A 72,089-nucleotide genomic window follows, 5' to 3' on the forward strand; every position below is an offset into this window, starting at 1 on the left:
CCTAATGACGAGGGTTAACGAGGTGGAAAAACAAGTGAGTAACATAGATGACAAGTTGATGGCAAAGAGGGAAACTGAGGAAAAAAGAGACAAACTATTAAAAGACCATGAAGATAGATTAAGGGAAATAAATGACAGCCTCAGGAATAAAAATCTACATTTAATTGGGGTTCCCTAGGGCGCCAAAAGGGCCAGAGGGCCAGAATGTGTATTTGAACAAATCATAGCTGAAAACTTTCCTAATCTGGTAAGGGAAACAGGCATTCAAATCCAGGAAATAAAGAGCTCCCTCCCTAAAATCAATAAAAACAGTTCAACACCTCGACATTTAATAGTTAAGCTTGCAATTTCCAAAGATAAAGAGAAGATCCTTAAAGCTGCAAGAGACAAGAAATCCCTAACTTTTATGGGGAGAAGCATTAGAGTAACAGCAGACCTCTCCACAGAGACCTGGCAGGCCAGAAAGGGCTGGCAGGTTATATTCAGGGTCCTAAATGAGAAAAACATGCAACCAAGAATGCTTTATCCAGCAAGGCTCTCATTCAGAATGAAAGGAGAGATAAAGAGCTTCCAAGATAGAAACTGAAAGAATATGTGACCACCAAACCAGTTCTCCAAGAAATATTAAGGGGGACTCTGTAAAAGAAAGAGGAAGTCCAATGGAACAATCCACAAAAAGAGGGACTGAATGGGTATCATGATGACATTAAATTCATATCTTTCAATAGTAACTCTGAATGTGACTGGGCTTAATGACCACATCGGAAGGCGCAGGGTGTCAGACTAGATAAAAAAGCAGGACCCATCTATTTGCTGTCTACAAGAGACTCATTTTAGACAGAAGGACACCTACAGCCTGAAAATAAAAGGTTGGAGAACCATTTACCATTCGAATGGTCCTCAAAAGAAAGCAGGGGTAGCCATCCTTATATCAGATAAACTAAAGTTTATCCCGAAGACTGTAGTGAGAGATGAAGAGGGACACTATATCATACTTAAAGGATCTATCCAACAAGAGGGCTTAACAATCATGAATATTTATGCCCCGAATGTGGGAGCTGCAAAGTATATCAATTAACAACCAAAGTTAAGACATACTTAGATAATAATACACTTATACTTGGGGACTTCAATGTAGTGCTTTCTACAATCGACAGGCAATCTAAGCACAACACCTCCAAAGAAACAAGAGCTTTAAATGATACACTGGACCAGATGGATTTCACAGATATTTACAGAACTTTACATCCAACGCAACTGAATACACATTCTTCTCAAGTGCACATGGAACTCTCTCCAGAATAGACCACATACTGGGTCACAAATCAGGTCTGAACTGATACCAAAAGATTGGGATTGTCCCCTGCGTATTTTCAGACCATAATGCTTTGAAACTAGAACTAAGTCACAAAAAGTTTGGAAGGACCTCAAACACGTGGAGGTTAAGGACCATCCTGCTAAAAGACGAAAGGGTCAACCAGGAAATTAGAATAGAATTCAAAAGATTCATGGAAACTAAGCAGAATGAAGATACAACCATTCAATATCTTTGGGATACAGCAAAAGCAGTCCTGAGGGGGAAATACATCGCAATACAAGCATCCATCCAAAAACTGGAAAGAACTCAAATACAAAAGATAACCTTACACCTAAAGGAGCTGGAGAAAAAACAGCAAATAGATCCTACACTCAGCAGAAGAAGAGAGTTAATAAAGATTCGAGCAGAACTCAATGAAATCGAGACCAGAAGAACTGTGGAACAGATAAACCAAACCAGGGGTTGGTTCTTTGAAAGAATTAATAAGATAGATAAGCCCTTAGCCAACCTTATTAAATAGAAGAGAGAGAAGACTCAAATTAATAAAATCATGAATGAGATAGGAGAGATCACTACCAACACCAAGGAAATACAAACGATTTTAAAAACATATTATGAACAGCTATATGCCAATAAATTAGGCAATCTAGAAGAAATGGACGCATTTCTGGAAAGCCACAAACTACCAAAACTGGAAGAGGAAGAAATAGAAAACCTGAACAGGCCCATAACCAGGGATGAAATTGAAGCAGTCATCAAAAACCTCCCAAGACACAAGAGTCCAGGGCCAGATGGCTTCCCAGGGGCATTCTATCAAACGTTTAAAGAAGAAACCATACCTATTCTACTAAAGCTGTTTGGAAAGATAGAAAGAGATGGAGTACTTCCAAACTCGTTCTATGAGGCCAGCATCACCTTAATTCCAAAACCAGACAAAGACCCCACCAAAAAGGAGAATTACAGACCAATATCCCTGATGAACATGGATGCAAAAATTCTCAACAAGATACTAGCCAATAGGATACAACAATACATTAAGAAGATTATTCACCATGACCAAATAGGATTTATCCTCGGGATGCAAGGCTGGTTCAACACTCGTAAAACAATCAATGTGATTTATCATATCAGCAAGAGAAAAACCAAGAACCATATGATCCTCTCAATTGATGCAGAGAAAGCATTTGACAAAATACAGCATCCATTCCTGATCAAAACTCTTCAGAGTGTAGGGATAGAGGGACATTCCTCAGCACCTTAAAAGCCATCTACGAAAAGCCCACAGCAAATATCATTCTCAATGGGGAATCACTGGGAGCCTTTCCCCTAAGATCAGGAACCAGACAGGGATGTCCACTCTCACCACTGCTATTCAACATAGTACTGGAAGTCCTAGCCTCAGCAATCAGGCAACAAAAAGAAATAAAAGGCATTCAAATTGGCAAAGAAAAATCAAACTCTCCCTCTTCGCAGATGACGTGATACTGTACATAGAAAACCCAAAAGCCTCCACCCCAAGATTGCTAAAACTCATACAGCAATTTGGCAGTGTGGCAGGATACAAAATCAATGCCCAGAAGTCAGTGGCATTTCTATTTACTAACAAAGAGACTGAATAAGGAGAAAATAAGGAGCCAATTCCATTTACAATTGCACCCAAAGCATAAGGTACCTAGGAATAAACCTAACGAAAGAGGTAAAGGATCTATACCCTAAAAACTACAGAACACTTCTGAAAGAAATTGAGGAAGACACAAAGAGATGGAAAAATATTCCATGCTCATGGATTGGCAGAATTAATATTGTGAAAATGTCAAAATTACCCAGGGCAATTTATACGTTCAATGCAATCCCTATCAAAATACCATGAAAGTTCTTCAGAGAGTTGGAAAAATCATCTTAACATTTGTGTGGAATCAGAAAAGACCCGAATAGCCAGGGGAATTTTAAAAAAGAAAACCATAGCTGGGGGCATCACAATGCCAGATTTCAGGTTGTACTACAAAGCTGTGGTCATCAAGACTCTGTGGTACTGGCACAAAAACAGACACAGAGATCAATGGAACAGAATAGAGAACCCAGAAGTGGACCCTGAACTTTATGGTCAACTAATATTCTATAAAGGAGGTAAAACTATCCATTGGAAGAAAGACAGTCTCTTCAATAAATGGTGCTGGGAAAATTGGACATCGACATGTAGAAGAATGAAACTAGACCACTCTCTTGCACCATACACAAAGATAAACTCAAAATGGATGAAAGATCTTAATGTGAGACAAGATTCCATCAAAATCCTGGAGGAGAACACAGGCAACACCCTTTATGAACTCGGCCACAGTAACTTCTTGCAAGATACATCCATGAAGGCAAAAGAAACAAAAGCAAAAATGAACTATTGGGACTTCATCAAGATAAAAAGCCTCTGCACAGCAAAAGAAACAGTCAACAAAACTCAAAGACAACCTACAGAATGGGAGAAGATATTTGCAAATGACGTATCAGATAAAGGGCTAGTTTCCAAGATCTATAAAGAACTTATTAAACTCAACACCAAAGAAACAAACAATCCAATCATGAAATGGGCAAAAGACATGAAGAGAAATCTCACAGAGGAAGACGTAGACATGGCCAACATGCATATGAGAAAATGCTCTGCATCACTTGCCATCAGGGAAATACAAATCAAAACCACAATGAGATACCACCTCACACCAGTGAGAATGGGGTTAATTAACAAGGCAGGAAACCACAAATGTTGGAGAGGATGCGGAGAAAGGGAAACCCTCTTACACTGTTGGTGGGAATGTGAACTGGTGCAGCCGCTCTGGAAAACTGTGTGGAGGTTCCTCAAAGAGTTAAAATAGATCTTCCCTAAGACCCAGCAATTGCACTACTGGGTATTTACTACAAAGATACAGATGCGGTGAAACGCTGGGACACCTGCACCCCGATGTTTCTAGCAGCAATGTCCACAATAGCCAAACTGTGGAAGGAGCCTCGGTGTCCATCGAAAGATGAATGGATAAAGAAGATGTGGTCTATGTATACAATGGAATATTACTCAGCCATTAGAAACAATAAATACCCACCATTTGCTTCGACGTGGATGGAACTGGAGGGTATTATGCTGAGTGAAATAAGTCAATAGAAGGACAAACATTATATGGTCTCATTCATTTGAGGAATATAAAAAATAGTGAAAGGGAATAAAGGGGAAAGGAGAGGAAAATGAGTGGGAAATATCAGAAAGGGTGACAGAACATGAGAGACTCCTAACTCTGGGAAAAAAACAAGGGGTGGTGCAAAGGGAGGTGGGCGGGGGGTGGAGGTGATTGGGTGATGGGCACTGAGGGGGGCACTTGATGGAATTAGCACTGGGTTTTATGCTATATGTTGGAAAATTGAATTCCAATAAAAAAGAAAAGCTAGGTTAGTGGTAATAATATCAGAAAATATAATGTATCAGAATAAATTATGAAGATATATAAAACCTGGATCAACCAAATATTCAATATATTTTGCTGCTAAGATTCTCCCATCCTAAAATACACCAAACCTAGGATTTATCAGCACATCAGAGCAAGCCATCACAGAACAAATAATTTCTGTCCTATAAAAACTCCTTTGGCTAATAGAAAAAAAAAAAAACCTACCCAATGCAATTTACTATAGAACTTGTTATAGAAGTAACCCAACCCCATGAAGTAACCTGTGAACCAGACGAGGACAATGTCACCTTTAAAATAATTTCCAAATAAATATGAAAGTCTGTATGTCTATAAAGAGTATAATGAGGCAAAAGAAATCCAACCGAATGAAACATTTGCTATTATCCTAAAAATGTACTCTATTAAAGGATTTCTTGAATTGATATTCTAACCATTCTCAATATTGGATTGGACTCAGCCGGGAACCAGGACAGACCTGGAAGTGGATAGATGGAACCATATACAATGATTGGTAAGTCCTGAGTATATCATTTATACACCCAAAGATGGGGCTCCCAGCCCTTTCCCATCAGGGAGAGATCTGAGTTACAACCCATACACACCATTCTCCTGCTAGTTTCCTTTGTGGTGGAGAATCAAATGAGCCCAGAGAAAAAGTGGTAATGTTGTATAAACTATTTTTGTGGTATTGTGGTATTTTAAGTGGTATTGTTGTACAAAGTATTTAATACTTACAGTATTCCAAAGAATGCTTCATAATTGTTGTACCATTTGACCTACACAACAGTTGTGGGAAGGAGATATATTTATCTCCACTTTACTTAATGTTCAAAGATGTGAATACCTACAATATTTTACAACACATATTTACAATGTATTTGACAATAAATCCTGCACTTCTCATCATATAGTTTATAGATTTTTTTGAGTTTATAAAGCCATATTTTAGGTTCAAGGTATATGAATTCACTTTGCTTTATATTCAAACACTTATAGTGTTGGGCTGGAGTAAAAGCTCAGACAGAGGTAATGTTTTCTCTAATTCTTCCAATCAGTACTCACCCATTCTGTTGCTTTTTTTTTTTTCTTTCTGTGTTTCATTTCAGGATTAAAATTATTGGAATTGGAGAATGTGCCTACCTACACAAAATTGGGATTAGCAGTGCCAGCACTCACTTGGTTAGAAAATGGATTTGCAGCAAACCTGACACATGTATACCCAGAAGTTAAGACATCATAGATCTAAGATACTTTACATAAAATGTAGTTTTCATTCCTCTTGAAAAAAATATATTGGGATCCCTGGGTGGCGCAGCGTTTGGCGCCTGCCTTTGGCCCAGGGCGCGATCCTGGAGACCCGGGATGGAATCCCACGTCGGGCTCCCGGTGCATGGAGCCTGCTTCTCCCTCTGCTGATGTCTCTGCCTCTCTCTCTCTCTGTGTGTGACTATCATAGATAAATAAAAATTTTAAAAAAGAAAGAAAAAAATATATTAATATAAAAGTACATGAAATTCATGTTTAGAAATTTTCATTGGTGTTTTTTTTTACTCCAAATCTTTAAATCCATTTTTATACATCTATTAGATTCTTAGTATTCAAGAAATATATGACCCAACATATGTCCCCAAATCCTTTATAAAATAAAATTTCTGATATGCAATACATTAAAATATGAATGAAAAATTTAAATGACATTTTAAGATATTTACTCATATGAATTCAGACTAATATCATTTAAAATTACTTGTTTATCTAAGAACTCTAATATTTTTCCTTATCTTCTTACTTTTATTATCAATACTAGTTGTTGATTTTCTTTCAGTTTGTAATATTTATGAGATTCACTTGTGAATGTAGTGTAATTTAAACACAGCATTGTGCTGAGATGTGTTGATTTACTACCTAAACATATCTCTTTCATATACCACCTTGCAGCACCTTGAAATTTCATGTTCAGACCATCATGCGAGTGGCATCAAGATTTTGAGTGAACAGTATGAACTAGCGGCTTTCTAGTAGTGAATGCCGGGAACCTGTTGGATAATGGACAATATGAATGGTACCAATTTGGGAAGCAGATGGGTGAGGGAGCAATCTGAACTTTGCTGTTCAAGCTTCTAGTTCAGAAAATGATTAATTAGGTTCTGTATCAGAATGGGTAACGTTTCAGAGAATATTATTTCCATGTTTGCTCAAGGTCAACAAGATCTCTGTTAACCGTAATCCTTTTCTTAAAAGTAAAATCTGTGACCTGCATCCTATGGATGTGTAATGTATACTCATTGATAGAAATAAGAACATTTATAATAGACAAGTAAGAACATAGGAAAATCACTTAGGAAAGTCTCATTCTTGCATCTTTCACAAGCCAGGCCACATTTCCCATCTTTTCACCCCCCTCTTTGCACTCTCATTTTCATTTCCTTTTCCTCCCTGAACTTCCCCTCCCCCATTCTTCAGAAAATCAGAGATTGGTTAGGTGAAACTTCCACAAAGAGTTATCAAACAGTGTTAAGAAGTGCACAAATAAATGTAGGCGATGTATGAAGAGGTTCAGTGGCAGCAGAAGGAAGAAAGTGTCCAACATCTGAGAAAGAGATTCACAGTGAAATCATTACATGGGAAAATATTGTTAAACTGACAAGTCAAGTAAGGGTTTTCCAGGAAAAAAAATTATCAGGAAGAACATTGCCAGCAGAGTGGAAAGCACACACGAGGGTACCAAATATTGCACCATTGGGAAATTATCCTAGTCTGGAAGCCCTGGGATGAGAGGTGTGAGATAGGAGAGAGTAGGAACTGAGGTTGGGATTGAGAAAGAGGAAAAGAAACAGGAGGAGGAGGAGGAACAAAGAGGGCCCAAACCAGGTTTAGGAGGATTTGGATGCCATGTCAAGGGAGAGTTAGCATTGACGCTTTCAGTTATTGCTCTAAAGTTACTGAATTCTTGTAAATAAGATAGTGACATCTTCAAATATACAATTCAGAATAATTCTCAGGGCAGTATAAAAATCTGTCTGATGGACTAAGAAATTATTTAGAAGCCTTTTCAATTGACTAGAAGAAGAAACGATAAGGACAGTGCCAGAAACAGTGGCAGGGAGAACAGAGAGGAGTGAATGTATTCAAGAACTCTTTCAGAGAGAAAATCTTAGAAAATACAGGATGAAGGGGATGAAGGAGAAATAGACATCAGGAATAAATCCCAGGGAATAAAGGGGAAAGGAGAGAAAATGAGTAGGAAATATCAGAAAGGGAGACAGAACAAGAGAGACTCCTGACTCTGGGAAACAAACTAGGAGTGGTGGAAGGGGAAGTGGGAGGAGGGTGGGGTTGACTGGGTGACGGGCACTGAGGGGGGCACTTGATGGGAGGAACACTGGGTGTTATTCTATATGTTGAATATTGACACCAATAAAAAATAAATATTTTTTTTTAAAAAGGAATAAATCCCAGGTCAGGCAGATGAATCATGGTGTTCTTAATAACTAAAGGAAAACAAAAGACACTTTCAAATTACTGAGTTTTAGAGGTGCATAGGAAATTCAGATGGAGATGTTTAGTTGAATGTCGAATGTAGAGTTCTGGAACTCATGAGCAGATCTGGGCTGGATACATGACATGGACACAAATAGAGGTGCAGAGGTCTGAGGGATGAGCTGAGATGACAAAAGGAGCATAGTCCTTGTTAGCAAAGAGCAGGTGATTATTTGCTTAATGAAAAAAATAATTTTCTTTTATAAACTCTTATTTCTTGATTTTTGTTTTATTTTTCAGGTATGCTCTAAATTTAGGTTGTTAAGGTTGGTCACAGAGCTGAATCTGTGGCAGAAGAGCACTGGTAGAGCAATAGTAGAAGTTTAGACAAATAAGTTAGCTTTTATAGAAGTGTTTTTTTATGTATACTAATAGAAGTGTTAAATGAGAGAAGTGCATTATTTTTCAGAAGACAGATGCTGAATGGCTCTGAAGAATTGAATCTACAAAACTTCTAATACTGAATAGTGTCCAAAAACAAGTAGGAAAAAGCACTGCTTCTTTGCCCTTTCAAGTTATAGTTTTAAAAATTGTATGATCATTTTATCAGCCCTCTCTAATAATGTCAAGAATCCCTTTGTATGATTCATAGCTTTTATGGCATCTAATGCTATTATATACTTAATAACATAGACTTTAAAGTTGTCTGCCTCAAGTGTACTAATTAATATTAAAATAAACTTGTTACTTTGGAAACAAATTGAGACTTTTGGCATATTTTAAGTCAAAATATTCTTACATTGCAAAACAATAATGAATAATTGTGCCTGGAAATGCATATCCCTGAAATTTTGGAGAGACAACTTCTAAAAGTTAAAACATTTTTATATTTGATTAAAATTTGTGTTATATTTTTAAGTGTAATATATATATATATGTAATACTTATTAACATATATACTTAAGAACATATGTATATGTTATACATATGTGTATATATATATGCACATACCCCCTAGGTATATATTTTTAGTATGTATATATTTATAGTATATATGTGTGTATATATAATATACTGAGTATAAACAAAATATGAGAGTAATATGTTGATTTATACAATGATTAGTGGAAAAGTCAGGGTTTTCAAAGCAATTGAGGATAAATGAGGGGAAAGAAGATGTTTAGGAATATAACCTTATCATTGTGTAAGAGTGAATATATGATATTTCATTTGACTTGAAAAATGCTTACTTGGAAATGGGAATACTAACTCAATTGCTATACAGTATCCATGGGTATGTTTCCAGTGTAGTGATTTGATACATATGAACAGTTTACTGTTAACAGTTATTGAACAATTCTTTTTTATTTTCCCTTGAGAATTCTATTTTGGGGTTGGTCCAATGGCACACCCAACATGTATGTGTCAGACCTACCACCTTTGAGTTGCCATAACATCTAATATGCATTTTAACTGTTAAAATAATCCAATTTTTTGTCTTTGATTTAGGAAATAATCAAACTGGTTTCAGGGAATTTAAAAAAGTTCAGTGGGAAAATATGATAATGGCAGAAAGGAAGCCCTCAAGAGTAAAACAGAAAAGTAGTATGGAGAGTTCCTTAGCTAAGGGTGTTCCAACAGGTCCACCCTGCTTGAAATCGCTATTCAGCAAAGCAGCATGAAGGGGGCATGTCCCAAGGTGCACCTTCCCATATTAACACAGCATCACAGAGAAACTTGCTGAAGGGGGCAAATGAGCAGTACAACTGGTTCTTTTCTCTTTTTCACACTTCTAGCCTACCTAATGTTGGATCTTATTTGGTTTTTATTACTAATGCATCAGATGAGGTGAAAAATGGTTACATGGTACAAACATTTTCAAAGAAGGGAAAAAAGGGTCAAGGAACAATGGGAGCAGGAAATGACATAATTAGATTTCAGGAGCAAAAGATTCTCAGCCATTCTTCCTTTCTCAGGGAGAGTAGGCAGATTTCGTGGTTGACTTTAATGGGAGTATAAATGGGAAAGTTTCTAGTGGTCTCATCAAAGCCTTTAGTGAAGCGACAGTGAATCAAGTTATCCCCAACTGCATATAAACAAACCTCTCTACATTCCAAAAGAAGTCTAAAGTTTAAGGATAAAAATTTTTGAAGTGCCATAAATTATATATTTATTCCTAAAGGATTTTCTACTGAGAATCTTCTAATTTACATTATTTAATATGCTCACCTCCCAACAATTAGAATCACTGTATAATTAAAAATAGTAATTTGGAGAACTGGGTAATCTAAAAATAACTTTAGTTGTTATGATTCAGACAATCTAATCCCTTAAAAATTTACATATATGTATAGTGGAAATAATAAGACAAGCTTTGATTTCGAGTAGGATTCTTAGACATGGCTTATTGAATTCACGGTAATTTTTAGAATTCTTGTATCAAAATTTCACTAGTAAAATATTTCCTTATGTGCAATTTTAGAACTTAGTGGGAAATATTTCTTTTTTAAAATATTTTATTTATTTATTCATGAGAAACACAGAGAGAGAGAGAGAGGCAAAGACACAGGCAGAGGGAGAAGCAGGCCCCATGCAGGGAGCCTGATGTGGGACTCGATCCCAGGTCTCCAGGATCACACCCTGGGCTAAAGGCGGTGCTAAACCACAGAGCCACCCGGGCTGCCCCTATTATTTCAAGAATAACCCTTGAACAAGAATTCTGTCTTTTTAAAATCCAGCCAGACTAATTGTTTTATGTTTTAATATTTAATTACTTGTTTAAACATTTAAAACAAAATCTGAGTTTCAAAGAGCATTGATAATTTAGCTTTGAATTTTAAAAAGATACAGACCTCTTAATATTCTATCATTCTTCCTCGCTTCTCCTTAACTGCAACTTGTAACATTTTTCCCACATTACATCAAATGTACACATTAATAAAATAGTACATGTTTCCATTCATTATACTAAATAAAAATGGATTTATGTTCTTTGTGTTCAATTTTTTAAGTGAGTTTAAGTTCTTATATTTCATTCTCTGTAAACTATAATTACTTCTGTTCACACATATCAATTTGCAATAATTTTTTTAAAATTCATGTATTACCTTTAAGTTTTTCTCTTAGTGGATCTAAGACCTTAAAGTAAGTTTCCAGGGATCCCTGGGTGGCACAGCGGTTTGGAGCCTGCCTTTGGCCCAGGGCACGATCCTGGGGACCCTGGATCAAGTCCCACGTTGGGCTCCCAGTGCATGGAGCCTGCTTCTCCCTATGTCTCTGCCTCTCTCTCTCTCTCTCTCTCTCTCTGTGACTATCATAAAAAAAAAAAAAAAAGTAAGTTTCCCGTTGATGAATTCATATGTAATAATCTCTCTGCTCTAAGTCTCAATGTAGGTTCTAGGTTAAACACAAAAACAAACAACAAACCTGAACTTTAATGAAAAAAACAAAAGAGTGGTTTATTTCTCTCTATACAGATAAGTATTATCTAAACTAAGGGAAACTCTGTACAACTAGGAAAAATTATGCTGGGGAAACAATAAAACATGTTACAAATAATCTCAACAACATAACAAGTACTTATTTACTAACCATCAAGCATCAGGCACCTTGTCTCACCCACTCAGTGAAGATCATTGTCTTCCAGAGTTTACAGTACATTAATAAATACAAATAATTAAACAATGGCCAAAAAAAATAGGGTATTAAATGTTAAGATTGGTTAAGTACAGGAAATTGTGAGAATATACACCAAGTGCATATAATTTAGTCTGGAGAGGGGAATGGTTAAAGAATTATTTTCCACCAAATTTTGCACTTATTTAACTGGCCATCTGAAAAATAAGCAAGAGTTAAACAGGCGAGTAAGAAAGGGAAGAATGTCAAGTGGAGGCAAACATCTGATTAGATTCAAGGCAAGAGAAAGCATGACACATTTGAGAAACTGAAAAAGTTTAAGGTGTCTGCATTATTACAAGCATAGTGGTGGGGGAGAAATGAAGAGGAGCCAAGACACAAAGGATTGGTAGGAGAGGGTCAAAGATTGAATCAATGGAAAGCCCCTAAAGGGAATTAAGTAGTGAGCAATGTAGCCTGTTAGGAGGTTTAGACAATCACTCGTCATGATATGGAGAATGGACTTTGGCAGACAAAGCTAGAAGCACACAAAAACAACTGTTGCAGGAATCCAGGGCCATATGGTGGGTATGAAACTATGTAGATGGATTCAGAAATAATTATGTGATAAAAAAATAATTCATTCTCTTACTGAAGGCGAAAAGAAAGAAGTCAGGGTTGACTCCAGGGAGTCTGACTTGGACTAATGGTCACGTTGCTGCCATTCACTAGGCTAATGAGTTTAATTTTTAACATGTGAAGACTGAGAGGTTTTAAGATGTCCAATAGAGATATCAAGTGGGCAAACAGCTGTAATAAGGTCTGAGTTTGAAATATGGGTTTGGGAGTTATTAATATATTGATTACAATCAAACTTAGAGCATGGATGGGTTGAGCCAAGAATTGTGTATGATAGAGGATCTCCCCAAACTCTGAAGAATGTCAGTTTTGAAGAGATCAGAAGAAGAGATGCTTGAGAAAAAACTGAGGAGCAATAGCAGAAAACCTACATACAGGTTTAAGAGAGCATTGTGTCATAGATGCTGAGGTTACAGAATATTTCTGGAAGATAGGTCAATAATGAGCAACACTGCTGAGAGTTAAAATGAAAGCTAAAAAATCCTCATTGTGCTTTGCCAGAAGAAAGGCATTTGTGACATAATGAGAATACTTTAGTGAAATAGGAAAAGCAGAAACCAGATTTTAGAAGAACCTGGAGTAGGAGGTGGAAAGAGGAAAAAGCAAGAAGAAATAATTTCTAGGAAGTTTGACTTAAAAGAGGTGGGAGAAACTGGGCAGAAACTAGAAACCACATGTGGTTCAGGGAAACTTTTCTTGTGCTTTTGCATGTTTCATTGCTGAAAGAAAAGGAGGTAGAAAAAGAGAAAGGTTGGAGGAAGGAATCCCCTTGAAAAAATTAAAAGAGACACAATCCCAACTGTAGACTCAGAGATTTGATTTAGACAGACAGAGGGATACCTCTTTTTCAGAAATAGGAGAAGAGGAAAAGGAAATAAGTAAGATGCAGGTAAGTGTGTACACTTAGTATTAGAAAGTTCATGAATATATCTGATCGATTCTCTTTAAAAAATAATAGCTCCTTTGCTAATGTGAATAAGAGATGTAGGGAGAGAATTTTCCCTACATTAAAAATTTTTTTATTTATTTAGAGAGGGTGATAGAGAGGGAGGAGGGGCAGAGAGGAAGGAAGAAAAAATCCCAAGCAGACTCCTCACCCCCTATCCCGGGGGACGGCTCTATCCCATGACCCCAAGATCATGATCATGAGCCAAAACCAAGAGTCTGATCTTAAGGCACTAAGTCACCCAGTGCCCAGGGAGAGAATTATTGAGCAGACTAAGGGATAGTTTCTGTCTAAAATAGCCACCATATTGAATGGGATATAACTGTGGAAATACAGCACTAGTGACGAGCTAGGGGATGAGTTGATGAGGCTGATTACCCAGATTGATAGTGACACAAATCTACACCATTATTATCATCACCATAATATTTGTTGCCAAAATAATGTGATTCAGCAAAAACACATAAATTACAAAGTCCTTGTGAATTGTTTTTATGGGAAGGATAAACTGGGATCAGTTTAGAGGTCATCTTCAGCAATCGTGTTGACAAATCCAGGAACTCTGATTGCAACATTTCTCAGAAAACACATCCTTCTTTGTTATCACAGCACAGGAATTATCTTCAACCTGGCCCAGGACTTGAAATCTGTATGGGGAAAAAGCAACATTCAGTTCTCATTCGGCTAAAAATACAACCGTGTATATTTTGTGTTTTCTCCCTTCTTAGAAGGGATGTACTCTCCAAGCTGGAGATCTAAGCCACTGTAATTTTCAGACAAGAAATGCCTGTTAAAAAAATGACTTCTTTAATGAAGGTAGTTGCTCCAAATAGTTTCTTAACCAAAGATGGTCATTCGTAAATGGAAAAGCTGCATGGAATTAAAATAAAAATGTGATTAAGAAGTAGTAGTTTCCTGATTCCATGTGACCATACAAAAAAAAAAAAAAAAAGAGAGAGAGAGAGAGATCTTAGGGGACTATTATCTATAATGGTCTGAATGTTTGTGTTCCCCCCAAAATTCATAGGTTAAAATCCTCACCCATAAAAGTGATATGTTTGGAAGTGGGGCCTTTGGGAGGTACTTAAGTTATGAAGTGGAACTCTCATTAATTCCTTATAAAAAAGACTCCAGAGAGATTGCTAGCCCCTTCCACCATATTTACATGGTGGAAGGGATCTGTCTACAAGCCAAGAGGAGGGCCCTCACCAAAAGATGACCATGCTGACGTCTTTACCTTGGAGTCCCATTTTCCAGGACAGTGAGAGACAAATTTCTGTTGCTTGTATGCTACCCAGTCTGTGGTATTTTGTCATAGTAGCCCAAACGACTAAGAGGACAGACCTACCCTTTTAGGAGAAAATTTCATTTTATTACTCCAAAGGTTCCTGATTCAACTTTTTGAGTATCTGCAACAATGGAATAATGATACCAGCTTTATAACAGATAATATCATATTTATGATTCTAAGATTTAGAAATATCAACACATCTTAAAATATGAATGTTTTTCAAAAAACATTAGACCAATTCTCTGTAAAAGGTTAAACTACTAACCATTTCATTTTCCAGACCCAAATTCCAAGTGTCATACCTTTCAAAAATCTTCCTTCACTGTCTGCCTATAATAAGCCTCCTTACTTCTACGAGAGATCCTAAGAAAGAATGGTACATCTAGACTCTACATGTAAAATGTGGCAACAGTAACCCTAGTCAGAATGGGGGAAGGAGTGAAAGAATGAGCAATAGAGGAAGAAGATTTCTCCACTTTTAAACGTTTTAAACTCACATAGAGACCTCAGCAAGGGAATTTTTACTCATTTGTTTATGTATGGGGATACCCAAATCCTTTATCCATTACACAAAAGAAGGAAAAATCCCCTAAGTTCTATTTTTCCGTGATATTTTAAGCCAACTTTCTTTTCTTAAACTAAGCTATAAGGCATCTAAAAAATCAGAAAAAGAAAACCCTCAATTTTAAAAACAAGATTGGCAAATTAATAATTTTAAGCAAATTTGCAAGTGGGTTGACAGAGTATCACTTTAAAAACATAATGCTACATTTCTATTAGAAATAATCAAAGGTAATTTTTTTTAAATATTTTATTTAATTATTCATGAGAAATACAGAGAGAGAGAGAGGCAGAGACAGAGGTGGAGGGAGAAGCAGGCTCCCTGCAGGGAGCCCAATATGGGACTTGATCCCAGAACCCTGGGATCACAACCTGAGCCAAAGGCAGATGCTCAACCACTGAGCAACCCAGGAGTCCCTCAAAAGTAAATCTTAAAAGTTAATTTATTGTGCGATGTACAGAGAGTATGGCATGGGTGGGTATATGGAGTGTAAATTTTAACAAGAAATATTGTAAATAGTCTCTGTGTAAGAATATTCATTTTAGGGTGACTTTTTCTGTTTCAGAGCATTTTTTTCCCTACCCTCAGTCTGGTGGGCCTGTTTTATCCCTCCAGAGCATCTATCTCTCCAGAGCCTTCCTAAATCCCCTTAACTTCACATCTCTTTGAGAGACACAACAAAATTTCATATTTTCAAGAAGTATAATTAACTTTTGATGCTGAGGGTAGAAAGTTTCACCCTGGGCTCCCAGGAGCTTCTGCTTGCATTTTGGGGATTAGTGCCTAACCCCAAAAGATTTTAGAACTCTCTACCCATGGCATTTAAGTAGAAATGAATGAAGTGCATAAAAGTAGATACACATATTGTTGATTAAGGTGATAGTATTCAAAAAGAGTCAAATGCTATTTGTTGTATTATGTATGACATATGCCTTAATATTTCCCAATAATTGAAGTCTTCCTACTAATCAAAATAAGGATTGTTTGGTAAACTTTCAAGAAATACTTCAAAGGAAATGAAATTTAGAGAATTTTACATTAGCTACACTTTCCCATTTCTATCTCTAGCATTATAGATAAACTCAGAGCTCAAATAAGAAAACAAATTAGCATTGGAGACTTGATTTCTCTAAGGCAAATTTCCTAATCATTCACACATTAACAAGATCAAAGTCTTCAGTCTATGGAACCATTTGGTTATCTGGAGTTTCAGACAACCCCCAGGAGGGATTGGCTGCTGAAAGACTCAAATGCTAAATACTCACAACTGTAAATTTAATAGGGTGCCATCCAGCCAGGTCTATGTCTTTTGTGGGTGTGTGATGTTCAATCCAATCCAAAAGTAAATTCCATCCTGTATATTACTCTATATGATATCCTATGAAAGAGGATCCAGAGGAAACGGAGTTAAACCTATTGAAATAGCCTCCTCTGATTTTGTCCAGACTTATCTCCCTATCCAAGAAAACCTTAAGAAGCTTGAAGAAGTTTCCTATAAATTTAGGGAAGGAAACTGTATAGGAAAGTTTTCAAAACACATGACTCATATATATTATGTGCAGGCATGTGATGGTTACTGGAATTGATGGGGATGATGATGTGAACAGCAACTGCTGAAGGAGCTCAAAAAGGATGTGAAGGCAAAGCTAGGGATGAATAGATCTTCTTGAAGGAGCAAGAACTATTCAGATTGCTGTTGCCAACGTGCAGTCTTGAGAAAACTGATGCCTATGGTAAAAGTACCCACAAGTAAAGCTACAGAGCCCATCATCCCTACCCAAGATGCTAGGGCTATTGCCAGATACTGATAATGTTCAAAGAGCTCTTATCTTTCCTCCCAAGAGGTAATGTGGAAAGACAGCACTGATATTCCAGTTTTGCCATTCATATGCTGAGTGAAATTTTACAATCTGTCCGGTTCTGCAGATTCTTCATATGGAAATAGGGAAAATACTGCCTATCTCATAAAGTTATTGTGAGCACTAAGTTTTATAGCATTGTAGCATGCCTACTACCGTGTCTGGCACCTACTATGAATTCAATAAATGCCATAATTATTAGCACTATAATTCTTTTATTAAAAAAAAACAAAAAAAAACCTACTTTGGAGCACCTGGGTAATTCAGTCCCTTAAGCGTCTGCCTTCAGCTCAGGTCATGATCCCAGGGTCCTGGGATTGAGTCCTGTGTTGGGCTCCCTGATCAGGGGAGAATCTGCTTCTCCCTTTGCCCTTCCCCTTGCTCATACTCTCTCTCTCTCTTTCTCAAATAAATAAAAATTAAATCTTTTTTTTTAAATAACCTACATATTTCTCTCAGTTTTAGAAGGTATAATTTTTGTGGTGAGTTAGTTCTTACCAGTTCAGCCTTGTCTTGAATCATCAAGAGATGTGATTTCATTATTAAACAGGATTTTTGGCTATTTGTCCATGATTTAAAGGTTTTTAAAAAATGATACCATTTCCCCTTTTTCTGCAGCCAGTTATTAGGCCATAAGTTTAGCCTTGGTTTTACTGAAATGGAAAAAATAGGGAGAAATAGAAGAGCAAGGTTTGAATATCAAAAAAATGCACTCATTTTGTAAACTTTTCCCTTAAAAGTAAAGATTTTGCCCCACTTTTAATTAAAGAAGTTCTTGGGCAGCCCTGGTGGCTCAGCAGTTTAGTGCTGCCTTCAGCCCAGGGCGTGATCCTGGAGACCCGGGATCGAGTCCTACATCAGGCTCCGTGCATGGAGCCAGCTTCTCCCTTGGCCTGTGTCTCTGCCTCTCTCTCTCTCTCTCTCTCGCTCTCTGTCACTCATGAATAAATAAATAAAATATTTTTTAAAAAAGAAAAGGAGTTCTTTTTGGTATTTTAATGTATTTTAATGCACATGAACATATGAAATATTTTTCCTTACATGAAATGAATGAGGTATATAAAAGTATTAATTTCATATTCCTCATTTTGTACATAAAGTTACTAAAGTTAAGGCTAAGTACACTTAAATATACTTAAGTATAAAGTGGGAGACTGATGTAAAGGTGAAAGAACTTACTCAAAGCTATAACTATTACAGCCAAAATAGTAAACCATAGGTCATACAGAAACAAAGTAAAACAAAGAGTCTAAAAGGCATCAGGAGAAACCTGCTGTGGAAAAAAAATACATATATATTCTTTTCAGAGCCCCTGGTTGGTGCAAAAATATATATATATTTCATGATATGCTTTATCAGTAACTTTGTAAAACAAATTGTTCACCACAACCCCAATATCCTCAATGACCACCAGATGTATCTCTCTGAAAAAGGAAAAACTGGAAAAATAGACACTAACATTAAGCTATATTCAAAAATAGATACAAAGGTTTTAAGTGAATCTTATATTTTAAGCTGAGTGGTAGGTACATAAGTATTGATTGCATTCTATTTAACTTTTTGTATATCTTGGATATTGCGTATTTTTGAAATATCCACAAAATTGAGTACAAACTTGTCTGATATGTTAAACGAGATGAACATGAAAATGTAAACTATAAAATACTCTGTATAAAAGTTAGTTCTCACCCGTAGAGCTTTTTGAGAGATAGTATGAGGAATCATGTTACTTGGGGGAAAACATCACATACTAAGTTGCTATTTTGAATCAGCAAAGTAACCCAATTTGCACAACACTCTTCCCAGAGCATTTTATTTTATAAGTAATAACAACATGGACATTGAAATAGTATGTTAGTGAACTAGGTTTAACCTGCACTGGCTAGGAAAAATACCTCAACACACACTTCAAGACCAAAACTGGGGACAAATTTTAGTTCTGCTGAAATTTAGTATTGTAAATTATTGACAGAAATAAATGAATTTAAGTTCTTCTGCTTATTTAGAGGTTTACTGTGACATGCCTTTTGCTATGGTAGCATTTGGCCTCTAAAATAAAACATTAATTATTCACTTCACTCTTTGTTGGCCTGCAAGTCACATACCAGAGCAATAAAGAAGCCCAGGCTCTTGTCAGTGTGGTAAAATGGAAAGAAATTTCCATTGGAAAGTATAATTATTTAGAATGTGGAGATTATTATTGATATGACAAGGAAAAAAATGATGAAAACAGCAAACAATTTTTGAGTGCTTTAATGCTAGGACCCCTATGGTAAAAAGGCTTCCAAGTGGTCTAGAGAAACCTAGAAGGTAATTAATGTACAGGGAGTAATATAGAATGGCCATAGCAGAGAAGCACTGAGTTGACCTATTACAGAAATGCAATATAAAGACTAAAGTCTGAAGGGAAAAGTGCCTACAAAAGCATTCACATTAGTTATATTTTTCATAGTATTTTCCATCACTCTCTATGATCATCAATGTTTAATTAGAATGTACTTATTATTTATCCAAACTTAATCTGAGGTTTAGAAATATATTTTGGCATACTTCGTAGTATCTAAACAATGCAAAACTTTATAGTTTTTGGTAGATTGTTTTTACTTAGAAAATAGTTGTAACGTGGGAGAAAAGGTTAATTTTCTTATTCTACAATAAGCACTGATAAACACTCAGGCACCTGGGTGGCTCAGTCAGTTAGGCACCTGCCTTTGGCTCAGGTCATGATCTCAGGATGTCAGGCTCTCTGCTCATCAGGGAACCTGCTTCTTCCTCTCCCTCTGCTACTCCCCCTGCTTATGCTCCCTCTCTCTCTCTCTCTTTCTTTCTCTGTCAAATAAATAAAATCTTTTTAAAAAATAATAAAAAATAAATGCTTATTTTTTTTAAAAAGAACAAAAACCAGTTTAGAGTAAAAATGTAAATATCCAGTGTATGTGACTTTATTTTTAATTTGTGTATTATATAAGAAATTTAACTAAATACAACTATGTGTATTTTTGTCAGATTATATCAGTCTTATAGTCTGAACTGTGTGTGTGTGTCTGTGTGTCTGTGTATCTGTGTGTCTGTGTCTGTGTCTGTGTTAGAAAGGTTCCGAGGGTAAGAAGTTGCAGGTAAAGATAAATATTCAAAAGAGGTGGATTGGATCAGCAATGAACAAAGACTTGAGGTTGAGAGAGTATGTTGCATTTTATTATCATATGGAGGTTTGTTTTGCTGGAGGCTGGAGTGCAAAAGGGAGAGTTGCATTGTGAGAAATGAGACTTGGCATAAGGTTTATCCTGAGGTGGTTGCTTTTAAGGAACTGCAGACACTGAAAGTCTAAAAACCTAGTAGAAATTATCCTTTTGTAAGAGATATTTATATTTACATTTACAAGGGAAATCTCCATTAGCAAGTGTGTCCTTCCATTCTGTGCCAGGAAGAAGAGGATGACCAAAATCTCTAGAAACTTTTCAAAGGAGAAGGCATGGATTTAACTTTTCACAACCATATACTTGTTGACTGGGCTTTGCCTGAAAACCTCCTGTAACTGGTGAAGGGAGGAAAAAATTTACCTTGTCTAAGGCTTCTCCCAGATGGACTAAGAATTATATTCACATGAGACAGCCTTCAGAGCAAAACCCAGAGTTTCATTACATGTGCATGGAGGCTCAATAATGAAATGGAGACCCAAACAAATGACCACAGGCAGTTTCAATACATCTTAGACAGAGAGATGATTAGTTTGTGAGGAAATGACCAGATGCAGAAAACAGGTTCGGAAGCTTTAATTACCAAGGAATTCTGAAGAATTTGGGCTAAGGTTGTGTATTAGAAAAAAAGGAACAAAGTTTGTTTATTTGTTTGTTTATTGGCTTTAAAGTTTCCAATCTCTTGTGATAAGTATGTGTTTTTACTTCTCTGTATGAGGAGCATACCTTTCATATAAGAGATTTGCTTCCTACTGTGAGGGTGATAGAAGAGAGGGATGGAGTGTCTCCACACCTACAATTTCCCAAGTAGCTTCAATTCAAAATCATTTATATGCCATTGTGGTACATTTGGGCCAGCCTGCCCTTGGCGCCTACACCTGCTCCCCTGCCCCAACATTTTCTTTTGTCTTCAGCTGGAGATGGCATATAAGATGGTGGCTTGTGCCTTTTTGGGGAATTACTCAATTTTCCTGGGTATCTTACATGTACACAGAGAATGTAAATGTTATAAAACTTCAGTTTTTCTCCTGTTGATCTGTCATTTATTACAAAGGGATCTCACCAAAAATGTAGAAAAGTAAAGGGGAAAGGATTTTTCCTCCCTGGCCACTGATTTGCATTTTAGAGAGATCTTACTGGCTACAGTATGGAAACAAATAGAAATCTAGGTGATGATAAATTAATAATTAGTAATCACCTTCTTTGTGAGACATACTGATCTCCAAATGCCTTACAATTGGATCTTTCCACATTAATTTCTAAAGGATGATCTAAAACACCTTAATCACATATAACAAATGAAATTACAAACAGCAATCAACGGAGTATAGAAATGGGATCTGCAAGGATAAAAATAGGTACATAAAGCTGGAATTGTAGAGTAAAAGGCAATGACATCCACCCATTTGAAGCCAATGCATTTCCCAGTTTTCCACCAAATCACCTCCAACAACAGAGGACAATAAACTTGTTTCTCAGGGACTTAGGCACAATTTCCTGAAAAGCTGATTTCTCTTGAAGTTCTTATGCAGCTGCTAACATCCTAATCCTTAATATATTTGTGAGTTTGATTAAATATGATACCATCTACCATCTACATTACTTCCCATCAAATAAAGTTATTACAAAAATATTAACTCTATTGCTATCGAGTAACCATTATATCATCCTTAACCATACCTCCTTATTTGTAACTTACCTTTAGAGATACTATACTCATGTTTAGCTCAAGATGCTGCTCTAGACCCCCATCAGGAAAGTTTTACCAGTTTAAACTGCATGTGGCAGTGCCATTTGACTTTATCTTTATTACCTCATACATTAATCATGAGATTGTTAAGGGTAGTGACTTTTTCTTAAATTCCTTGCCATCTCAGTAAACCAATTACTTTGTATTGGCCTAGAAGCCTCCTCTGAGCTTCTCTTATTTGACTAAAAATAGAAGCTTCTGAGGTATGAGACTGTAATAAATTCCTCTTTTAAGTCATTTACTCTCAGGAAAAAAAAATAAATGAATAAATAAAAAACAACTACAAATCGACTATGAACTCTACCATAAAGGCCTTTTCTAGAGAAATTTTGTAACTTTGGGGAAGGAAAGACTACTTACACCTCTGTATGCAAACACTATTACTAATTTTGTCATCTCCAGTTTCTTCTTCTGAAAAAGCCATTTGTCTTTCCTAAAAAAAAAGTATTTGTTTTTCCCAGAGAAGCCACTCCCCGTCACCTTTCTCCTAGGAAGCTGGGTATATAAACCTTTAACTGTAACCATCTAGAGCTAGCTACTTCTTTTGTTACCTCTCCTATGAATGCGAATAAATCTTTTCTTCCTGTTAATTGGTCTGTTGACAGTTTAATTCACAGTCTCCCTGGTACTAAACTTAAGAGGGTAAAGGAAGTTTTTGCTCCTCTACAATGCAGTGAAATATAACCACTTACTTGTGAAGTTTGTATTGTCCTGCTGTTTCCTGGGAGAAATATTCATACAATCACAATCTTTGGTTCCATTCTCACTACTTAGGCGACTTACTAACAAATGAAGAGAATTAGTAACACTAATTAAATTTCTACAAATATAAGCTTGTGCCTTTTAATTATCTGTTAAAATAAAACTACAAATGATTGCAGACACTGGTGGCTGAGAAATCTCTCTATAGCATTTCAACTCTATAATTTGGCAAAGCCTGAATGAACCTAGAGACTCGAGAGATTTCCACTTACAAAAAAGTAAGTAGAATCAAACAATAAAAAAATATCTAAGTAAAATTAAAAATATATTGAAATTTTTATCTGTTTCATAGGATAGAATGCTATGTGATCTTGAATGGGTTACACAGCTTTTCTGTTTCTCAGTCTACTCTCAGTCTATAAAAGTAGGAAAAGCTTAACAAACTTAGTTGTCTTGAGGCTAAAAAATAATTTATGTAAAATGCTTATCACAATTCCTAACACATAGGAGGTCACAACAAGGGTGCCTGGGTGGCTCAGTCAGTTAAGTGTCTGACTCTAGATTTCAGCTCAGGTCACAATCTCAGGGTTGTGAAATCAAGCCCTGAATAGGGCTCTATGGGGAGTATGGAGCCTGCTTAAGATTCTCTCTCCCTCTCCCTCTGACCCTGCCCACCTCTAAATAAGAAAAAAGAAAAAAAGAAGGTCACAACAAGTAGAAACAATAACAGATATAGTTACCCATAACTTTTCTTGAAGTAGAGCTCATTTGGGGAATAATTCAAGTGACTTTTTCTTAAATTCCTTGCCATCTCTTATATGAATATATCACAATTTCTTTAACCAATTCACTTGTTGTTGGACATTTGGCTTATTTCCAGTTTGAGCTGTCAGTCAGAATAAAGTTGCTATGAACATTGGCATATAAATCTCTGTGTGAATATATGCTTTCAATATTCCTGAATAAAAACCCAAGAGTGGAATGGGCTCAGTCATATGAAATGTGTATGTTACATTTTTTAAAATAACTTTATTGAGATAGGATTTACATACCATAAAGTTCATCAGCTTAAAATGTATGATTCAATGTTTTCTAGCATACTTACAGGGTTACGCAACCAAACATAAAACCTTGTAGCCATTAGCAGTCACTCATGCCCCCTCTCCACCTGAGTCCTTACCTACCCCAAACCCCAAGAAACCACTAATCTACTTACTATCTCTACAGATCTGTTTTTTCTAGATATATTACATAATGTCATATAATATGTGGCCTTTGTCACGTAGCACAATGTTTGCCTTTTTAAGAAATAGCCAGACTGTTTTCCAAAGAGGTTGTACCATTTTCTGTTCCCCCAGCAGTATCATACGAGTTCCAATAGCTGTGTCCCTTGCCAAAACTTAGTATGATCAAACTTTTTGATTCTGTGCAACACAAGTGTCCTGGTCTCTAATTTTAATTTTCATTTCCTTAATAACTAATGATAAGCATCTTTTCATGTGATTACTTATCATCCATGTATCTTTTTTTGTGAAGTGTCCATTCAAATTCCTTTTTTAATTTCTTGTTTTACGATCACCGAGTTTTGAGTGATATATATATATATATATATATATATATATATATATATATATATAATATATTTTTCTCTTCAAGACCTTTAGGATATATGTGATTTGCAAAAATGTTTTTCCTAATCAGTGGCCTGTCTTTCCATTTCTTTAAAAGCTTCTTTCAGGGGCACCTGGGTGGCTCAGTGGTTGAGCCTCTGCCTTTGGCTCAGGGCGTGATCCCAGAGTCCTGGGATGGAGTTCCGCATCAGGATCCCAATAGGAAGCCTGCTTCTCCCTATGCCTATGTCTCTGCCTCTCTTTCTGTGTCTCTCATGAATAAATAAATGAAATCTTTAAAAAAAAATAACGTGCTAAAAAAAAAAAAAGAAAGAGAGAGAGAACATCTTTCAAAGACCTGTTCTTAATTTTGGTGAAGTCCAATTCATATGTATTTTTTTATTATATGTATATTGCATTTGGGGTTGTATCTTAAAAAAATCTTTACTTACCTCAAGCTTAAAAGATTTTTCCTCTGCTTTCTTCTAGAACTAGTATAGTTTAAGACTTTATGTTAGATCTATGACCCATTACAGATTATAATTTAGAGATAATTGACTTGGCTAATATTTGTATATTATGTGAATTATAGATTTAAGTTCATTATTTTTGTATATTGATCTTTTATCCCAAAACCTTGCAAACTCATTTGTTGATTGTAGTAACGTTTTTTTTAAATTTTCTCTAGTATTCTCTACAAATCACCTGCAAATTCTGCATTTCCAGTTTGGGTACTTTTTATCCTATTTTCTTTTTTTTTTTAAAGATTTTATTTATTTATTCATGAGAATACACAGAGAAGAGAGAGAAAGAGGCAGAGACACAGGCAGAGGGAGAAGCAGGCTTCAGGCAGGAAGCCTGACGTGGGACTGGATCCTGCGTCTCCAGGATCACACCCTGGGCTGCAGGCGGCGCTAAACTGCTGAGCCACCGGGGCTGCCCTATCCTATTTTCTTGATTTACTATAGATTTTCTGTGTTCTATTTCATTGATTTTTCGATTTTTCCCAGCTTTTTCCTTTCTTCTGCTTACATTGGATTTCATTTGCTTCTTTGTTCCTAATTTTGTAAGATGAAAACTATAATCCTTCATTTAAGATCTTTCTTCTTTTCTTTTAATTTTAATTTTTTTAATTATTTATTTATGATAGTCACAGAGAGAGAGAGAGAGAGAGGCAGAGACACAGGCAGAGGGAGAAGCAGGCTCCATGCACCGGGAGCCCGATGTGGGATTCCATCCCGGGTCTCCAGGATCGCGCCCTGGGCCAAAGGCAGGCGCCAAACCGCTGCGCCACCCAGGGATCCCTCTTCTTTTCTAATATGGTATTGAGAGCTATAAATTCTTGAATAAGTACTGCTTTACTAATATCTTATAAATTTTTATGTTTGTATTCATTTACAAATAGTTTCTAAATTTTCTGATGATTCCTTATTTGATCCATGGATCCATTTATAAATGAATCCATTTATGGATCCTTAAATGGATTTATTTAGTTTACAAATATTTGGGAATTCTCTAGTATCTTTCAGTTGTTGATTTCTAATTTATTTCCATTTTGGCCTAACATAAAACATAGCATGTTTTCTATAACTTGAATAATTCTTCATCTATTAAGATTTGTCCAGTTTTATGGCCCAGTATATATATATTAAGCATTCTGTGTATTCTTGTAAAGCATATGTATACCGCAGGTGCTGAGTGGAGTATTCCATAAGTGTTAATTAAAGCAAATCATTGATTAGGAGAAAACATTTGTAAATTATCTATTTGGTAAAGGACTTTTACTCAGAATATATGAAGAACACTTTCAGTTCAATTATAAGAAAATAAGGAACCTAAATTAAAAATACTCAAAATATAGGAATAGACATTTCCCCTAAGAAGATATATAATTAGCTAATGAGTACCTGAAAAGACGTGTTTGGGATACTACTTATGAATGTGATTATCAAATAATTATTAGCACTCTGTTTTGTCCTGGGAACTCTAGCAGCCCTTGTTTCTCTGGCTTCTAAGCTCTTTTTCAACTCAGGGAGGTGCCAAGATGGGCTTTGCCTGGAGTCTCACTCCACTGCAGCCTGGAAACATCCTCAACTCAGTAAGCTAGAGCAATCGTAGAGCATACCTCATTTGTTTCTCATTTTTCAGAGATGACTATCATCCATTGCCTGAGGGGGTTTTCTTGTTTGTTTGTTTCAAATGGAACAAACAGAACCAATAGATGTTTGTTTGTTTATTATAGTAATTGACTCATGCAATTATTGAGACTGAGAAGTCTTGCAATATGCTGTCTACAAACTGGAAAACCAGAAAAGCTGATGGTGTAATTCAGTCTGATTCCAAAGGCCTGAGAGACAGGAATGCCAATGTCTAAAGGCAGGTCAAGACGGATGTCTTAGCTCAAGCAAAGAGCAAATTCAGTCTTCCTCTGTCTTTTGCTCTATTCAGGCCCTCAATAGATTGGATGATGTCCACCTGTCTCGATGAGGGTGATATTCTTTACTCAATCTACCAATTCAAATGCTAACCTCTTCCAGAAACATCTTTGCAGATTCAAGCAGAAATGCACAGCTATGGGGCACACCTTAGCCCAGTCAAGTTGACATACAAAATTAAGCATCTATGCCCCCTTTAATAGCTTAGTTACAGCCTGAAAGAGAACTGGGTTAGCAAGAGCGAAAAAATTAAAAGGTTTTCGTTGACTACAAGCTCAGTATGCATCAGTATCATAACAAGGCTGCCAAAGCAAAGGGAAATATATAACAAAGCAACTTTAGTTTGGCTTAACAGAGGTAAATGGTCTGGAATGAGCAAGGCAATGTTTCTACTCTGCCTGCCTTGCATGAATTAGATCACTCCTGGAATACTGCACTCAATTCTGGGCATTGCTCTGAACTAGACCTGGCAACATGGGGCACAAATGAAGAAGAGAGCCTCTGTGGGTTTTCCACTTACTTGGAGTGATCTGTCATCTCAACTTCCAGCTTAGACTTACACATTAAGAGAAAAAGTCATTCATTCATTCAGCACTTACTCTCTGAAAAGCATAGGATGTGTCCAGAGGTGGATCTGCTTTGAAGCTGGTGAAGCTGAAGCTTCAAACTCCTTTCTTATCTGGGTCCCTCCTAAGGCATTGGATGAATCTAGGCAATGTGTCTTCATGGCCGTATTTTTTGCAAACTTGTAAACCTAAGATATAACTAATCAATGCTGTCTCTTTCTGTTTTGATCTGTCTTCCATCTCATCACATTTCCTTCCACAGGTATTGATGTCATTGGAAGGGTGGCCAGCATTATTTTTTATCTTCTGAAGAGGAAATTGAGTGGCATTTTCAACTTAGTTAAGTGGCATGAATGTACATAGTTTTCTGTCATATCTAAGTATATTAGGTATAAATATATTCTTGCTAGCCTTCCTGCCATAGGTATGGCTTCTAGGAATACTCTTAACTGCTATGGTACAGATTTACCTTGTATCTTAACATAAAGGTGCAAGACTACAGATCATATCATGATATGACTGGATCCTATGGAACCCAGAACCAGAAGCAAGTAGGAAATATGGGGAGGGGAACAAGATTTGAAATGTACAAAGCCATAACCCAGTCTACGGAAAATGCTTCCAAGTATCACACAAGTAAAATTGTTAGTGGAAGACTCATTGTCATTCATACTTAGACAAAATGAAATTTTCTTTCTGTAGGATAACACAAAAATATACTACATCACTGCAATGAGGACATCTGTGGAAAACGAAAGTCATCAAGTCAAAGAGTACTTAAGATTCATCCTTGAACAAGAACACTTGAAATGTCCCCAGATCTTACAGCTATTTTAGGAAATAACATGATAAACATAGCATTACCATTAACAAGTTGTAATGTGCAAAAGAATTCAAAACTCGTAATAATACAAAACAAGGGTGGGTCAACCATGCTTACTATCAAAAATAGTACTACAAATAGCATTTTTTAAAAATTAGGTTTCCTCTTGATCCAACTTAAGTGGAAGTGGAGTCTGAATTACAATTTAAAAATCAGAAAATATCACCACTGCGAACAAATCTAGAAGATCATAAAATAAATAAACAGCAAAATAAAGCTATTAAAATGCTTTTTGAGGTCACAGAACTATGAGAAAGACACAGGTCTATATTTGTGATGAGGAAAACCAGCTGTACAGAGAAAGAGAAAACAAATGTAGGAGGGAATAATCTGCTGCTCCTGAGACTAAAAAAATGACTTCTAGAATGTAAGGTTATATAACCTAAGTCTTCAGAGAACCATTTTGGTTCTAAATCAAAAATCAAAATTTGTTACTGGTGGTTTATGTAAAAGAAGTAATAGGATAGGAGCCCAGGTCAATTAAAGATGTGATGAGCCAATGTAAATTTTTTTTTAATTTTTATTTATTTATTTATGATAGTCACAGAGAGAGAGAGAGGCAGAGACATAGGCAGAGGGAGAAGCAGGCTCCATGCACCGGGAGCCCGACGTGGGATTCGATCCCGGGTCTCCAGGATCGCGCCCTGGGTCAAAGGCAGGCGCCAAACCGCTGCGCCCCCCAGGGATCCCAGCCAATGTAAATTTATTGAGAGGATCACTGAGTTTGTGCTAGATATCAGAATACCCACAGAAGCTAAAGCTCTAATTGCTCCTCTCTGTGATAGTTTATCTATAGTTTGAGACCTGAAAAGTTAATTATTCTAGTGTTTCAACATTGAGATTATGTTCCATTCATTTATTTTTTTTCACTTAAAATTTTAATCAGATATGAGTCTGATACCTACTTATATCTTAAAATTGTTTTTATTCCTTATAAATAAGACAGCTTAAATTGTGAAATGCCCTTCCTTTCATAAGACTATTAAAAATATTTGCTATTGGAGCACCTGGTTGCCTCAGTTGGTTGAGGATCTGCCTTTGGCACAAGTCATGATCCCAGGGTCCTGGGATTGAGTCCTGAGTTGGGCTCCCTGATCAGTGGAGGGTCTGCTTCTCCCTCTTCCTCTGCCCTCCCCCCACTCATGCGGTCTCTCTCTCTCTCTCAAAGAAATAAATAAAACCTTTAAAAAATATCTGCTACCTGGGGCAGCCCCGGTGGCTCAGTGGTTTAGCACCGCCTTCAGCGTGATCCTGGAGACCTGGGATCGAGTCCCATGTTGGGCTCCCTGCATGGAGCCTGCTTCTCCCTCTGCCTGTGTCTCTGCTCCTCTCTGTGTGTGTGTCTCTCATGAATAAGTAAAATCTTTAAAAAAATAAAAATAAATAAAAAATATCTGCTACCAATTTTTCTATGACGAATCCTAATTTACATCACACAAACAAAGAATGACTGGTCTACAGTATGGACATATATAGGATGAGACAGAAATTTGGGCACAGTTTTTTAAATTTGAAATGTCCGTTCAGATTCTTTATACCTTTTGACACATTTCAGCAATGTCTCACATTTTTAAGAGGGGAAAAAAGGTCTATAAGTCTCAAGTCAGAAATGAGCATTTGAAGTATTAATTTACTTTTTTTCTGAACAAATAAGTGCAAATATTCTCAGTTGTTTTCTCTAGTTCTTACTACATATTCTGAATAATCTTGAATTATCTTGAAAGATAATTACATGGTCATCTTTGAAATAATACTATTTCTGAATGAAAGAGTTGATTTCCAAGTGTTAGAGAAAGGAAGCACTCTGACTAGAGAATCAAGTACAATTTCTGTGAAGAGGAAAGATAGCATCTCATGTTCACACATAACCTGCTATTTCCACCTGGCCGCAGAGAAAAACACTTTAGCCACAAGCTATATATGACTTGATCACAGCAGTGCATCAAATATTGTAAAAATTTCCTTTGTTCTTTTTGTGCTGATGAAAACATAACACGTTTGAAAACAAATCCTAATAGAACCAGGACATGTTTTGGGGGATTTTGTCTCACAACTCCTCTGATAATAATCTTAAAACCAGATTTTTATGTTAACATAAAAATTTGATTTGTTGACCCTGAGATGGCAATATAGATTGAAACAATGTAGAAATAATTGCAGTCTAGTAAAAAGTGTTTTTGTTACTAATGAAATACATAACTGTGAATCATAGAATTTGAATGTGGGAAGAGATAATGAAATGGACTATATTTGTAACTTTAGAGCTGAAATCATCCATAGATACAAGCATTGTTCCAAATTTGTCATCACAGTTTTTAAAAAGTACAGATTACTGTTCTTCAACCCAGAAGATTCTAATCCAATAGACTTGGGACAGTATATGGAAATATATACATATATATATTTTTGAGAGAGAGAGAGAGAGCAAGCACAAGTGCCTGTGCTTTAAAGTTGGAGGAGTGGCAGAGGAAGAGGGAGAGAGAGAGAATCACAAGCAGGCTCCACACTCAGCATGGAGCCCCACACGGGGCTTGGTCTTACCACCCTGAAATCATGACCTGAGCTAAAATCAAGAGTCCGAGACTTAACCTACTGAGCCATGCGGGCACCCCTGTGCCCCTGGGAATATTTATTTCATACAAAAACCCCAGATTATTAAGACACACGTTGTAATATGGAACCATTGATCTAAACTAATAGTTCGTTTCTGAAAAAGAAAAGAAAAAAAAATTAAGGTCTTAACTGGTCACCCAGATAACTGTGATAAAGAAGAAACTGGAGCACAGTGTACCTACAGAGGCATTCTTCTTATCATACAATATTGCTCTATTAATTATTGCCTATGTTATTATAGAAGTGACTCTTTTATTCCAATAAATGTACTTTGACTAATATGAAATTGATAGCTTAAAGAGAAGTTATTTTTATTTCCACAAATACCTCAATCTCTACTAGCTAGGTTATATGCCAGGTCATATTTTCCTTCAGTATCCAAATCAAAATATTCCTAGCTCTCTCTCTCGCTCTCTCTCTTTTTTCAACAGAAGAAAGTCGGACAAGGTTTCTCTTCCCATACCTGATTCCAAGGAGAATTTTATCTTTTTTTTTTTTACAAATATGCATTAAATGTTTATTACTGCAGCCAAGATGGTTCTGCAAAGTAAAATTGAACTACAAAGAGGTTGAGTAGCTCGCCCAGAGTCTCAGAAGAAATGAGCAGAAAGTCAAGCAAGGCCTCCCACAGGCAGTCTGGTTTCTACACTTAATCCTAAACCACTACCATCTGAAGCTCTTGGCAAAGCCACTCACCTTCTAAGCAAAGTGAGAGGAGCCCTCCGTAGAGGTTGAGGTCACTATCTCTACCTTCCTCTTGGTTTCGAGGTGCTGCTGCTGATGCACTACCCTCAGGGAAGCCAGCCCCATGGAGCCCACGGTTTGGAGCTGTCCTGGCAGATAAGGCAGGAGAGAATTCAACCAAAGATTAATCACTGTGAACTCTGAGGGGCTGAGAGAGGACCACTGCTCCCCTTGTGGTATCCTTCACATGCAGGAGAAAAAAAACACCCCCGGTGGGGGATGAGGTGGGTGGGGGTACTTTTCATAAACGTATCTCCCGGAGTTGAAGAATTATAAAAGGCGCCCCTTGTGGATTGACGCAGAACCCTCCAGAACCCACCCAGATGCACCACTTCAGGGTTTTCTTAAAACTGATCATTCCTCTCGCCGTCCTCTCCTGCCATAGATGTAGGCTTATTTTTTAGACCAAAATTGTTTGCTTTAAAAGTACTTTCGCTATTTAACAACATTCTAGCCGGGGTATTTTGCCTTAGAGACCGTGACATTCTTTACAACTGCCGAACATATTGACGGTGCGGCTGGAAGGATTTAATGATCCTGCGCATAGGGAACACCACCCAGTCCGTCAGGCTTATGCAAGGACTAGCAGACTTGACAGTGTCTCTCGTTTAAAAAACATCAGCAATGTTCTATCGTGTTTTCTTTCCGCTTCGCGGTGAAACTAGGTGGTTTGCAGAGCCACCTGCACCAGCGGAGTACGGTTGAAGCGGAGGAAGTGGTGCACTCACTGCAGTTATTTTTCTCTTTGCAGGCGCCGAGGGAGGCGGGGGGCGGAATGGGTGGGCGAGGACGTCCGGTGCTCGCGGGGCCTCGCAGTGCGGCGCCGCCCCCGCCCCCCAGCCGCGCGCTTGCGGCACCGCCCTGCAGCCCACCCGGGACGGGACTGGAGTGGGGAGGAAGGAGCGGCCTCTCCGCACCTCTGCGCAGAAGAGCGGGGCGAGCTCTCCGGGGCTCTCGGGCAACGCGATTCCTCCCCGCCCCCCTCCCCTCCCTGCTCCCCCTCCCCTCCCTGCTCCCCCTCCCCGCCCCCCTCCCCTCCCTGCTCCCCCTCCCTGCTTCCCCTCCCCGCTCCCCCTCCCCTCCCTGCTCCCCCTCCCCTCCCTGCTCCCCCTCCCCTCCCTCCTCCCTCCCTGTCCTCTTTCCTACCCCCTCCTCTCCTCTCCCCTCCCCCACACGCTGGGCCTCTGCGGGGAGCTCAGGCACTAGCCCTGCCTACCCCCGCCCAGAATTAAACGCGGGGGCTGGCCTCGCGGGGACCATCGAGAGGGCGAGGGGTCGAGGAGCGAGAAGCGGGCTCTGGATTCCCACTAAGGGAGGCCATTGGTGACCTGTACAGGGCCAGTTTTGGTGAAGAGGTAAAGAAACAGACTTACCCAGATGGGTTCCACGGAGCACGGAAGAGAAGTGAAGAGGGGATTGTAGACATCTCTTTTGAAGAGCTGTGTTCCAGGACACCTGGGAAGTGTAATCAAAGCAATGCAATCGTGATTAAAGCTGCTCCTTTAACCCAGAGATCCTTAGCTTTTCTAGACCCTGGTTGATGTCGACTTATTTAGGAGTTAGATTAGTTACTTTGGAACCATTGTTTTAGGGACACCAGGGTGGCTCAGTGGTTTAGCCTCTGCCTTCAGCTCAGGGCCTGATCCTGGGGTCCTCAGATGGAGTCCCACTCGGGCTCCCTGCAAAGAGCCGGCTTCTCCTTCTGCATGTGTCTCTGCCTATCTCTGTATGTCTCTCCTGAGTAGATAAATATAATCTTAAACAAACGAAGAAACAAACACAAACAAAACCATTGTTTTATTCCTGGTTGCAAAGACAGAGGCAGGCCTGGAGTATCGAAGCTCCAGAGTGGGTACTAGAAACCAGAAAGTTGAGCCCTGAAGGCATAGCTCCAAGGGCAATATAACACCACATGACATTCTCTTCATGAGGTTTCCCGGGGCACACCATGCTGACAGTATTCTCATTATCTTATTTACATTTTGCGAATAGAGACCTCTAGATTTCTACTCTCATCATCAGAGACATTTTCCTCAGATAAAATTTAATTAGATGCCTTAAATAAAATTTAATGTCTTAACTCTTGAGTAGTATACAGTCTATTGACTAAATATAAATTTCCTAATGTAGAAAAGCATAGTGTGTCAAAGATGTCCTGGGAGAGATTCAGTTAATAGGGTTCTATGTTTTCCCTACTACAAATAAGGCTGCAAGGTGCATCACTGCACAGGTGCTTATTCTAAGAACTTCTGCCCCAGTAGAAAAGTACAACATGGTTCCTTGGAAAGTCTATCGTTTGACTATGAGTGTGAAAGTTACACTAGTGTAAATCTTTATTCAATTCCTTCAAATACTAACACACTATCACATCTTAAGATTATTGGTGAAAATGGGTGTTTTCTGAAACCTGAAGAGAAATGGAGGAAGATACTCCCCATTCACATCTGTTGAACAGAGTGTATACAAAAAGGGAAAAATGGGAACTAAATCTTTGGTCCATAAACTATATAACTGACCACCATATCACAAATAATACACCATTTCTTTAGCAGGAGGCTAAGATTTAAAGCCCAAAATTATTGTGCTTCTCTTGTTCTTCAGTTTTCTACAAGTAAATAAAGTGGACCTAAAATAGGGTTTGTGAAAATAACATAATGCTGACTTGCCATTTGAAACAACATGGCAAACAAGAAATATCAGATCCTAGGACAAAAATCACTTTTTTTATAAAGTGAATGTGAGGAGGTGCTCTGTCACAATGGGCACATAGGAAAATTAGATGGCCTTGGCCAGGTTTCAATATAAGATGATCTTCCTGAATTTTTTTTTTTAAGTAAGTTCTTACCTGGGAATAGATCTTGATGCAAACAAAATAAAACAAAACACAACATAAAAAGACTGCTGAGAAAATGCAAGGGCATGAATAGATATTTCTCAGCCATAACCTGGATGATTTAATGTTCAATACAGAATCAGAAGCCCCATTTTTCTGTTGAAATGTGGAGTTTTTAAACACAAAATACATGATTATTAACAAGAGCTAACTCATTAAACTCATTTTAATCTCACTAAACAGGTTTATTTTGGTACTACCAAATTTTACCTTATCACAACCAAGAAATCAGATCACCATGAATTTTAACTATTTTAAATATTTGTTTTAATTTATAATATAATTAACATACAGTGCTATATTAATTTCAATGATTCAAAATTTCTATGCATTTCTTGATGCTCATCATAAGTGTGCTCTTAATCATTTTCATCTGTTTCTTCATCCTCCCACTTACCTCTCCTCTGACAACCACCAGCTTGTTCTCTGTAGTTCAGATTCTGTTTTTCATTTGTCTCTTTTCATTTGTTTTGTTTCTTAAATTCCACACATGAGTGAACCATATGGTATTTATCTTTCTCTGTCTTATCTCAGTTATGATCCTCTAGATCCATCCATGTTGTTTCAAATGGCAAGATTTTATTCTTTTTTGTGTCTATGTAATATTCCATCATACTTCTTTGTCCATTCATCTATCGATGGACAGTTGAGTTGCTTCCATATCTTAGCTATTGTAAATAATGCTGCAATAAACATCAAGGTGCTTATATCTTTTCTAATTAGTATTTTTTGTTTTCTTTGGGTAAAATAGTCAGTAGAATAATTACCAGACCATAAGATAATGCTATTTTTAATATTTAAGGAAACTCCATACTGTTTTCCACAATGGCTGCATCTGTTCATATTCCCATCAAGAGTGCACAGGGGATCCTTTACCTCCACATCTTGTGTAATTTATTTTAGCCATTCTGACACATATGAGGTTATATCTCATTGTGGTATTGATTTGCTTTTCCCTGATGATCTTTTCATCTTTTCATGTGTTTATTGGTCATCTGTATGTCTTCTTTGGAAAAGTGCCTGTTCATGTCTTCTGCCCATTTTAACTGGATTATGAGGTATGTTCCCTCTAAATCTAGTTTGTTGAGTGTTTCTAACATGAATGGATATTGTACTTTCTCAAGTAATTTTTCTGCATCCAGAAATGGTCATATGGTTCTTATTTTTTTCTCTTGTTGAGGTGATGTATCGCACTTGCTGATTTGTGAATATCGAATCATCCTTGGATCCCAGGAATAAATCCCACTTGATCATGGTGAATGATTTTTTAAAATGTATTGTTGAATTTGGTTTGATTATATTTAGTTAAGGATTTCGCATCTATATTCATCAGAGATATTGGCCTATAGTTCTCTTTCTTTTGTAGTCTTATAATCTGGCTTTGGTATCAGGGTAATGCTGGCCTCACAGAATGAACTTGGAAGCATTCTTTCCTCTATTTTTGGAATGGTTTGAGAAGTATTGGAATGGTTTGACAAGTAGGTATTAACTCTTCATTAAATGTTTGATAAAAGTCACCTGTGAAGCTGTTTGATCCTAGATTTTTGTTTGTTGAGAGTTTTTAAACTGCTGACTCAATTACTTTGCAGGTGATCTGTTCCAATTTTCTATTTCTTTTTGATTCAGTTTTGAGAGGTTATATGTTTCTAGGAATTTATGTATTTCTTCTAGGTTGTCCAATTTTTGGCATATTTTTGGCATATTTTGCTGCATCTCAAAGATTTTGGATCATTGTGTTTTCATTTTCGTTTGTCTCCACAAAATTTTTCCTTTCTTTTTTGATTTCATGGTTGATTCATTCATTGATTAGCAGCATGTTACTTAAACTCCATGTATTTGTATTCTTTCCAGATTTTTTCTAATAGTTGATTTCTTGCTTCATGGCATTATGGTTAGAAAAGATGCATGATTTTAATCTTTTTTAATTTGTTGAGATTTGTCCTATGACCTTGGATCCCAGGATCTGCCTTCTCCAGATTAGTCAAGTTTTCAGCTAATGTTTAAGTAAATTTTTAGCCACCCTTTTTGCTCTCTCTTCTCTTTCTGAGATGCCTATAATGCAAAATTACTGTGCATGGTGGTGTCACTGAGTTCCCTTAACCTATTCTCATTTTTTATTATTCTGTTTTCTTTTTCCTGTTTCATCTGATTTTTTTGAATTTCTCTCTTTCCCAGTTCACTAATTTATCCTTCTGTTTCATCTAATCTACTATTTATCCCCTCAAATGAGTTTTTAATTTCAGTTATTGTGTTATCTCTAATTGGTAATTTTTATATTTTCTATCTCTTTTTTGAGGGTCTCACCCCAAAGGGTGGACCCCCCCCCACCCTTTTCTGAAGTCTAGTGAGTACCTTTATGACCATTTCTTTGAATTCTCTATCTGGCATATAGCTTATCTCCATTTTGCTTTGCTCTTTTGCTGTGATTTTGTCCTGTTCTTTCATATGCAACATATTCTTCTGTCTCCTCATTTTGTCCCACTTTTGTGTCTGTTTCTATGTGTTAAGAAAATCAGCTACATCTCCTGTTCTTGAAAATAATGGCCTTATGAAGAAGAGGTCTGGTAGTGCCCTGTAGTGCCATGTCCCCTGTGCACCAGAACTTGGTGCTTCAGGAGTGTCTCCTAAGTGTGTTGTGTATGTCCTACTATTGCGATTGAGATACGTTTGCTTTCAGTCCAGTTGTATTCAATGACTCTCCCTGCCTATTGTGGAGAGTTTGGTCTCTGTCATGTTAAGGGGCAAGACTGGGCCTGCCTTGAGCTTGAATTGGGTCAGACCAGATGCCTACCCTCAGCTCACTTGCCAGAACTGTGGTCACACTGAACTGCAGGGTGCTCTCCTTGCATTGTCTCCTGAGAGGTTTTCATTGGTGGGTGGAGCCGACAGTCAGACTAGATGCCTGCCTACAGTCTGCTGGGGTTGCAGTGACACCAAACTGCTGAACTCTCTCTTTGTGCTGTCCCTTGTAAGGTTTTTGTTGGTTTGTGGGAACAACAGTCAAATCAGATTTCTACCCCCAGCCCATTGTGGAGGCTGCAGTTGACCTGATATATGTGATTATCTTCCCCTCTACCAAAACAAGAGTCACTTTTTAGTGGTGCTTGCCCCTGTTGGACCTGCTTACATTATACCAAACTTGTTGCTCAGTTTTGGATGGACTCCTACCAAGTGGTGCTGGTCATATGCAATGGATACACAGAAAAGTCAGAGGTGGGTTTCTTTTTTTAAGGTTTTATTTATTTATTCATGAGAGACACACAGAGAGAGAGAGAGGCAGAGACACAGGCAGAGGGAGAAGCAGGCTCCATGTAGGGAGCCCAATGCGGTACTCGATCCCGGGACTCCAGAATCATGCCATGAGCTGAAGGCAGATGCTCAAACACTGAGCCACCCAGGCATCCCTAGGAGTGGGTTTCAAAGTGTTAGCAAGATATGTTGCATGCCTGCTTGTGGGCAGAGACCTGGAGGTGGTTTGGAGGAACTCCTACAGAGAGAGAGAGAGAGAGACAGGTTGGATTGAGCAATCTATAGGAGACTACAAAGGCAAGGTGTGTTGTTAGCAAAGCTAGGTGGAGAGTGTTCCTGCTGGTTCCTCCAGGTGTTGGTGTATTCAGGCTGGGGAGTATGAGAGAGAAATGGTGCCAGCCACCTCCTTTGTTCTTGGAGAAATCTCCCAAAGATCCCTGCCCTTCCTGTCCTTGCTCAGAGACTAGTAAATACATCTCCTTCCAGAATACCCCAGGCAGCTCTCAAACTGCTGCTTCTATGCTGTATCTTGGTGAGTTTGTTTGTTATGCTGGCTCTTTAAGGACATACTCAGTTTCCCATTACCCTCAGACTTATCCAGAGCCAATTCCACTGATTTGTAGGTTCCCAGTGAATAAACTCCACTAATTGGGAAAACTCACAAAATTAAGCCACTCTAGCTTTCAAAGCCAAATATTGTGGCAATTTGTCTTCCCAGTACAGATTACACATACTGTAGTGCCTGGTATGGAATCTGCTCTTCTCCCTTCTCTGTACATACAGTGTCTTTCCCTCCCATAGTCAGTCTTGTTGGTTGGTTTGGTTCTTTTTTGGGGGGGGGGGGGGCGGGCGGCTGTCAGAGAGGGTCAGTTTGGTTCTTGATGGCATCTCCACCCTTCCTGCTGTTCTCTGATATGACCTCTTCTCTACAATTAACTGTGAGAGCCTGTTCTACCAGTCTTTGAGTCATTTTCTGGGTTACTTACTGAAGTGGGTGTCATCTAAGACATATCATAGGACAAGGTGAACTTAGGATTCTCCTAATCTACCATATTCCCCTGAAGTTCTGATATTTTTCCTTATTTAAAAAATATATACATAACAAATACTATTTTATTTTATTTTATTTTATTTTGGGGTTTATTTTATTTTTACTTATTTTTTATTTATAGTTGACATACTATATAATATTAGCTTCAAGTGGTCAACATAGCGATGTTGAAATACAATATGTAATGAGCACTATGATAAATCTAGATACCATCTGTAAATATACAAAGTTGTCAAATAGGAACTATATCCCTATGCTATATATTGTATCCCCATGTCTTGCTAATAATTGGATGGAAGTTTGTATGCCTTTTAAATGACTTCACCCTATTTCACCCATCTCCCTATCCCTTCTCCTCTGGCAATAACCAGATTGCTCCCTGTATTCATGAGTTGGTTTCTGTTTTGTTTGTCCCTTTGTTTTGTTTTTTAGATGCCCCACATAATTGTAAAATTCCATAAAAACTTGAAATCATACTGTATTTGTCTTTCTCTGTCTGATTTATTTCACTTAGCATGATATTCTCCAGACCCATCTATATTGTTGTAAATTACAAAATTTTATTATTAGTTTTATTAGTTCACTAATATTGTATTCTTAATATGTATTAATATATTGTTGATAATTATTAATGTTTTATTTTATATGTGATATACGTCAGTCATAAAAAAGAATGAATCGTTCCATTTACAACAATATGGAAACATATACCACATCTTCATTATCCTTTCATCTATTGATGGACACGTAGGTTCCTTCTATGTTTGTTAAAAGATCATCAATACAGTAGTATAAAAAAAGTGGAACCTTTTCCCAACTGTGATTTTTTTCTTCCCCAGAGTTTGGTATTTTTTTGGTATTTTGGTATTTTTTGGTATTTTTTTCATATTATAGTACAATTTTATAGTACAATTTTCTTCCCCAGAGGTTACCATTTCTGGTATTTCTTACACATTATAGTACAATTTTACATTCATCAGTTTTTTTAGTCTCTTAATACTAGTTTTGGGTATTAGAAATTCTGTTCTTCTAAACTTTTTGAAGGTATAAAATATCACACTTCATGTATCAGCTTGATTTTATAGATACCTAGGAATAAACCTAACCAAAGATATAAAATATCTCTGCTCTGAAAACTATAGAACACTTATGAAAGAAATTGAGGAAGACACAAAGAAATGGAAAACCATTCCATGCTCATGGATGGGAAAAACAAATATGGCTAAAATGTCTATACTACCCAAGCAATCTACACATTTAATGCAATCCTTATCAAAAATGCCACCAGAATTTTTCATGGAAATAGAACAAGCAATCCAAAATTTGTATGGAACCACAAAAGACCCCAAATATCCAAAGCAATCTTAACCATGAACTTTTGAAATGGGCCATGCCGCCTGCCTTCAGCCCAAGGTGTGATCCTGGAGTCCGGGATTGAGCCCCAGAGTCAGGCAACCTGCATGGAGCTACTTCTTCCTCTGCCTCTCTCTCTCTCTCTTTCTCTCTTAGTGTTTCTTATGAATAAATAAATACAATCTTTTTTAAAAATTGAATTTTGTTTTAGAATATTATTCAACCATAAGAAAATGAAATCTTGCAATTTGCAATAAAGTGGGTCAAACTAGATTGTATAATATACATTTAGTGATACATCCCAATGACTACCTGAAGATCAGATAGAGTTTTGCCTCTTTATCTGGGCATATATGTCTGGTTTGGAACAAATCCACTTCCTCTCCGTGTAGCGCCTAGCGCTACTGGCACCTTTGTCATTCAAATAGGCACACTCTCCACCTCCTCTGATAGGAAAACTGCAATGAAAGAAGCAGAATCAATCAGTTTGCCACCAGTTATCTCTTCAAAAGCAGAGAGGATAAAGATAAAAATATAAAGAAATTAACATTAAATCAGCTTCTAAATATAAAATTCATTACAAAAAAAATTCATTACACATACCATCTCTTTAAAATTTAAACTTACCCTCTGAGATATATATCATCTTTTATAAAAAAATAAAAATAAAAAACAACAGATTTTTCCAAGATTCTATAACAAGTAAAACTAGGATTCATAACTAAATTGATGAAAATACAGGACACATGCTATTCACACTTTCTTCACTTTGGGAAGGAGCACAGAAAAGAAATGTTTCTATGTTACAGGTAATTTTATTGTTGTTTGTTCTTGTTGTTGTTGTTGTTAGGCCCTGATTTTCTCCTGTACTATTTATCAGTATTTAAATGGCCTGACACAGACAGCTGGGTCAGAATTTAGACTCTAAGTTTTTTTCCTCTGTACTGTTTGAAATTGCTATAGTGTGACATGGTTTGCCTATGCTTAAAACATGTTAGCACGTAATAAATACACTTTTCCCCTCTATAGTGATGAACAATTTCCAACTGAATAGTTAACAATATACTTGCTCCTTTAAACATTTAGAGAATTAGATAATGTAAACATTACTATTTCAGTATTAGGATGAAGTAAAGGTTAATCCTAAATATTTACCAAGTATCCACAACGTGCTAGGCACTACACATACAACACTGTATAAATATAAGTTCTAATTCCTAAAACTTAGTGTCTGTCCAAGATAAAAAAAAAAAAAAAGCTAGTAGGTAAGATCTAGTTTTCAAAACTACCACTGGCCCTTTGCAGCAAATAAAGTGATATTTCCAAAGCTGATTATTTTTCATAACCTCGTAAAGCAACATTTCAAAACCTCCTTGTGTCCTCGGATAAGAAAACATTTATTGAAATTGTCTAAATCCAAGTCTTTCAGCATTATCCAGAACTCTTCCAGTAATATAAAAATCTAATAGGTATATGAATGAGATTGAATTTGACAATGCCAAACTGTACTTGTCCTAGACATTATGATTATGATCTTACAAATAATAGATGCCATTACCATCACTCATCTCTATGAAAATGGTTGAGGATTGATGCAGTTATGGTTTAATATAGTAATTTAACTTGCATTTATAAAAGATTTAAAGTTTAAACAGTACAGTCATATACATCAAACTGGTTCTCATATCAACCCTGTGAGAGCAATTGAGCAAGTACAATTAATTTTGTTGTAGAGGTAAGCAACAGTCTTAAAGATAGTACGTAGTTTTTTCAAAGTGAAAGAGTTGGCAAATTACACAGATGAGGCTGGAGTCAAGTTTACCATTCTACTATGCCACATATGATAGATTTTATATTTGGTTGGAGGAGCTTGCAAAACCTCTGCAACTTACAACTTTTCACTTGATTCCATCATAACTAATCTTAAAAATGTTTAGAGCATATAAATGAAGAACTCATTTGGTTTCATGCAAAGCAAATACAAATACAAATACTGCTATCATATTTTTCAGAACTTACCAGTTGGTCCATTCAGTGCCATTTACCCATTTCCATGGTTGGCCTAAATCTCTGCTGAGCCCAATCCAGTGGTCATAGGGGCCTTTATACCTCAATAGGAAATTCTTTCAGAAAAAAAAAAAAAAAGATTACATGCATTAACCTGTCATTACCTGGCCTCTCCCAGAAGCAGTGTTGCTTCTCTACTATATTCTTAACTCTCATAGTTTTCTTCTTTTTAATTTTGTATTGTTTAATAACACATAGAGAATAGATGTACTATAGTAACATCACATGTAAATATTAAAACAGAGAAATTGTTGATAACTTGTTTACTTTCAATTCAGCATAATGCCACTTTACGCTCTATTCCACAACCTGTTTCTCTATTCTATGATCAGTGTCCACTAGTATTATTTCAAGTTTAAAGTTGTTATAAATGCTGTTCTGACATTCTTGGCACTTGTCCTGGAATGAATTATTAGGACACAGTGAATGCTTATTGTCAATTTTACCAAATGACACCAAACTCTTTTACGATGTTATTGTAACAAATTATACTCACACCAGCACTAGAGACTAGTTTTCCATGCCACATTTCTTGGTCTACACTTAGAGCATCTTTTTCTGATGGCAAGTATTAATTTCAATATAATTAAATGTATGATTTTCCTTTATGATTAGTGGATTTAGTGACATTTTAGGGAAATTTTTACTCTTTTAAAGTCGTAAAGATGATATTGATTTTTGTTTTACCTTGAGGTATACAGTTGGGATATTGATTTTAGATACTTCTCTTTTTTTTTTTTTAAGATTTTATTTATTCATGAGAGACACAGAGACAGAGACAGAGAGAGGCAGAGACACAGGCAGAGGGAGAAGCAGGCACCATGCAGGGAGCCCGATGTGGGACTCGATCCCAGGTCTCCAGGATAATGCCCTGGGCGGAAGGCGGCGCTAACCGCTGAGCCACCCAGGCTGCCCACTTCTCTTTTTTTCTTTGAGGTATGCATTTACAGCTATGAATTTCCCTCTTAGTATTGCTTCTACCACATATCATAAGTTTGGCATGTTATGTTTTTATTTTATTTGTCTCAAAGTATTTTCTATTTTCTTTTGTGATTTCTTTCCTTGTTCACTGGATGTCTAATAGTGAGTTAATTTCTACATATTTGTGAATTTCCATTTTTCCTTCTGTTGTGGATTTTTGGTTTCATTACATTGTGATTGTAAAAGGAACTTTATATGATTTCAATCTTTTCAAATATATTAACTTGCTTTGTGGCCTATCATATGTTTTATACAGAAAAATGTTCCATTTGCACTTGAGAAGAATATGTATTCTGTTGTTGGGAGGAGCATTCTGCATGTCTTTTAGGTTTAATTGGTTTATAGAATTGTTCACGATTTCTATTTCCTCATTGTTCTACTGTCTGATTGTTTTATCCATATTGAAAGTGGAATCATGAATCTATTCCCAAACAGGATACTGTCCATTGTCTTATCTTCAAGTTTGCTGATCCTTTCTTCTTCCTGTTCAAATAGGCTTTTGACTCCTCTAGTGAGTTTTTCATTTCAATTATTGTACTTTTTAGCTCCAGAATTTCTATTTGGTTTCTTTTAATAGCTACCTCTTTATTGAAATTGATATTTATTGATATTCTACCTCTTTAATGATATATCATTTTCCTGATTTCTTTTACTTTTCCTGTCTATGGTTTTCTTTAGCTCATTGAATATATTTAAGACAGTAGATTTTACATCTTTGACTAATATTTCCAATATCTGGCTCCCTCAGGAATGTTCTCTGTCAGATATGTCTCCCTGTGAATGAGCTATGCCTTCCTATTTCTCTGTATGTTTTGTAAATTCTTTGCTCAGAACTGGACATTATGAATTTTTAACTATGCTAACTCTGGAAATATAATTCTTTTCTTCAGAGATTGTTGAATTTTGATTATTGAGATATGGAGCCAGCTGTTTGTAACTTTTCCAAATAATTTTGCAAATTTTTGTGTATTCCCTACCATGTGTTATCATTGAAAGTTTATTTTATTATTTCTGTGGTCATCCAGTTACCTGCCAAAGATCTTCTTATATGTCTGGCTCCCAAAAGGGGAAAAAAACAAGTATTGTTTATTTAAATCCTTTGGAAATCACTTCCGTTGGCAGGAGTTGAAGAAAAAATGGCAGCCCACCTCTGTATCTGTCCCTCAGTAATGAAAAGCAGCACTCAAAAATAACAACACATAACCACAATATTTGAGTAATAATTTCTTATTGGCCATCCTGGCTCCAGCAAGCTTTACCAGAAAAATGGCCAGAAGTCTTCATGGCTTCTAGCCATGATAAGGTGTAGAGAGTGGTGGCCACTGAGTGAGGAGGCTGAAATTCACTGAGATTAAGTGAAATTTACTAACCTTTTCATTAAGTTATCCCTTGGATGCTGCAAGACTCCAGAGTTCCAAATCAGTTACGTCAGAGAGTTTCTGCCAACTCAATTGATGTTTTGGTAGAGATTCCTGGAGCTTTCTACTCTGCCACCTTCTCTAAGATCATTCCTGCCTGGTTCATTTTGAAACAATGTTAATAACCTCATACAAATTGAAAATTACATTTCCCTCTCTAATTTTTAAATTCTATTTGCACAATTCTTGCTCATAAGTCAAAGAAAGCATGGGCCTGCTCTCTGGCCACCTTCCTGCTGTGAATGTTAAGGTAACTGTGGATAGCCCACTGCAGAATGTAGCATCTGCTGGATTTTCTCTCCTTATGTTAAAAATCAATGTCTAGGCAGGCATCTAAACCTGTATTTTAGACATTCTCACAAAGAATTACATACTACACTGGAGGGGGCATTTTTTTTATTCTAGACAGAACTATTTTTTTTTTATGATAGTCACAGAGAGAGAGAGAGAGAGAGGCAGAGACACAGGCAGAGGGAGAAGCAGGGTCCATGCACCGGGAGCCCGACGTGGGATTCGATCCCGGGTGTCCAGGATCACGCCCTGGGCCAAAGGCAGGTGCCAAACCGCTGCGCCACCCAGGGATCCCTAGACAGAACTATTTTCTTACCAGTTCCAGGAGGGTTTCAATCTGAACAAGATCAGCACCATATGAGTCACAAAACCTCTGGCTAAATGTCCAATTTTTGATGTCATCAGAAAAATAGAAACACTTTCTTTGGAAACCAATCCAGCTTTCTGGGCATGCAGCTTCAAAACACTCTGATGATGATATCTTATGCAATTTTCTTCTAGGTACTAAAAATAAAAACAACTTGCTTATATGTTTTTCTATATATATTACCAAGTGCTTTCTAATACACTTTTCAATAGTCATGTGAAATACTAAATGTATTATCCTTATTTTTCAAATTAGGAATAGAATCCTGAAAGTCACTGCATATATGACACAGCAAATGTCAAAGCTGAGAGTCAACTAATGCCTTAGTGGATGAATTGAAAAAAGAATTCATAATACCTTAAACTCTGGACTATATACCTGTCTAACTTGGATTTCAACAATGTTTGAAAACTTTTCTTAAAATATTAGGTACCTCGATAGCAAGATTTTATCAGCCTCAGAGAAGAGATAGTTCAAGAGCTCTAGATACTTTCCTAAATAAAATGAGGGGCAGGGTATAGATATCTTTCTGGAATAAAGTTTCTTAAGATGAAATAGTCAGATCCATGTCTAAATAGTCCCAAGAGGACAAAAGACATAATTTTACCCTGAGTTTCCTTCTACTAAGGAACTTCCTTCTACTAAGGAAATTTTGTGAGGTCTTCTATATTTTGAAGCTGACAAGGATGCCCACTTTCACCACTTCTGTACAATATAGTATTGGAAATTTTAGCCAGAACAATTCAGCAAAAAATATATGGATATAAATATAGATACAGATATATAAAAGACACCTAGATTGGAAAGGGAGAAGTAAAATTATCTCCATTCACTAACGACATGATCCTATATGTAGAAATCCCTAAAAATTCCACCAAAAACATGTTAAAACTAGTAAACAAATTTAGCAAATTGCAGGATACAAAATCAAACCAGAAACATCAGTTCTATTTGTATATATCAGTGATGAACAATGCAAAAGGAAATTAAGAAAACAATTCCATTATTACAGCATCAAAAGGATAAAATAACTAGGAAAAAACCTCACAAAGGAAACTAAATACTTGTACACTGAAAACTATAAAACAATACTAAAGGAAATTTAAAAAGATACAAATAAGTGGAAAGACATCTAATGGTCATGTATTAGACTTATCATTGTTAAAATGGCAAAACTTCCCAGAGAGATCTACAGATTGGGTGCCATCCCTATCAAAAGTCCAGTTTGAAAAAAAAAAAAGTCCAGTTTGTGTTTCCCTGATGGCAAGTGATGCGGAGCATTTTCTCATGTGCTTGTTGGCCATGTGTATGCCTTCTTTGATAAAATTTCTGTTCATGTCTTCTGCCCATTTCATAACTGGATTGTTTGTTTCTTGAGTGTTGAGTTTAATAAGTTCTTTATAGATCTTGGATACTAACCCTTTATCTGATATGTCATTTGCAAATATCTTCTCCCATTCTGTAGATTGTTGTTTAGTTTGATTAACTGTTTCTTCTGCTGTACAGAAGTTTTTTTTTATCTTGATGAAGTCCCAATAGTTCATTTTTTCTTTTGTTTCCCTTGCCTTCATAGATGTATCTTTCAAAAAGTTGCTGTGGCCGAGTTCAAAAAGTGTGTGGCCTGTGTTCTGCTCTAGGATTTTGATGGATTAGGGTGGGAATGTGAACTGGTATAGCCACTCTGGAAAACTGTGTGGAGGTTCCTCAAAGGGTTAAAAATAGAGCTACCTTACGACCCAGCAATTGCACTGCTGGGGATTTACCCCAAAGATACAGATGCAGGGAAATGCCAAGACATCTGCACCCTGATGTTTATAGCAGCAATGTCCACAATAGCCAAACTGTGGAAGGAGCCTCAGTGTCCATCGAAAGATGAATGGATAAAGAAGATGTGGTCTATGTATACAATGGAATATTAGCCATTAGAAACGATGAATACCCACCATTTGCTTCAATGTGGATGGAACTGGAGGGTATTATGCTGAGTGAAGTAAGTCAGTGGGAGAAGGACAAACATTATATGGTTTCACTCATACGGGGAATATAAAACATATGAAAGGGATTATAGGAGAAAGGAGAGAAAATGAGTGGGAAAAATCAGAGAGGGTGACAGAACATGAGAGACTCCTAACTCTGGGAAATGAATAAGTGTTAGTGGAAGGGGTGGTGGGCGGGAAGATGGAGTGACTGGATTACGGGCACTGAGGGGGGCACTAGATGGGATGAGCACTGGGTATTATACTATATGTTGGCAAATCAAACTCTAATAAAAAATATACAAAAAAACCAAAAACAAAAACTTTGCTCTTCTAGGCAGGTAAAGAAAAAAAAGTCCAATAGTAATGTTTGCAAAAATAGAAAATTTTATTATAAGATTTATATGGAATCATATGGGACTCTGAATATCCAAAATAATCTTGAAAAAGACAGAAAAAATGGAAGAATCTACACTTTCTGACATTAAAACTTACTAAAAAGTACAATTACCAAAAAAGTATGATATTGGCATAAAGACAGATATACAAACCAATGAAAGATAGAGAATCCAGAAATAAACCCTTGTGGTCAAATGGTTTTTGACAAGGATACCAAGACCTTTCAATCGGAAAAGGACAGTGTTTTCAACAAACTGTTAGTAAACTTGGATATTCATATTCAAAAGAATAAAGTTGGACCCTTACCATTAACCACATATAAAAACTTATTTAAAATGGATCAAAGACCTAAATTTAAGATCTAGAACTATAAAACTCTTAGAAGAAAACATACCAGAAAGTCTACATTACATTGGGTTTGGCAATTATTTCTTGAATATGACAACCAAAACACAGGCAACAAAGAACCAATAGATAAACTAGAGTATATTAAATAAAAAAAATTCTCTGCCTCAAAAGATATCCATCAAGAGCATGAAAAGGCAACCCATGGAATGAGAGAAAATATTTTAAAATCATATATAATAAGGAATTAATATTCAGAATACATAAAGAATTCTTACCACTAAGCAACAAAAAACAAACAACCCAATTTTTAAATATGGGCAAAGGATTTGAATAGTCATTTCTCCACGGAAGATATACAAATGGCTAAATCCTACATCAAAAAAATACTCAAGCTCCCTAATCAATTATTAGGGAAATGCAAACTCAAACCATAAGGAGACAAAATTTCACTCCCACTAGGATGGCAATTACAAAAAGAAGGAAGGAAAATAAAGTTGGTGAAGATGTGGAAAAACTGGAACCACTGTGTGTTGCAGATGGAAATGTAAAATGGTACAACCACTGTGAAAACAGTTTGATATTTTCTCAAAAAGTTGAACATGGAATTACCATATGACCCAGCAATTCAACTTCTACATATAGACCCAAAAGAACTGAAACCAGACTTAGATATTGTACACCAATATTCATAGCAGCATTATTCACAATATTGCCAAAAGGTGAAACAACATAAATGTTCATCAACAAATGAATGGATAAATAATACATCATTTGTACTTGCACTGGGATATTTTTTGGCCTTGAAAAGCCATAAAAATCTAATATACCTAAAAAATGGAGGAGTTTTTAGAACATTATGGTAAGTGAAATAAGCCAAACATACAAAGAGAAACATCGTATGATTCCACTCTGAGGGGTATCTGGAAAAGGTGACTTCATAAATATATAAATTAGAATGATGGTTACCAGGGCTAAGGCAAGGGGGCAATAGGTACATACTACTGTTTATCTGGTACAGAGTATCTGCTGGGATGATGAAAAAGTTCTAGAACTGAATAGTGGTTGTGGTTAGATAATACTTTAAATGTATTTAATGCCACTGAATTGCACACTTAAAAATAGTTAAAGTGGTAACTTTTTTGTTATGTATATTTTACCACAATTCAAAATATAAAAGAAAAATAAACACTCCCACAAAGCCTAAAACATTGAAGGAATATCTGAAAGGATATAGTCTGTATTGCAAGATTATGCGAAGATTTTAAATTTCTGTTTTCTTCTTATTCCATAATAATTTAATGGAACCTGAGCAAATCACATTTCCCAGATTCCTTTTCATTTCTTTTCTTTTTTTCCCTTTTCATTTCTGTGTGCCTTTCTTACTAAGTTTTCACAAATGAAACTTGAATGAACGGGTTGTATGCCACTTTCTGTCCTAGACCTTAAAAGTCCTATGTCCCTCCTCAATGCACCCTTTTCCTTCCTTTTGGGAAATCCTGGCTTGATAGTGACATCTTACAGAAGTCAATGGCATTGTAGAGAATAATGGAAAATAGCAGTCCCACAGTCCTATTCACAAGTGACAGGATTACTGAAAGGTCAAAGAAGTTTATTTTATAACCACCATGTTTTTGTGTTCCTCGCTTCTTTAAAATATCATCTCAGCTTATATCCTCATTAATACATTGCTTAAAAATTACTGAATTCTTGGCCAATATCTAAGCATAAACACAATGTCATAAATCATACACAATCAGCTTCTACAGCTCTATTTTGATGTGTCCTCCATTAATATCTACATACATTACCTTTGAGTAATTTTAATTGAAAATGTAATTTCAATTATATTACACTCCTAAAACTAATATAACGTCATATGTCAATTTTAACCCATATATCCTTAATCTAAAGAAAAAAATTTAAAAGAAAATGTAATTTGAGAGTAAATTGTGTATATATATAAATATACAAAATATATAAATGTTTATAAATAAAATATATATGAATATATAATACACTATATGTATATATATACATATATATAGTAAAAATACATAATAAAAGCCCTAGCAATAACATAAATTAAAGCACAATATAATTGGCAGCTAGGTTCTACCTTCTGCAGACCCTGGTCATTCTATTAAGCTTGCAATAATATGACTTCTATATTACACAATTAAAATCTTAGAACCCGGGGATCCCTGGGTGGCTCAGCCCAGGGCGTGGTCCTGGAGTCCCAGGATCGAATCCCACATCGGGTTCCCTGCATGTGGAGCTGCTTCTCCCTCTGCCTGGGTCTCTGCCTCTCTCTCTCATGCTCTGTGTCTCTCATGAATAAATAAATAAAATCTTAAAAAAAATTCTTAGAACCCACTTATAAGTTTATTAGAATTTAACTCAATTGGTGAAATAAAAAAATCATTAGGAACAGGAAAATTATCAGTAAATTCTCTCTTCGTTTGGAAAGTGGACTTCTCTAGATGAAGAAAGATTACAATTCACTTACCTAACAAACCTGTTATAAGTCCAAGCACTGTAAGTATCAGAAATATGAGTATGAGTATGAGTATAACCAAGATTCGATTCTGGTTAATGTTAATAGAATGCTTTTTTGAAGACAGGTAATCTGGAAAAAAAAATATTGAAAACATGTTTTTAGTTTTGTTTACATTAAATACAGAACAGACTTCAGACTACTAGAAGCATTAACTATCAAAATGTTACTTCCACTTCATTCCTTTTCACTAGAGGGGACAATTGGCTTGTTATTTTGTGAATTTACAATTTTGTTTCTGGAGTTTGTTTAATTGTTTACAGAAGTTAAAATTGATATTAAGACAGAACTCATGAACAGTTTTGCTCCTGAAACCTAACTGCAAATCTCATTAACTTCCAGATCCAGCTACCAATTTAATAGAAATACAAGAGAGAAAATCATGTCAATTAAAAAGGAATAAAATGAACAAATTTCAGACTGTGGGAAATTCTACATAATAAATTATTTTGAATCTTAAAGAAAGGAGCGAAAAACAAATTTTAAAAAGCAATCATGAAGGAATCTTTTGATTAAAAGGGACTTACAAAGCTTTTTTTTAAAATCAAAGTAAAGGGCAGCCCGGGTGGCTCAGCGGTTTAGCGCGGTCTTCGGCCCAGGGCCTGGTCCTGGAGACCCAGGATGGAGTCCCACTTCGGGCTCCCTGCGTGGAGCCTGCTTCTCCCTCTGCTTGTGTCTCTGCCTCTCTCTCTCTCTCTCTGTCTCTCATGAATAAATAAATTAAAATCTTTAAAAAATAAATAAATAAAATCAAAATCAAGTGAGAAAATGATTCTCATAAAAGTCAGTTTAGTGTGATTCAAGGGAATACCTGGAGGGCTTCTGAGCTGGATAGCAAGCGTTCTCCCCTGACAAAGATAGTATTTAACAAGGATGCTCACCTTAGAATAATTCATTAAGCTGTATATTTGTTTTGTAAAATTTTCTACATTTGTGTTGTATCTCAAACCATCCTACTTATCTAAAACCTCTTGTAAATTTTACCATTGGAACTGTCTTCTGACTCCATCTCTTGGCTACCACACACACTTTTAGCTACTTCATCTAGAGGTGTTCTTGGCTAAACAGGCATATTTTTCTCCAACATTCTATCCACACTAGAAAGCTTTTCATTAATGTTTCCCAGATTGACCAATGGTTGACACATACACGGAAAAGATGTGAACCAACAAGTGAGATGACTTTGGAATCAAAGCCTACAGAATTCTTAAACCTAGCCAGAATAATTGCCTGGTAAAAACATAATTGTACTTCAAAAATTTATATAAAGTCAAAAGTCTCACAACAAAATATTTCTTTAAAATCTCCAGAATACAGTCCAAATTATTAAATATATGAAAAATCATGAAAATTCAACTTCCATAGGAAAAGACAATCAAAAGAAGCCAATGCTGAGATGACACAGATGTTAGAATTAACTGACATATACTTTAAAGCAGCTGTTAGAAATACTCAAAATACCAAATGAATGAAGAAATAACTGAAGTCATTTAACACCCCTTAGTAAAATTAATTTTTATTCATATTTACTCATTTTAATTTCATAATTTAATTTTTAAATTAATATTTTAATTTTACTATTTATTAGCTTATTGATAAATCATTATAAATATATTAATAATAAAATATTAATGTGTTTGTGACATTTTTAAATTTTTATTCTCAATCATAAATTTACCCTGACCCCATTCTCTTACATCTTTCTCTAATAGTTCTCTCTCCTTACTTGTTACAAGTGCACTTAAGTATCTGCATATTTTTACGCATATTATAAATTAATTTATATCCTCTAGCATTCTCTTATCCTTGAAAACACTTTAAAAGACTTAGCCATTTTTCCTGTGCAGAAACCAGATAGCATCACCGCTATAACCTTACCACCTTAGTTCCCACATTCATTACATACAGTCCAGCTTCTTACTTGGGGTTGCCAGCAAGTCAACTGGTACAAAATTTGCCTCCACTCCAGTGCTGTCATGCATTCTGGGACCAGTTTTTACAAAAAAAAACCACTCAGCGGGCGGTTTGAGCTCCAGAGTGAGACAAAAGGTCACATTCTGGCTAGAATTTCCTCTGTAACTGAAGATTTTGTTTCGTTTGCAGGCGCTTAAGAAAGAGAAACTAGTTTGGTTAGGCAAATGATAGGATAAAATAATTTTTAAAAAAGTCATTATAGCTAGCTCAGCTTTGGTGTGAGATAGAGAATACTCGTGAATTATGCAAAGAAGGTGAGAAATTATTGTAAGAATGAGGCAGTTGGTCCTCGGAGGCAGTGAATTTTAGGCAAATAAAAGAACAGTAATCCTAATCTCAAATTAAAACCTATTCCCAAAAAAAAAAAAAAAAAAAAAAAAAAAAAAAAAAAAATAAAACCTATTCCCAAGAGCTCATCCTCCTTAAAAAAAAATTCCAGAATCTTTGCTGCTCTTCTAGTTACCCTGAAAACTCTCCAATTCTTGAAAAGAGGTTTCTCTTGTGGTGTTTTGTTTTGTTTTGTTTAAATCTTCCTCTTCTAGTTCTCAGCATAAACTTGGTATCTCTCAACTTGTATTACCATCTACAAAAGTAAATATAAATTTTCAGGTTTATCCTTTTTGCATTTTTCATGATTTTCTTGTCAAAGAGGATAGAAAATGAGCCTTGATAAATTTCACATTACCTTGGAATTCCTACACAAATGGAAGAACTAATAATACTTTTGCTATTATTATCACAGTGTGATAATATAAAACTACAGTTTGTTGTCACTTACCATGATATTTTTACTTTTATTTTATTTAGTCCTTGAGTAAGGAATAAATAATATGTCTAAATTCACAGTTACTGACAGACTCCATGATTAAAGGTTCTAACTTAGGAACTACTTTAAAGTAGCAGTTTTACTACTACTAGTCAGTAGTCAGTAAAGGTCAAATGTTGACTCCTGTGACATTGGTGAGTCAATCATACACTCAGAAAACCTATTTCTGAAACAGCTCCTTATTGTAAAAAAAAGAAACAGAAAAATTAGTTATGTTAGTCATGATGATGAATGAAACTGTGAGGCTGAAATGGCAGAGTGATCCAGTTGAAAAGAACTGTGTTCATCTATGCCTTCAGATAAGAGAACATGAGGATAGTTGGGAGACTCCTGATATTTAAGATGCCTGGAACACAAACTGTGAAGGGTGAAATGTGAGAAAATAACTTTCTAATTAACACAAGGGATCTATGTTAAACTATGAATTTCATGACTTCTAAAAACTAAGATCCTGTCCACTTCCTTGTGAAGCACTATGTCTAAGAGCTGACACCATATTTTAAGTGTTTTTTTAAACATTTTTTAATTTAAATTCAATTTGCCAACATATAGTATAACACCCAGTGCTCATTTCATCAAGTGTCTTCCTTAGTGCCTGTACCCAGTTACCCCATGCCCCCACCCACATCCCCTTCCATTGTCCTTTGTTTCCCAGAGTTAGGAAGAGTCTCTCATGGTTTGTCTCCCTCTCTAATTTTTCCCAATAAGTTCCCCTCCTTTCCCTTATAACCCCTTTTACTATTTCTTATATTCCATGTATGAGTGAAACCATATGATCACTGTGCTTTTCTGACTGACTTATTTCACTCACCATATATACCCTCCAGTTCCAAACACATCAAAGCAAATGGTGGGTATTTGTCTTTTCTGATGCCTGAGTAATATTCCATTGTATATAGACCACGTCTTCTTCATCCATTCATCTGTCAAAGGACATCATGGCTCCTTTCACAGTTTGGATACTGGGAACATTGCTGCAATGCACATTGGGGTGCAGATGTCCTGGCATTTCAATACATCAGTGTCTTTGGGGTAAATCCCCAGTAGTGCAATTGCTGGGTCATAGGGTAGCTCTATTTGTAACTTCTTGAGAAACCTCCACACTGTTTTCCAGTGGCTGTATTGATTTGCATTCCCAACAACAGTGCAGGAGGGTTCCTCTTTCTCCACATCCTCTCCAACATTTGTTGTTTCCCATCTTGTTAATTTTCCCCATTCTCACTGGTGTGAAGTGGTATCTCATTGTGGTTTTCATTTGTATTTCCCTGATGGCCAGTGATGCGGAGCATTTTCTCATGTGCGTGTTGACCATATCTATGTCTTCCTCTGTGAGATTTCTGTTCATGTCTTTTGCCCATTTCATGATTGGATTGTTTGTTTCTCGGGTGTTGAGTTTAATAAGTTCTTTATAGATCTTGGATACAGGCCCTTTATCTGATACATCATTTGCAAATATCTTCTCCCATTCTGTAGGTTGTCTTTTAGTTTTGTTAACTGTTTCTTCTGCTGTGCAGAAGCTTTTTTATCTGGATTAAGTCCAATAGTTCATTTTTCCCCCTTGCCTTCATAGATGTATCTTGCAAGAAATTGCTGTGGCCAAGTTCAAAAAAGGTGTTGCCTGTGTTCTCCTCTAGGATTTTGATGGATTCTTGTCTCACATTTAGATCTTTCAACCATTTTCAGTTTATCTTTGTTTTTTTTTTTTATCTTTGTTTATAGCATAAGAGAATGGTCTAGTTTCATTCTTCTTCACGTGGCTGTCCAATTTTCCCAACACCATTTATTGAAGAGACTGTCCTTTTTCCAGTGGATAGTCTTTCCTGCTTTGTTGAAGATGAGTTGACCATACAGTTGAGGACCCATTTCTGGGTTCTGTAATCTGTTCCATTGATCCATGTGTCTGTTTTTGTGCCAGTACCACACTGTCTTGATGATCATAGCTTTGTAATACAGCTTGAAATCTGGCATTGTGATGCCCTCCGTGTTGATTTTCTTTCCATGGCATTTTGATAGGGATTGCATTAAATGTGTAAATTGCCCTGGGTAGCATAGACGTTTTAACAATATTTATTCTTCTAATCCATGAGCATGGAATGCTTTTCCATCTCTTTACATCTTCCTTGATTTCTTTCATAAGTGTTCTGTAGAGCTTAGGATATAGATCCTTTACCTCTTTGGTTAGGTTTATTCCTAGGTATCTTAGAGTTTTGGGTGCAATTGTAAATGGGATTGACTCCTTAATTTCTTTTTCTTCAGTCTCATTGTTAGTGTCTAGAAATGCCACTGATTTCTGGGCATTGATTTTGTATCCTGCCACACTGCCGAATTGCTGTATGAGTTCTAGCAATCTTGGGGTGGAGTCTTTGGGTTTTCTATGTACAGTATCATGTCCTCTGCGAAGAGGGGGAGTTTGACTTCTTTGCCAATTTTAATGTCTTTTATTTATTTTTGTTTACTGATTGCTGAGGCAAGAACTTCTAGTACTATGTTAAATAGCAGTGGTGAGAGTGGACATACCTGATCTTTTTTTTTTTTTGTAAATTTCCTGATCTTTTTTTTTTTTGTAAATTTATTTTTATTTGTGTTCAATTTGCCAACATATAGAATAACACCCAGTGCTCATCCCGTCAAGTGCCCACCTCAGTGCCCATCACCCACCCAGTCACCCCCACCCCCAGCCACCTCCCCTTCCACCACTCCTAGTTCATTTCCCAGAGTCGTGTTCCTGTTCTTAAGGGAAAGGCTCCCAGCTATTCCCCATTGAGAATGAGATTCACTGTGGGCGTTTCATAGATACCTTTTAAGATATTGAGGAATGCTCCCTCTAGCCCTGTATTTTGAAGAGTTTTAATCAGGAATGGTTGCTGTCTTTTGTCAAATGCTTTCTCTGCATCTATTGAGAGGATCACATGGTTCTTGTCTTTTCTCTCATTGATGTGATCAATCACATTGATTGTTTTACAAGTGTTGAACCACCCTTGCATACTGGGAAAAAAACCCACTTGATCATGGTGAATAATCCTCTTAATGTATTGTTGGATCCTATTGACTAGTATCTTGTTGAGAATTTTTGAATCCGTGTTTATCAGGGATATTGGTCTATAATTCTCCTTTTTGGTAGCATCTTTGTCCTGTTTGGGATCAAGGTAATGCTGGCCTCATAAAACAAGTTTGAAAGTATTCCCTCCCTTTCTATCCTTCAAAACAGTGTTAGTAGAATAGGTATTATTTCTTCTTTAAATGTTTGACAGAATTCCCCTGGGAAGCCATCTGGTCCTGGACTTTTGTGTCTTGGGAGGTTTTTGATGACTGCTTCAATTTCCTCGCTAATTATTGGCCTGTTCAGGTTTTCTATTTCTTCTGGTTCCAGTTTTGGTAATTTGTGGGTTTCCAGAAATGCATCCATTTCTTCTAGATTGCCTAATTTGTTGGCATATAGTTGCTTATAATACGTTTTTAAAATCTTTTGTATTTCCTCCATTTGGTTGTGATCTCTCCTCTTTCATTCATGACTTTATTAATTTGAGTCTTTTTTCTTTTTAATAAGGCTGGCTCATGGTTTATCTATGAGCAGTGGTGAGAGTGGACATACCTGTCACGTCCAACTCCTGGTTTTGTTGATCTGTTCTCTTTTTTAAAAAAATAAATTTATTTTTTATTGGTGTTCAATTTGTCAACATATAGAATAACACCCAGTGCTCATCCCGTCAAGTGCTCACCTCAATGCCCGTCACCCATTTACCCCCACCCCCTGGCCACCTCCCCTTCCACCACCCCTAGTCCTAGTTCGTTTCCCAGAGTTAGGAGTCTTTATGTTCTGTCTCCTTTTCTGATATTTCCCACTTATTTTTTTTCCTTTCCCCTTTATTCCCTTTCACTATTTTTTATATTCCTCAAATGAATGAGACCATATGTTTGTCCTTTTCCGATTGACTTATTTCACTCAGTATAATACCCTCCAGTTCCATCCACATTGAAGCAAATGGTGGGTATTTGTCATTTCTAATGGCTGAGTAATATTCCATTGTATACATAGACCACATCTTCTTTATCCATTCATCTTTCAATGGACACCGAGGCTCCTTCCACAGTTTGGCTATTGTGGACATTGCTGCTAGAAACATCGGGGTGCAGGTGTCCCGGCGTTTCACTGCATCTGTATCTTTGGGGTAAATACCCAGCAGTGCAATTGCTGGGTCGTAGGGCAGGTCTATTTTTAACTCTTTGAGGAACCTCCACACAGTTTTCCAGAGTGGCTGCACCAGTTCACATTCCCACCAACAGTGCAAGAGGGTTCCCCTTTCTCCACATCCTCTCCAACATTTGTGGTTTCCTGCCTTGTTAATTTTCCCCATTCTCACTGGTGTGAGGTGGTATCTCATTGTGGTTTTGATTTGTATTTCCCTGATGGCAAGTGTTGTGGAGCATTTTCTCATGTGCGTGTTGGCCATGTCTATGTCTTCCTCTGTGAGATTTCTGTTCAGGTCTTTTGCCCATTTCATGATTGGATTGTTTGTGTCTTTGCTGTTGAGTTTAATAAGTTCTTTATAGATCTTGGATACTTAGCCCTTTATCTGATAGGTCATTTGCAAATATCTTCTCCCATTCTGTAGGTTGTCTTTGAGTTTTGTTGACTGTATCCTTTGCTGTGCAAAAGCTTCTTATCTTGATGAAGTCCCAATAGTTCATTTTTGCTTTTGTTTCTTTTGCCTTCGTGGATGTATCTTGCAAGAAGTTACTGTGGCCGAGTTCAAAAAGGGTGTTGCCTGTGTTCTCCTCTAGGATTTTGATGGAATCTTGTCTCACATTTAGATCTTTATCCATTTTGAGTTTATCTTTGTGTATGGTGTAAGAGAATGGTCCAGTTTCATTCTTCTGCATATGGATGTCCAATTTTCCCAACACCATTTATTGAAGAGACTGTCTTTCTTCCAGTGGATAGTCTTTCCTCCTTCATCGAATATTAGTTGACCATAAAGTTGAGGGTCTGCTTCTGGATTCTCTATTCTGTTCCATTGATCTATGTGTCTGTTTTTGTGCCAGTACCACACTGTCTTGATGATCACAGCTTTGTAGTACAACCTGAAATATGGCATTGTGATGCCCCCAGCTATGGTTTTCTTTTTTAAAATTCCCCTGGCTATTTGGCATCTTTTCTGATTCCACACAAATCTTAAAATAATTTTTTCCAACTCTCTGAAGAAAGTCCATGGTATTTTGATAGGGATTGCATTAAATGTGTAAATTGCCCTGGGTAACATTGACATTTTCACATATTAATTCTTCCAATCCATGAGCATGGAATATTTTGTTGATATGTTCTACAGTTCTTCTGGTCTCTATGTCATGGAGTTCTGCTCTAATCTTCATTGTCTCTCTTTTTCTGCTTGGTGTAGACTTTCTTTGCTATGTTTCTCCAATTCCTTTACGTGTGAGGTTAGCTTGTGTATTTGAGTTTATTCAGTTTTTTGAGGGAGGCTTGTATTAAGATCTATTTCCCTCTTAGGACTGCTCCTGCTGTATCTCAAAGATTTTGAACAGTTGTATTTTCACTTTAATTACTTTCCATGAATCTTTTTAATTCTTCTCTAATTACTTGGTTGACCCATTCATCTTTTAGTAGAATGTTCTTTAACCTTCATGTGTTTGATTTTCCTCCAAATTTCTTCTTGTGATTCAGTTCTAGTTTCAAAGCATTGTGGTCTGAAAATATGCAGCGACAATCCTGTCTTCTGAGACTGATTTGTGACCCAGTATGTGGTGTATTCTGGAGAAAATTCCATGTGGACTTGGGAAGAATGTGTATTCTGTTGCATTCAGATGGAATGTTCTGTATACATCTGTGAAATCTATTTGGTCCAGTGTATCATTCAAGGCCCTTGTTTCTTTGGTGCTGTTCTGTTTAGAAGAGGTGTCATTGGCTGAGAGTGCTGTGTTCAAGTCTCCTAGTGTTAGTGTATTATTATCTAAGTATCTCTTCACTTTGGTTAATAATTGATATACTTGGCAGATCCCACATTAGCGGCATAGACCCTCTAAGTATGATATAGTGTTCCTCTTCATCTCTTACTATAGTCTTTGGGATAAATCTGATGTATCTGATATGAGGATTGCTACACTCAGCTTTCTTTTGAACCCTTTGAATGGTAAATGGTTCTCCACGCCTTCATTTTCAGGTTGGAAGTGTCCTTAGGTCTAAAATGAGTCTCTTGTAGACAGCAAATAGATGGGTCTTGTTTTTTTTCCAGTCTGATACCCTGTGTATTTTGATGGGATCATTTAGCTCATTCACATTCAGAGTAACTATTGAAAGATATGAATTTAGTGTCATCGTATGACATGTACTGTCTCAGTTTTTGAGGATTGTTTCTTTGGCTTCCTCTTTCTTTTATAGGGTCCACCTTAATACTTCTTGCAGAGCTGGTTTGGTGGTCACATATCCTTTCAGTTTCTGCCTGTCTTGGAAGCTCTTTATCTCTCCTTCTATTCTGAATGAAAGCCTTGCTGGATAGAGTATTCTTAGCTTCATGTTCTTCTCATTTAGGACGCTGAATATATCCTGCCTGCCCTTTCCAACCTCCCAGGTCTCTGTGGAGAGGTCTGCTGTTAATCTGATACTTCTCCCCATAGAAGTTAAGAATCTCTTCTCTTGAGCTGCTTCAAGAATGTTTCTCTTTATCTTTGAAATTTGAAAGTTTCACTATTAAATGTCGAGGTGTTGAACAGTTTTTATTGATTTTGGAGGGTCTTCTCTATCTTTTGGATCCGAATGCCTGTTTCCTTCCCCTGATTAGGGACGTTCTCAGCTATGATTTGTTCAAATATACTTTGTGATCTTCTTTCTCCTAGCTTCTTCTGGAATCCCAATTAGATGTATATTCTTCCTTCTCAAGCTATAATTTATTTCCCCAAGCTTTTCCTCATGGGCTCTTGTTTTTCTCCTTTTCCCTCAGCTTCTTTCCTTACCATCAACTTGTCTTCTATGTCATCACTCTTTCTTCCACCTAATTAACTCTAGCAGTTAGAGCATCCAGTTTGGATTGCATCTCAGTTAAAGTATTTTTTATTTCAGCCTGATTAGATCTCAATTCTGCAGTAATGAAGACTCTAGAGTCCTTTATGCTTTTTCCCAGAGCCACCAGCACCTTCATAATTGTACTTCTGAATTGAATTTCTGACATATATTTAAATCCATGTTTATAACTCTGTGGCAGAGATTACTGCTTCTGGTTCTTTCTTTCATAATGAATTATTCCTTTTAGTCATCTTTTTCCAGTGTAGAGTGGCTGTATGAGTGAGCTGAGGTAAAAATATCAACCACAACCTAAGTAAAATATACCCTAGATGATTCCAAAGATGTCAGAGACTAGAAAATAAAAAAAAAGAACAGAACAAAATAAAACAAAAGGACCACTAAAGTGAAAAACAAATTTTAAAACAAGATAGTAAAAAATTAAAAAAAAAAAACATAAACAAAGAAGAAAACAAAAAGAAAAATAAAAAAAGCAGGGGGAGGATGGTGATGGTGAGGAAGTGGTGGTGGAGAGGGATTATAGTCTCCCTGAAGGGATCTAGAGGGTGCTCCTCCTGGCTCTGAGTGTACTTTGTTCTGCATGTTAGAATATGTTCCATCTCAAATTTATATAAGCCAGCCATACTTATATAAAGACCCAACATCAACCACAACAACAGAACCAAGATAAAAGAGCAAGGCAGAATGGGAAGGAAGAGAGAATATAATCTCACAAAATGAACCAACACAGTGTTCCACATGGGTGTATTTTGGTCACATGTTAGAAGGTACTAACCTTTCCATCAGGGAAAACTCAGGTGTGGATTTTTAAAGTTTCCACTTGTCCAGAGCTGGGCTTTTGTGCCTTGGAGGCTTTTACGGTTCTGCTTTTGCCCAGTTCGTCATGATTCCCCTCCCTGACTTGATTTTTTTAATTTTTTTCTCCTTCCTACCTTCTTAGAAGCAAAAACTTTCCTCTCTGTAGCATTCCAGCTGTTCTCTCTTTACATCTCAGGTTGAATTCACAGGTGTTCAGGATGTTTTGAAGGTTATCTAGGTAAGTTTGTGGGACCAGAGAAGTTGAGGACCCCCACTCTTCCACCATCTTGCCCTGACTCCCCTAGCTGACACCATATTTAAGATACAGTGACAAGTTTTTACACAATGACATAGGACACAGAGATGTATTTTAATTTCACTTAGGAAAAGGGCTTTTTTTTTCCTTTCCAAAACAAGATTTTTAAAAAATTAGGCACATATTTAAGAGACAGAAATGAATGACCAATAGTCTGGCTTTTAAAAAAAGAAAAAAAGTTCCTTCAGGGACCTCATTACGACTCAATAGAAGGAACTATTTCAAGTGACTAATGTAAAAGTAATTTTATCAGATTTTGTATCATTGGAACAGATTGCTGATAAAAAAAATAGGAAACAGCAAAACCTCATGAAAATTATTTAGTCTCACTTGACCGCTGCCCCATTTTTCTTGGCCTTTCTGGTTTTGACAACAGAATGGGTGATAGATGTATTCAATGTGAGAGAAATATAAAAAGCTGTGTACATTTTGTGAAAGAACACAGACTTTGGAGCAAAATAATCCCACCCCTAACACAACTCTTATAACCTGGTAGTTGTTTGACTTTCTGTATACATGGTAGGCACAATTTTGGCACCTCTAATCTCCAATCTTGTGGATATATTACCTTACATGGGAAACATTTTCAAAAGGTCTTTAAATAAGACCTTTTGAAAGGTCTGGATGGTGCCTTGGTGCCTGGATGGCTCAGTTGGTTAATTAAGCATCTGACTCTTGATTTGAGCTTGGGTCATGATCTCAGGCTTTGTACTGAGCATGAAGTCTGCTTAGCTTGTCTCTCCCGTCCCCTCTGCTCTTCCCCTGACCTTGTGTGCATGCACACACACACTCTCTCTTCTTTCTTTCAAGGAAAGCAACAATGTTAACTAGAGAAAGTTTTGAAGGAGCTGTGCTGTTGGCTTTGAAGACGAAGCAAGAGGCTGCAACCCAAGTAAGGCAGGTGGTGTCTAAAAGCTGTAAAAAGCAAGGAAACAGACCCCCCTGCCCCCAAAGCTCCAAAAGGAATACAGCTCCACCAATACTGATTTTTGTTCAATAAGATCCATTTTGAATCTCTGATTTTCAGAACTATAAGATAATTTATTTTTTTAAACCATAATTTGTGGTAATTTCTTATTACACAAATTATTATAGCATATTAACTAAGTTCTCTTACCCTAAAGATCTAGATGGTGACAGACTTGTTCTGAAAAATGAAATCTATGATTTAAGTAAAAGTGTCCAATAAGCTTCAGCTATTAAATACTTAGAATTCAAGTACTAATAATTTATACCTGCTTAAGGAAACATTATGAACTTTGGTATCAAAAATCGTGATGAAGCTTTGGTCTGGAGAATATCTACAACTTTTTTTCTTCTAGTTTCAAATAAAGCCATTTCCCCAAGTGCAGAACACTGGCTAGAACTTGTTCTGATAGTCGTGTTCCTGGGTTTAAATATTCTGAATATCAATGTTCCTTTAAGGGTAGGAGAAATGGTGTGTTTCATCCTAGTGCATCATGCAAGAGATCTGAGAGAAATGAGGGAAGCCTGCTGAGCAAAGCAACTATTGTTAAATAGTTCAGCAAAGAAAGTACCCTCTTCCAGAAGCAAAAACACTGAGCATGAGCAATCAATGATGAATGACGACTGGGCCTAAAAATGACTGTGCAAGACCAACTACATGAAATGCTGTCTGTCCAGCAGCAGATCTCCGTGCTCTAAAGGGCTTCCCACTTGGTTTAATATGCCACCATGGACATCTTCAAATTATTACTAATACTTAAACAAGATACTCCACATTTTTATTTTGCACTTAACCCTGCAAATTAAGTGAGTCCTGACTCTGTGTATATGAAAGAGGTGAATTAGTTGTGACTTCATCCAGTATAGCTATCATTTTTTTACTTAAATTTTTTTTTAATTTTCAGATTATTAGAGTCATATGCAGTTATGAGAAATATTACAGAAAGAACCATGTCCCTTTTAGTCACTTTCCTCCTGGGTGGGTAATATTTTTAAAACTACAGTGGGTTTGGTTTACACATCTTTGCTTAGTAAAAATATCACAAACATTAATTCACCAACATCATGTGTGTTTACATATATACATTCACATATATAGAAAAGGTATATGTTGTTCCAACCCTAAAATAAAATTGAATTGAGAAGAGTGCATCAAAAAAATTAATTAAATAAAAACTACAGTCTGACACCACAACGAAGATCATGACTGACACTGACACACTCAAGATACAGAATCATTCCAACACCACATGTTTCCATCAGCAAGGCTTGCCATCAAAAACTTTAAAAATCAGCAGGCTTGGCTCTGAGAGAGCCTAAGGGTGATGAGAAACTGAGTCTCAACCTTTAAACAGTATTACAACAATCTTGCCTGAGTATAGCATAAAAGCATAAAAGCAGCATACATATAGAGTATGCGGGAACATATTTCTTGGTCTCAGAGCAAATACAGGAAAGGCAGATATCTATGGGAGACTTCTCCAAGAACAAAGGAGCTGGCTGGTGCCATTTTTCTCCTCTTCCCACTACCCTAGATACGTAGATACCTATGGGAATCAGCTAGCTTTGCTAAAGTGCATCCTGACCCTGCATTCTCCTGCACACTGCACCACCCAATCATTCCCATTCAGCAGAGTCCCTCTAAAGTGGCTACAGATCTCATCCTGCAACCATCTCCAAGAATGGCCAGCACCACTGCAAAGTGACTTGCCCTGACGAGAAAGATGGTAAGATAACCACAGACACAAGTATGACTGTAGCCCCAGCAATGGTTTGAGGGCAGGCATCTGGTCTGACCCAACTCAAGCCCAAGGTGGCCTAAGACTGGCTCCTTAACAGCACAGGGACCAAACCTTGCCCATAACAGGCAAAGAGAGCATTGCAGACAACTGGACTGAAGGCAAACACATCTCAATCACAACAACAGAGCACACACAACACAGGAGACACCCCTGAAGCACCAAACTCTGGTGCACAGGGGACTTTGCACTACAGGGCATTACCAGACCTCTTCTTCATAAGGCCGTTACTTTTAAGAGCAGAAGATGTAGCTAACTTTCCCAACCACATAGAAACAGACACTGAGAGTTAGACAAAATGAAGATGCAGGAGAATGTGCCCCAAATGAAAGAACAGGGCATAATCAAGCACAAAAAGCTAAACAAATATAAGCAAAATGCCAGACAAAGAATTCAGAGGAATGGTCATAAAGATACTCACTAGACTTGAGAAAAGAGTGGAGGGTCCAGTGAAATCTTCAACAAAGAGACAGAAAATTTCAAAAAGAACCAATCAGAGATGAAGGACTCAGTAACTGAAATTAAAAATACATTAGAATAAAAAAAAATAGTAGACTAGAGAGAACGGAAGAACAGATCAGAGATCTGGAAGATAAAATAATAGAAAACTATCAAGCTGAACAAGAAAAAGAAAAAAGAATAATAGAAAATATGAATAGGCTAAAGGAACTCAGAAATGAAATCAAGCATAATAGCATTTGCATTATAGAGATCCAGAAGGAGAAGAGAAAAAAGAAAAGAAAGCAGAAAATTTAATTGAAGAAAAATAGCTGAAAACTTCCCTAATCTAGGGACGGAAACAGAAATCCAGATCCAGGAGGTATAGAAAGCCCCAGCAAAATCAACCCAAGGAGGTCCATACCAAGGCTTACAATAATTACAATGGCAAAAAGTAGCAATAGAGATAATTTTAAAAGCAGTGGGTGAGAAAAAAAAAAACAGTTACATATAAGGGAAATCTCATGAGGCTATTAGCTGATTTTTAGCAGAAGCTTTTCATGAAGCCAGAAGGGAGTGGCATGGTATATTCAAAGTGTTCAAAGGAAACAACCTGGAGCTAAGAATACTCTGTCCAGCAAGTATATCATTCAGAGTTGAAAGAGAGATAAAGAGTGTCCCAGACAAACAAAAGTTAAAGGACTTCATCTCCAGCTTTATAAGAAATGTTAAAGGGGATTCTTTGAATGGAAAGGAAAGGCTTCAATCAAGAAAGAAAGGTATAGAGATAAACCACAATAACGGCAAAATCAATTATATCATATAAAAATCAGTCAAATGATTCAAAAAAATTAAAAAGATGTAGATATGACAAAATACATAAAATGCAGGGGTGGGGAATTTAGTGCTTTTAGAATGAGTTCAAACTGAAGTGACAATCAAACTAAAATAGACTGCTATATATAGGATATTATATATGAACCTAATAATAGTCACAAATCAAAAACCTATAATCAATAAGCAAAAAATAATAAGAAAGGAATCCAAGCATATCACTAAAGAAAACCATCAAACCAAAAGGGAAGAAAAGCAAGAGAAGAAAGGAACAGAGAACTACAAAAACCATAAAACAAGTAACACAATGGCAATAAGTACATAATTGCCAATAATTATTCCTTATATAAAAAAATGACACTCCAATCAAAAGACATAGGTGTTGGGGATCCCTGGGTGGCTCAGTGGTTTAGCGCTGCCTTCAGCCCAGGGCATGATCCTGGAGAATCAGGATCGAGTCCCACAATAGGCTCCCTGCATGGAGTGTGCTTATCCCTCTGCCTCTCTCTCTCTCTCTCTCTCTCTCTCTCTCTCTCTCTCTCTCTTTCAGCGTGTGTGTGTGTCTCGTGAATAAGTAAATAAAATCTTTTTTAAAAGACATATGTGACTGAATAGATACAAAAAGAAGACACATCTATATGCTGCCTATAAGAGACTCATTTCAGATCTAGAGACACATGGAGATTTAAAGTGAAGGGATGAAAAAAATAACCTAGACACATAACTAACACCCTCCCCCAAAATTGACTCAAAATGCATCATTGACCTAATGGTAAAGTGCAAACCATAAAATTCATAGAAGACAAACGGGAGAAAACCTAGATGACCTTAAATATAGTGATATCTTTTTAAATACAACATTAAAGACACAATTCATGAAAGAAAAAATGGATAAGATGGACTTTATTAAAATTAAAAACTTTCACTCTGCAAAAGTCAACAAGAGAATTAGAAGAGGAGCAACATAGATGGAAAATAAGCATATGAAAGGATTTTCCACATCATATATCACCAGGGAAATGCAAATTAGAGCACCAATGAAGTATCACTACACATCTATTAGAATGACCAGAATCTGGAGCACTGACAACACCAAATGTGTTTGCAAAAATATGGAGTAACAGGAACTCTCATACATTACTAGTAGGAATGCAAAATGATACTGTCACTTTGGAAATAGTTTAGTGGCTTCTTACAAAACTAAACATATTTGGACCATATGATTCAGCGGTCACACTTCTTGGTATTGACTCAAAGAAGTTGTAATCTTATGTCCACATGAGAACCTGCACAAGGATGTTTTTAGCAGCCTTATTCATAATTGCCAAAATTTTGAAGCAATCAAGATGTCCTTCAGTGGCTGAGTAGATAAACTGGGACATTCAGACAATACAATATTATTCAGAGCTAAAAAAAATAAGCTATGAATCCATGAAAATACACAGAGGAAATTTAAATGCATATTACTAAGTGAAAGAAATCAATTTGAAAAAGTTTATGATTCCAACCATATGACTTTATGGAAAAGGCAAGACTATGGAGTCAATAAAAAATCAGTAGTTATGGCAGTGAGGGGATAGGAGATAAATAGCAGAGCAAAGAGGATTTGCAGGCCAGTGAAAGTATCATTTGACATTATAGTTATGGATTTATGTCATTATACTTTTGTCCAAATTCATAGAATACATAACACCAAGAATGGACCCTAAGGTAAACTATGGACTTTGGGTGATTATAATGTATCAATGTGGGTTCATCTTTGGTGTTTCACTTCATTCTGATGAAGGCGGTTGATAATGAGGCTATGCATGTGAAGGGTTAGGCTGTATATGGAACATCTCTGTGCCATCTGTGTCATCCTCCCAAAACTTCTCTAAAAAAAATAATAATCCTTTTTTAAAAAGTCATCACGACCATTTTCTAGTTGGATGTTTTTTACTGTTGATTTTTAACATTTTTTTTCAATATATTCTAGATATTAGTCCTTTGTTAGGCACCTGGGGTGCACAATTTTCTCCCAGGGCTAGTCTGTCTTCTTATTTCCTTAAAAGGGTATATTTTACAGAATAAAGGTTTTTAGTTTCAGTGAGATCCAGTTTACCAAGTTTTCCTTTTAGGAATCATGCTTTTGGTGTCAAATCTAAGATTCACTGTGTGGCTGTATATCCAAAACTTTTCCATGTTTTTTTACCAAATTTTTTCTCATTTTGTGTTATAAATTTAATTAAGCCTATTGTCCCTCTTGTGTTAATGTTTGTTAGGTCAAGGTTTGTTTTTTGTTTGTTTGTTTGTTTTTTCTTTTTCTTTTTTTCTTTACTTTTGCCAGTGGCAATCCAAGTGCTCCAGCATTATTTACTAAGTCCTTCTATTCCTTTGTGAAAATTCAGTCAGTCATATTTGTGTGGTTCTATTTGTGGGCTCTGTATTCTGTTATATTAATCTATGTATCTAGCACTCTAAAAAGAATAATAAAGTAGGAGAAATAATTCTATATGATTCTAAGACTTACTACATTGCTAAAGTCAAATACTGTCAGATTGTTTTTAGTTTTCCTAGGAAAGGAATGGATTTCCATTTGAATTTTGGAATAAGTTTATCTATAATCTCTCTATAAAAATTTTGCTGGGATTTTGATAAAAATTACATAAAAATTATACATCGCTTTGGAAAGAACTGATATTTTTACTCTGTGAAGTCTTCAAATGAGCAGTATTTCCATTTATATAGATTTTCTTTCATTTTTTATCAGCATTTTACTTACTTATTTTTAATGATTTTATTTATCTAACGAAAGAGAGTGCATGCATACATGCATGCATAAGCAGGGAGAGAGGCAGAGGGAAAAGGAGAGAGAATCTCCAGCATATTCCCTGCTGAGCATGGAGCCAATGGCTCAATCTCACAACCCTGTGATCATGACCTGAGCTGAAATCAAAAGTCAGGCATTTAGCCAATTGAGACAACCAGATGCCCCTTTCATCAGCATTGTAAAATTTCAGCATTTGTATCCTGAGCATGTTTTAGTTTTTTACATAAATATTTCATTTTCTTGGGAATGACTATAGATGCTATCATGTTTTTAATTTGTTTCCACATGTTAATTGTTAGTATATAGAAAAGTAATTAATTTTTGTATATTGAACTTGTATTCTGCAACCTTGCTGAGATCACTTATTAGTTCTAGGAAGGTTTTGTTTTGCTTTTATACTTCTTGGGTTGTCTACATAGACAATCCTATGATTTACAAATAAAGACAGTCTTAATTCCACCTATCCTGTATGTTTTATTTTTTTGTTGTTGTTCACTTATATTTTTGTATCATTGCACTGCCTAGAACTTCCACTATGATGTTAACTGTTGGTGGTGAAACAGGACATAATTACCTTGTTCCCAATAACAGGAAGAGATAATTCAGTCTTTCACCATTAAATATAAGGTCAGTTGTATGTCTTCTGTAGATATTTTTTATTGAGTTGAAGTACTTCCTCTCCTCATTCTTAATTTTCTAGGAGCTTTTATCAAGTTGTTTCCCAGGTTCATGGTATCATAGGGGATTTTCTATAGTACCCTAGACATTTTGGCTATTATGTTGAGAGATTCTGGGAACATTTCATTCTTATTTTAGCAGGCAGTCACCATTTTTAGATTTAGCATGCATATTCTGGCCCACTTTTGTGATCTGTGGTTCTAATGACAATTCTCAAAGGCTTTACAGTGTTCTTGTGGTCTTGGCTTATTTGGTACCACAGGGGCTCCCTCTGGTCTCTGCTGGTGCTGCATGAGGGGGAAGAAGGAGCTTTCCCACCTGCTCGACCTGGTGCATCTAGCTGGAAGAAGGGGGTCTTCAGTCAATATAAATTAAGAAAGCTGCCTAGACAGTGTGCTTGTAATGGTGTGTTCACCCCTGCTGGGTTCCTGGATGTCTCTGCATGGGAGAGGAGAATCTCAGGTTTGGAAGGATGAGTGATTTCCTCAGCTGCTTATTATTAGTTAGGCTCCCAATCAATCTCCTTAGCTGGTGCTCTCAGACTCACCTGGTGTTGTCAGTGGAAAGCCATCAATCAGGGCAAGGAAACAATCTGCCTAGGGTGTCTTTTATTATTAGGTTGGATCAGGAAATACCAAGTTATAATAAAATTCTTATAGGCATAGTGGAAGGGTATACAAGATGCCCTGCCATTGTGTTAGTTCTCTAGTTCTAGAATCCCAAACCAGCTCATCTTTATTTTACCATCTTTAGATATTCCCCACTGCCAGAATGCCTGGGTGGCACAGTCAGTTAAGTGTCCAACTCTTGATTTCAGCTCAGGTCATGACTTAAGGGTCATAAGATGGAACCCTCTGTTGGGCTCCATACTCAGTGGGGAGTCTACACCAGATTGTCTCTTTCTCTCTGCCCTCCACTTGCTCATGCTCCCTCTCTCTCAAAATAAATAAATCTTTTTAAAAAGAAAGAGAAAGAATGAAGAAAGAAAAGGAAGGAAGGAAGGAAGGAAGGAAGGAAGGAAGGAAGGAAGGAAGGAAGGAAGGAAGGGAGGGAGGAGGGGGGAGGGAGGAAAGAAAAGAAGAAAAGAAAAGAAAAAAAAAGAAAAGAAAAGAAAAGAAAAGAAGGGAAGGGAAGGGAAGGGAAGGGAAGGGAAGGGAAGGGAAGGGAGAAGAGGAGAGGAGAGGAGAGGAGAAGAGAAGAGAAGAGAAGAGAAGAGAAGAGAAGAGAAGAGAAGAGAAGAGAAGAGAAGAGAAGAGAAGAGAAGAGAGAAGAGAAGAGAAGAGAAGAGAAGAGAAGAGAAGAGAAGAGAAGAGAAGAGAAGAGAAGAGAAGAGAAGAGAAGAGAAGAGAAGAGAAGAGAAGAGAAGAGAAGAGAAAGAAGAGCCCACCTTGTCCTATCAGAAGTTATGGCCCCATCCACATTTTCCAACTGAATTCCTGTTGTGATAAATCTTATCCAAGTTCACTTTCTTTGTCCTTCTCCCCTTTTGCATTTTTATTACTTTGTTCTATTTCCTATTCTCCACATATTCCATGGTTATCTCTGCCCTTGAGATCTCTCTCTGGTTATTACATTTTATTCGGAGACACTAGAAGTCTGATTCTAGATCTGACTGGAATATTGATAAAATCCAATCTGCAAAATAAAGCATCTTGCATGGGATTTCCACTAAAAAGATTTAAATATCGAGACCTTCCAAGATGGTGGAGCAGTAGGAGACCTTAGTTTTATCTGGTCCTAGGAATTCAGCTAGATAGCTATCAAATCATTCTGAACACCTACAAACTCAACCAGAGATCTAAGAAAAGAATAGCTGCAACTCTACAAACAGAAAAGTCACCACCTTCTGCAAGGCAGGAGGTAATGAAAAGTGAATCAGAGGTGATATATGGGAGGATAAACTGAGGGGGGTGGGGAGCCTCTGTAAGCCAGCACCAGAAAGTGATAGAGAAGTGAAGTGCAAAATCAGAGCTTCTAGAAATCTGCTCCACTGAGTGATGTCCCTGCCTGAAAAGCACTCAAGTGGCAAAGCGGGGGCAGAATCCTAGGTGAGGCAGTGTGAGCTCAGGATCCTCAGGAAGACCGGGCACCTGAGTGCAGCAGAGTTCCCAGGCATCAGAGTGGAGAAGCCGGCTGCAATCAGGGAGCCCAGGAGTGGGCTCTTGGCTGGGCGTTGCCATAACCGCAGACCATGGCATAGTCGATGACCTGAGCAGGGGCCCAGCAAGTGGCAGAACCAGGGAGACCCTCCTTCCTTCTCTGGGGAGGAGCAGCAAGTCCATGATACAGGAATCTGCAGGGTTTGAGGACTCGAAATGGGGTCACATGCTTGAGATAGAAACTTCCAGTCACCGGCTGAGTGAGCATGGAGTGCCCACAGAGACAAGGAACACAGGAGTAATTGATCTAGAGCCACTTATATTTAGCCTGGCTGCCTGCCAGTGGGGGGGATGCAATTCCGTGTGGGGCAAAGACAGCGGAGAGTTAGTGTAGTAGGTCCTCCCCCAGGAGATCAGCGAGCCAAGACCAAGTTACTGATCACACAGAACTGCAAAACTCCAGTGCTAAGGGAAAATAATATAGAGAATTCAAGGGGGTTTTTTCCTGTTTCTTTAGTCTTTCAATTTTAATTTTTTCTTTCCTTTCTCAACCAATTTCTTATTTTACCAACTCTTTATTAAGGCTTTTTTAAATTTCATTTTTACAGTTATATTCTATCCTTTCATTGTATTTAATTTTATTTTTGTATATATATAAGCTTTTCTTTCTTTACAATTTTGGGCTGTAGTTTTTTTTCCAACAAACAGAAATATGTATAGTGTATTGCTCTCTTCTATTCACCTGTTTATATTCTTTCTTTGTTATTTTGTCTTTTAATTTTCATTTACAGTTACATTGTATTGTTTCATTGTATTGGATTTTATTCTTGTACATATACAAAGTTTTCTTTCTTATGGTTTTGGGATCTAGTTTTCTAACAAACAGATCAAAATACACCCAAGATCCAGTGTA

The 72,089-nt window shown here is 36.8% G+C and overlaps 1 protein-coding gene across 9 annotated transcripts; it reads right to left on the bottom strand.

Annotated features, from left to right (window-relative positions):
• Positions 1–11,679: 11,679 nt before the first annotated feature.
• Positions 11,680–52,698, bottom strand: LOC112665369 (C-type lectin domain family 2 member D). Of its 9 annotated transcripts, XR_004809708.2 has the most exons (11): positions 52,513–52,698; positions 50,559–50,678; positions 45,279–45,466; positions 42,225–42,328; positions 40,518–40,663; positions 33,033–33,114; positions 31,612–31,748; positions 17,658–17,812; positions 16,566–16,678; positions 14,796–14,856; positions 11,680–14,094 (listed from the first exon to the last, which is right to left on the bottom strand). XR_004809708.2 is itself a non-coding variant. In XM_025455030.3 (6 exons), the coding sequence occupies exons 1-5, from the start codon at positions 52,586–52,588 to the stop codon at positions 40,525–40,527; spliced, it is 627 nt and encodes a 208-aa protein (XP_025310815.1). In that variant the 5' UTR covers positions 52,589–52,697; the 3' UTR covers positions 37,771–38,039; positions 40,518–40,524. The 9 variants fall into 9 exon arrangements, 3 of the variants coding, with proteins under 3 accessions (XP_048958572.1, XP_025310815.1, XP_025310816.1); XR_004809709.2 differs by lacking the exon at positions 14,796–14,856; XR_004809711.2 differs by lacking the exons at positions 14,796–14,856; positions 16,566–16,678.
• Between the last annotated feature and the right edge of the window lie 19,391 nt (positions 52,699–72,089).

This window comes from Canis lupus, chromosome 27 (assembly GCF_003254725.2).
Source record: "Canis lupus dingo isolate Sandy chromosome 27, ASM325472v2, whole genome shotgun sequence".
NCBI lineage: Eukaryota > Metazoa > Chordata > Mammalia > Carnivora > Canidae > Canis > Canis lupus.

Bases quoted from the DNA above. Each gene is read 5' to 3' on its own strand.
- LOC112665369 (XM_025455030.3), bottom strand. From the start codon at position 52,588: ATGCATGACAGCACTGGAGTGGAGGCAAATTTTGTACCAGTTGACTTG. The intron at 50,679-52,512 runs GTATGTAATGAA...TTTTTTTTCCAG, and splicing joins CCCAAGTAAGAAGCTGGACT to ATTACCTGTCTTCAAAAAAG. The intron at 40,664-42,224 runs GTAAGTTCTGAA...CTTTCATTGCAG, and splicing joins GGCACTGAATGGACCAACTG to TTTTCCTATCAGAGGAGGTG.